The 71,815-nt window shown below is 46.3% G+C and overlaps 2 protein-coding genes across 3 annotated transcripts; one reads left to right on the top strand and one right to left on the bottom strand.

Annotated features, from left to right (window-relative positions):
• Window positions 1–20,710: 20,710 nt before the first annotated feature.
• LOC311187246 (RNA polymerase II subunit A C-terminal domain phosphatase SSU72-like) lies at window positions 20,711–21,295 on the bottom strand (the record flags this gene model as incomplete). Its single annotated transcript, XM_084258547.1, has 1 exon — window positions 20,711–21,295. One exon carries the CDS (start codon window positions 21,293–21,295, stop codon window positions 20,711–20,713), a length of 585 nt encoding a protein of 194 aa, XP_084114673.1.
• A 20,284-nt stretch (window positions 21,296–41,579) lies between these two features.
• Window positions 41,580–69,588, top strand: CLTRN (collectrin, amino acid transport regulator; the record flags this gene model as incomplete). Of its 2 annotated transcripts, XM_084259159.1 has the most annotated exons (6): window positions 41,580–41,637; window positions 41,942–42,000; window positions 45,952–46,037; window positions 57,668–57,781; window positions 62,063–62,257; window positions 69,432–69,588. In XM_084259159.1, 6 exons carry the CDS (start codon window positions 41,580–41,582, stop codon window positions 69,586–69,588), a joined length of 669 nt encoding a protein of 222 aa, XP_084115285.1. The 2 variants fall into 2 exon arrangements, with proteins under 2 accessions (XP_084115285.1, XP_084115286.1); XM_084259160.1 differs by lacking the exons at window positions 41,580–41,637; window positions 41,942–42,000; window positions 62,063–62,257 and having other exon boundaries at window positions 45,991–46,037.
• Between the last annotated feature and the right edge of the window lie 2,227 nt (window positions 69,589–71,815).

The following is a 71,815-nucleotide window of genomic DNA, read 5'->3' as shown; positions in this document are numbered from 1 at the left end:
GTAATCTGCAGACTTGGGCACAGGCTACTCCAAATAAAATCATAAACAAAAGAAAAGGAAGGTTTCTCAGAGGAAGTGGCCATGGAAGCAGACTTGGAACAACAACTAAGACGTTTAAAGGTGGAAACTGAAAGCTTATGGTGTTCAAATTAAATAGCTTGAGCCGAACCCACAGGTAGGCCAGAGGCAGGAAAGGGCCCACTTAGGGACTAGCTGGCCAGTGGCTCAGGGGAAGGCAGGGAGAAGGCCTCAGAGTAGATGCTTCTGAGAAGCCTCAGCTGGCTTCAGATCTTCCAGGCCTAAGAGCTGCACTTCCCTGACATTGGCCCTGGGGTGCTGACTGAGATGGCAATGTGGGGGTGACTTCCATGTAACTGACAAGGAACAGGAGCACAACGGGAGGTGGAAGGAAAGAACATTCCGTGACAGTGGGTTGCAGGCAGCCTGAACTTCCTGAACTTCCTGGCAGCCCACAGTGCCTGAACAGCCAGGGCAGTGCCAGTGAGGCTCCGGAGGTGAGAAAGAAGGGGGGCAAGAATTTGTAGAATGATTAAATAAGAGGGAGAAGCAGGAAAAGGGGAGTTTGGAAATAAGTCAGGCGACAGGGACTTTATGTCACCTGTTCTGAACCTCAATTATTGCTTCCACTTGTAAACTGTCACCCCGGGCTAAAGAATATATTAAATTTCGTTCTGGTTTACTGATTCTGCACGGTTCTGTGGAGTTCTAAGTTATGAACGTATGTAAGAAAAGAAGCCAGGGGGGTTGAGGATGGTGTTAGGTAACCTGAGAAGCGATTCCTAAAGTAACAGAACTGAGAGAAAAGGATAAAAACTCAAGAGAGAGGTGATCAGAAATGCACTGAGCAGGAGAACTGTCTTGGGATGGACAGGCTCGGGGAGGAAGCCGTGGGACTGGTTGATCAAGTTCACAGGGTCTTAGTCCAGAGGACTCTGGAACAAGGGTTGGCGTGGAACAGATGGGCGGAATCAAGGGCCAAGGAAGTGTTAAGCATTTCCGCAGCCTCCCTCTAGCCGGCCACCCTCCTGGTCTCTCAACCATAACGTGTCTAACTGACTCCACTGTCCCTCCTGCCCCTTTCTGCATTCCAGGAACAGACCAGGAATGTTTCCGTCAACTCAAGTTTTCCCAGGCTAGAAATCTCGGGTGCTTTGCTGCTTTCTTTTTGACTCTCCACAGACACGGCCTGGGAAACCCCACAGGTCCATTCTGCCTCTGAAAGGTTTCTTGAGTCTGTTCCTACTTCTCCACGCCAACCGTCACCGTCATGGCCAGGCACATCAGCCCATAGTCAGGGATTGCTTTGTCCTGATATAAAAAATTTATTACCTTAAAAAATGTTCCATTTCATAGTTCATTAATGTAACAGATCTAAGTTAAAAAATATGACAGACACATATAATATTTTTTATTATAAAAGGGAAATTGGGCCTCCCTGGTGGCGCAAGGGGTAAAGACGCAACCTGTGAAGCTGTCCGCAGCACTGCAGCACGAGTTCGATCCCCGGCCAGCGAGCAACACACATGGCACAGCAGACCTCTCCTGTCTCGCTGGCTACTCCCCTCAGCAGTGTATTTCAGTCAATCTGCCTGTTCTGTTCCCCACTCTGTCTCTGGTGAGTCTTCTCACCACCCCCACACCTCTGGCCTGTACCCCAGTTCTTGTATGAATAAATAAATCTAAATTTAAAAAAAGACACAGACTATGAAGCTGTCCGCAGCCTCTGCAGAACGAGTTCAATCCCCGGCCGGCCAGGGAGCTACCCACATGGCATGGCAGACCTTTCCTGTCTCGCCCGCTGCTCCCCTCAGCAGTGCAGCAGTGTGCTTCAGTTGATCTGACTGTCCTGCTCCCCACTCTGCCTCTGGTGAATCCTCTTACCTCCCACACCTCTGGCCTGTACCCCAGCTCTTGTAGGCATAAATAAATCTTTAAAAAAAAAAATAAAAAGGAAATTTACTCTGACAGCACAGTATTTATTTATGATTCCTTTAAAAGAATATTATTGGATGTTTCTTTGAACTTATAAATTAAATATCTTTGGAGATTAACAGGTAAGTTGTGCAGACTTCCTCTTAGAAATTCTAGGGTTAAAATTCATTAATGTACATGAGATAATTAAGAATGCTATTTAAAATATTACATATATTTAAATCTGAAAAGGGCTTAGAAATTGGGGTTTAGAAAAAATTAAGACTGTAATTATAACTATCTTGAAAATGAATAAAGAGATCACTGCAGGGCCTCCCCGGTGGCGCAGCGGTTGAGCGCTGGGTTGCGAAGCTGCCCGCAGCCTCTGCAGCGCCGGTTCGATCCCCGGCTGCTCCCCGGCCACTGGAGGAGGGTCCCACATGGCGCGCAGACCTCTCCTGCTGCCCACTGCTCCCCTCAGCAGTGTCCTTCGGTCCTTCTGCCTGCTCTGCTCCCCGCTCTGGCTCTGGTGAATTCTCTCACCCTCCCGCGCTTCTGACTGTACCCAGTGCATGTATAAACAAAACAAACAAACAAATAAATAAATAAAAACATGCCTCTATTAAAAAAAAAAAAAAAAGAGATCCCTGTACGTCTATAGTCTTATGTTATGTGGCCAGAGCAGCAGTCAGAGAAAAATTCACACATGCACATGTTTCCAATATTAACTAAGGCTAAAAATAAATTTGCTTATTAGTCATTTCAGGAGTTATAAAAAGAAAAGCAAAACATATATAATAACTAAATAAAGGGGGAACTGACAACTGACAAAGATGTGTGTACACAAATTCACGTAAAAAAATATGACAGAAATGAATACTTTGGCAAAAGAAAAGGGCCAAGGATCAAAATATTAACTTATGAAGAAGAAATACAAATCCCCATGGATGGAGCTAGAATGGATTATGCTCCATGAAATAAGCCAGAGGAAAAAGAAAAATATCAGATGATTGCACTTATCGGAGGAATATGGGGGAACCAAATAAGGGATCCAGAAAAAAAATGGCAATAATAATAAACAAAAGAAATTAGCAGGCAACCATAAATCCGAGAAATTCTGCAAGGGAGGGGGAAGAAGAGGGATCAAAACAGAGGATAGAAGAGCACAAGGGACTATGGTGATGGTTCATAGGTGAATTAGTGGTGGGAAGTTTAAGGGACTACACCTAAAATGAGAAAGCATACAAACAGACATTCTACAAAAATGAACAATGATGGAAAATATATATATAAATAAAAAAAGAAATACAAATCACCATTCAGCATATAAAATGTTCAGCTTTACAAGGAAACAAGGAATTGTAAGTGAAAGCAGCATTAGTATACTGCTTAGCTATTTGTTTTGCCAAGAATCTTGAGAACAATAATAGATGGTGCAGGACACTGGAAAATGAACACACATATATTGCAAAATATATGCACATAGCCAAACCACTTGGAAAGGAAATTAACATGTATCAAAGCCTTACATTTTGGCATGATTTGTTTTTTTTAAAGATTTATTTATTTATGCACACAAGAGCTGGGGTGCAGGCCAGAGGAGCAGGGTGTTGAGAGGATCCACCAGAGAGAGAGAGGGGAGCAGAACAGGCAGATCCACTGAGATATACTGCTGAGGGGAGCAGCAGGTGAGATAGGAGAGGTCTGCTGCACCATGTGGGTCACCTCCCTGGCCAGGGATCGAACTCCTGCTGCAATGGCTGCAGATAGCTTCATAGTGCTGAGATTTAACCCCTTGCGCCACCAGGGAAGCCCCTGGCATGACTTTTAACCCCAAGGGGTCTCCCTGGTGGAATAGGGGTTAAGTCTCAGGGCTATCACCACTATGCCTGCTGCTCCCCTTTGCAGTATATTTCAGTAAATCTGCCTGTTTTGCTCCCCACTCTGTCTCCTCTCTGGTGAATCCTCTCACCTTCCCATCTCTGGCCTACACCCCAGTTTTTCTATGCAAAAAAATAAAATAAATATTTTTTAAAATGACTTGACCCCAAAATTTAAATGTTTAGAATTTATACCAGAGGGCCTCCCTGGTGGTACAACGGGTTAAGACACAACCTATGAAGCTGACCGAAGCCACCGCAGCACGAATTACATCTCTGGCCAGGGAGCAACCCACATGGCGCAGCAGACCTCTCCTGACTCGCCCACTCTCCCCTCACCAGTGTATTTCAGTCAATCTGCTTGTTCTGTTCCCCTCTGTCTCTGGCAAATCCTCTCACCCCCTGCACCTCTGGCCTGTACCCCTGTTCTTGTATGCAAAAGTAAATAAATCTTTAAAAAAAAAATTATACCAGAAATATTATAACTCATTGAAAAAAATGTTAGCTTCCAGAATATTTATTACAGCATTGTTTATTATAAAGAAAAATAAAAGCAGAAATCAGATTTAAAAGCATATGGTAGACCCATAAAATGAATGCACTATTAGACAATTATTAAAAACTATATTATAGAGGAGCTTAATGATGTGGAAATATATTTAATACACTAGTAAATTGAAGAAAGAAGGTGACAGAGCTTCATAATAGCATAATGTGTTTTTTAAGTTAAGCTATAATTGACATATAATATTGTCTAAGTTTAAGGTATACAATGTATTGATTTAATACACATATATATTGTAATGTAAGTACCAACTTAGTGTCAGCTAAAACCCCTATCAGTGCTATAATTGCCACTTCTTTCTTGTGGTGACAATTAAGATCTAGTCTCCTAGCAACTTTGCAGTTCATAATACATATTGGGGACTTTGATCACTATGCTGTACATTATCTAGCCAGGACTCATTTATCTACTAGTTGTATGTTTGCACCTTTAAGTAACAGCTCCCCCAAATCCTTCATTCCCCCATCCCTAGAAACCATCTTTCTATTCCCAGTTTGTTTTTTTGTTTAGAAGTGAGGTACAGACCAGAGTCGCAGGGGGCAGGAGGGGGGGAGCGAGAGGATTCACCAGAGAGAGTGGGGAGCAGAACAGGCAGATGTACCAAAACACACACTGCTGAGGGGAGCAGCGGGTGCGGCAGGAGAGGTCTGCCTTGCCATGTGGGTTGCTCCCGGCCTGCTGGGGATCGAACTCGCACCTCAAAGGACACTAACAGCTTCACAGCTCTGCACTCAACACCCTGAGCCACCAGGGAAGGCCCCCAGTTTGGTTTTTAAGACGCAACCTAACTGTACTCTCACACGCACCAAAGGAAGTTCCAAATATGTTTCAAGTATTTAGAAAACATTGGCAGTGGCCATAGGTACTGGGGGATTGCTACCTTTCCTTTTTGCCCCTCTGTGTTATGTATAAAGCACGAACACTGCTCTTTTTCCAGCTCTAAAAAATGATACATCAAACATTGCTAAATCACAATTCAAAAGAAGAGGTTTTCTCCTCTTTTCAAATGAATGGCTTACACCCACTAGAACCGCTTTTTACTGTCTTCACCAGTGACAAAGTGAAAGCAAAGGAGAGAGAGTGGGTGCTCTGGCGAGGTGTGAGACTCCAGGAAAGCTCATCCGATTCCTGTCTCTGCCATGGCTTTGTTCTTCCAAGGAAGAAATCACTGGGCTTCCTTATCATCCCCACCTGGTGGCTTTTCCTTCCCTGCTGGCTTTATCTAGTCCAGCCTTTCCCGAGATAACTGCATCCAGCCTGACTGTTTTCAAGGGTTGGTTAGGGGAGGTCTTCCTTCTAGGAAATTTCCACTTCACCGCATCTTGCAATTGCTGCAGTGAGGGGGCTAAGATTGGGCTGCCTCCCCCTCTGGTGCAGCTTTTCCTGGGCCTGCCCTTGGGGGCGAAGGGAGGGCAGGAGAAAGCGCTTCCTCAGGTGGAGCTGCTGAAGGGAAACGGGCTACTGGGCTGCCAAGGGTACGGCGGGCCCTCGGAGTGTTGCTCGAGTGTTGTTGCCTTTTTCTTTTTGCTTCAAAAATCCAAATGTTCTGTTGAACGTCAGAATCCTCCAGTGTCATTTTTCCGTTCCTGGTTTTCAAGCAAGGAGGTGGGATTGGGGAACCGAATTCGCGAAGAGGCAGCGTGGTGGCAAGGAAAGCCCTGACGTGGCCCCGCTGGGAAGCTTCCAGAGGCCTCTGGAGCAAGCCCACTAGGGGGAAGAGTCTCTTCCACTCGTTCTGGGAATGCCCAGAGCACGGCTGAGGCTTCGGGGCAATTTCTGTTTGGACCAGTGATGACCTAGGCGCGGTGCAGTTCAGGGTGGAGACGGGGTTCAAGTGTCATTCACCAGCTGGGGGCCTGACACCCACTCCGCCGCCCTGTGGCCACTAGTGCCTTGCTGCTGAGACAGGGCAAGCTAGGGTTATTAGGCAGTTTTAGGGACAGTGCAGGAGGGGACCTCTGAAGAATTTAGGGAGGCTTCAGAGATAAGGACAAGCAAGGAAATGAAACCAATTCCACTGGGAAAAACACACATCCTAGCACCACAGATAATCTTGTTAAGGATGGTCCTGGTTTTCTTCAGATGATAAGATAAAGTGTAAAGATGCTCACCGGGAGGGCTAGACCATAAAGATTAAGGTGTAACAAATGGGGAAAGAGAAGGCTGTTAGATAAGGAATGTGAAGATCTCCCACTCAGTAGCAAATTAAGTGAGACAGCCGAAAACTGACCAATCACAAAGAGACGGGTGGAGTTTTAGAATAATGAGGGAAAAAAAGGTCTATATTCCCTGAGACACGACTCCACTTTGGCTTCCTTGCCCCTCCCAGGCCTGGTTCCCTGGCCTGGGAGTCCCACTTTATTTCTGTTTTTTTTCTCCTCAATAAACTTTTTCTTCTAAACAAACCTGCGCTTCTCGCTTGCTGGCCTGAGCGTCTGCGAAGTTCCTGCTGCGGCTTCCTGAGACACCAACCCGTGGGGGGTCTAGCAGCTGGGGCTCAGCGCTGCCCTGCAGCCTGGAATCCGTTCCTGGCTGGGAGACCAGGCCTGACAATTCCGGTTTCCTCCCGAGGGAGATGAATACCAGCAGCAGCGGCCGTGAGGTGTTGTTTGCAGGGTCGGAGACATTTCCCAGCAAAGCCTGTTCGTGGTAGGCAGCTCCTGACTCCCATCCTACCACCGGCCGGACCAAGGCCCTCGCTGGCCCCCGTATCTGCTTCCCTGAACTGAATTGACAGTTCGTTTCTCAGTGCCACTGGCCCCATTTCAGGGGTCCCCAGCACCTCTGCCTAGTGGCCACCATGTTGAACAGTGCAGAGGAGAACATGTCCATCAGCACAGAATGTTCCAGTGGACAGCTCGCTCTACACTGTGAACCTTGCTTTTGCACAAGCGCCAGACCTCAGGGCTGACCACGTCCATTCCCTTTGAGCTGCAAGCTCCCCTCAGTGTTTGTTTCCCTGCAGAGGTGTGAGTCAGGTGAGGCATTTTGGAGGGGCAGGGGCAGGGACACAGACAGACAGAGGAGTGATGTTTGTTTCCCCAATTAAGATAACTTATCTGTGAGCCAGGTATTTGAGCCCTGCAAAGAAGGAAGGTTCCAGACAAACCCAGCAGGGAGGACTCTTCCCAGACAGCACCAGGGTTGGGGGAGGATTCCTGCTTTGAGTCAGCAGAGGAAACATTCTTTGCAGGTAGAGTTTGGGAAGGACAACTAATCTGTTTTCCAAACAGATTTTCATAAATAACTGACAGGAGATGGGCTGCTTCCATCACAGTATTAACCCAAATGATGGGGGTTAATATTAAACCTTTTAGGTGGTGGCTAGCTTGTTTCTCTGATATTCTAATCCGGGTCACAGAATTGTTAAGGCAGCTTTAAATGGAAGGGGGTTGTTCTTTTCTGGTGGCGACTATTCATTTTCAATTCTGTGAATGGTGTATGTCACCTTGAAACTTAAAAATAGATTAAGTTTTCTGTTATCTGACTGACAAGTCTTTGCTTTAAAGAACTCATTATTTTTTCTAAATTTGCAGATGTGTCAAGGCTTAGAAGTTGAGCCTCTGACTGTTTTGTAAGTTTGGAAAGAAGCCATCTATATGATGATTGTGATTAACCTTCAGTAATATTTGGGGTCAAATATTTGTAACTGTTTTTTTGGTTTCCAGTTGTATTAAATGTTAGCATTGATTGGGCTCTACTATTTTTTTAACATATTTGGTCATCATCTACTGCTCTTTCAACTGCCCCCAAGCCACCTAGGTCTAGCATTTGCCCTGTTGGACAGCCCAGCTGAAGAGCATTCCCACCATGACAGAGAGTCCCAAGGAGGACACGCTCCTGTATCATTAACTATGAGCTTATCCAAATGCCAGACCTTCAGCCTGACCAAAAAACATTCCCTTTCCAAGAAAATGCTTTTAATGTAGACTTAGTACCAGATCGGTGTGGGAGATCAAATAGTTAGTGAGACATCTGCATGTTCATTAAGAAAAAATTATATTCTAATAACACTGAGGGCTCTTCTGTATAAATCTCTCTTTCTTTTTTTTTTACCAATGTGTGTGTGTGTGTGTGTGTGACAAACCAGTGCTGCAGAGGCTGCGGGAAGCCTCCCAGCCCAGCACTCAACCACTGCGCCACCAGGGGAGGCCCTTCTGTATAAATCTCTTAATAAGATAATTAATTAGTCCTAAAGACCATATTCTGATGTATTGTTAAAATTATACTGGATTAATATGGAAATGGTTAATACAATGGTTTTGCTTAAAGTGTATTATCTATAGTATAGTTTAGAAATCCAAGCTGATAGATAAATATAAACAACTACTAATTGTCACTTGGTCTGTGACTTCCCATGTGGGATATAAAAATGTGTTTAATTCAATTTCACATATTTATTGAGCACCAATTATGGGTCAATGTATGCATAACAGATAGTTAAATTCCTATAAACGTTCTTGTTCATGGATTTTGCACATACTTTCTTTTTCTTAGGTATCTACCTAGGAGGGAAATTGTAGGCTGTAGAGTAGGATAATATTCAGCTTTAACGACTCTTTCCTTACTCTCTCTTAAGTGTTACACTTCAGTTCCATTTCTGCAAGGAGCCCATCTCTTTGAAAGGTTTTGAATGCCCTAGTAGAAATATACTACATCCAATGCACAAGATTTCAATCCTGTAATACTTGCCAACAATACATGGTTGCTTCCTCAGTGTGCTGAAGGACTGAGTCTATTCTGTTCTGATATAAATAGCTGGGGGCTTTGTTCTGTAACCCAGACACCACTCCTGCCCATCACCAGCCAGCTCATACACCTGGATTTAAGAAAATGAATGAAACGTCAAATTATCCCCAGCATCTGAAAAACAACTTCAACTCATGCTTCAAGGAGAGCTGGTTAGCAGCTTCATTTTCACATGGTGTAAGCGTGTCATTTTTCACCCACACTTGAGCAGGCTTCCCCATCTCAGCGTTCTGTTACCGAGCCTCCTGTGTGTTGATCCCTGGTCAGCAATGGTCTTTCTTGTGTTTTAAGTCTGTAGATGTGATAATTGTTCTACATTTCAGCTCATGAAGCAGAGGAAGGGACCCAAGGGAGAAAAACCCTCAAACTTATTTTTCCTGATATTGATGGAAGTCTCTTGGGAGAAAGAGGATCTTCAAATTATTCACTAAAACGAAGATGTGGATTTCGGTTGTATGTTAGCTAATTCAACAAGTCACTGGCTGAAGTTACTATAGCAGGATAGGGGAGCCTGCCTAAAGCCAGTTCTTGATGCTCAGGGAAGAATTTCACTGCAACGTAAGTGAGTTCTAACAGTCCATCTGCTGAGCAAAATAGATCTTACTGACAGGAAACATTTACTCTGGTTTTCACTAACCAGAATGTTCAGACCCAGTGGGGGTTCTGATTTGGTCTACTGATAGGTGGGGAGGCTCTAAGGGATTTGTGCTGAAATTATATTTTGACAGTAAGTTTGCCTGTCCCTGGAATCTCACATCTACACAGAGTGGCTGTAAGAGGTGTGGGAGGGAATGATTGTAGGCTAAAGAGTCACCAAAAAGCAGCAATAAACTGAAGGTCACAAATGGCATAGATGACAGACAGGGGGTTCAAGGCCTATGGTGCCCAAAACATCCCAAGCCCCAATTGGGGAACCTGCTTGACTCTTGAGTGTTCTTGGGGAATGCTGCTCATTGTGCCTGTTGACCACCGGAGAGATTGGGGACAACCATGTATGAAGGGCAAGAACTGACTGCCCTCCACGAGGACGGGTGGGGTGGGGGCTTTATGTGGAGTGACTAGGGCAGGACTTCCCGCAGGATGCCATCGCAGCATGGACTGAGTTAAGAAGGAGCCAGGAACAGGGAAAATGTTCCAGGCAGGCGTCGCTCTTGGCAGGAAGTGCTGGAAGGATGGATGTGCTGCTCCTGCCCTCCGCCCGCCAGTGTGAGAACCTATGACTGCGGGCACCCGGCAGCCTGGGAGCAGCCTGCAGTTGACTGTCTTCCTGGGGCCCAGTGGAAGCGACTGAAAGTGGCAGAATCCACTCACCGCCGGTTGGGCAAAGAGGAGGCTTTAGAGCCAGACCGGAAGTGCATCCAGGAGACAGAGTGGAGGGTGAGTTGGAAGAAGTAGGCCAGAGGACATTCCCTGTCAGGGGGAGGTACAGTCAGGGGCCCCAGAGGGGCTCAAAGGCCCACAGTACACTCTGCATGGAGAACATGAGGGCGCCCCTCCCAGGGCAGAGGGTTGCTAGCAGGAAAAGGGCACCAGAGAGCCCTGACCAATGAAAGTATATTGCTGTTCCCCTTCCTGCCCTCTCTCCAACCCCTGTCCCAGCCCTAAATGAGCAAGAATGAAGTTTGGTGGTGAGGGGTGTTGCAGGGCAGGTGTGGAGGAAGTGGGGCAGGGACAAAGATGGAGGCCACTCTGGCTGGCACTGCTGGAGGGAGAAGCTCCACGCCCCAGGCAGGAAGAAGGTTCTGATGAGATTAGGGTTAGATGGGCTTGAACTCTCCGATAGGGAGAAGTGACCGCAAAGCTCCGCCGTCTGCTGCAGAGGCTGTCAGGGAGGGGAGGCGACCGGCAGAGCCCCCAGGGGCGAGGGTAGGACACCCTAGCTCTCTCCTCCCTGTGGTCTACGCAGGTTCACCCGATGAACTGCATTTGCTGGGCTTGGGTCCACAGAATGAAGTAACTGCTGTTGAAAACCTACTATGTGCCTGGGGCTGCAGTTAATGTGAGACATCAGGTGGAAGCATAGAGGGAAAAACCGAGTGCTGTGGTTCCTCTGTACGGCACTCCCCTGTGGTATTGTGTGCTTGGGCCTGTGCAAGTCAAGAGGGCTAGGGCATGTCAGGGCCGAGTGCCTGATGAAATGCAGTGCATTACACTAATCCTAAGGGTAGGCGCTTCTGAAGGGCTGGGGCCTGTGGCTGCACAGGTCTCACACCCAACATGCTGACTCTGGTAAAAATGATGGGCAGATTAGCAGTGATGGAAACAAGGCAACTTCTGTGAAGTAATTTGGTACATTTGTTGATAGGAAATGCTTGCTTCTTATTTACTCTGTGTGCATCCCCCCCCCCCCGTGTGTGTGTGCGTGTACGTGTGTGTGTGTGTATTAAGAATAGAAGATGGATGAAAAGATGTCGTGAGAGAAGGTTCTGGTTTCAATAGGTCAGGTTAACTTGAGGTTTTCATGGGGCTTTGGTTGAAGATATCAACCAGATGTTTTAAGTTCTACAATGAGATGGACACCAGATTTAGTGAAATAGCTGCACAGGGATTTTTTTTTTTAATGATAAAACATTTGGTGAATTAAATTGTTTATTTAAGGGTAATTTCTCATTTTTACCAAGAGGTGGAAGTCTAACTCAGGCATAGTATTCTCTTTCTGAGCTCGGCGGGCATGGAATGGATTTCTTCCTCTGCCTAATTCTTCCAGGATAAGTCTTGTGATCTGAAAGGAACAACTTGCCGTTGTGCCCACGGTAAGGGGATTAAGGGTCTTGTGCCAGTAAAACAGCAGCCCAGCTCCTATTTAGTCCTTTTGATTCCAGTAACAAGAGCCCGATTCTTACACCCCTTGGATGCAGTTGGCCGTGTTTGGCGCCATTGATGAGAAATAGCAGTGGAGCCAAGTCTTAGAGAATTACCTTCAGCCCAGGCTCCCCACACTTGATGCAAGGAGCAGGCATTTAACCTCATTGCACTGCTGTGCTTAAAGAAGCCACTTGGTTAAAACAATTGGTGCAGTGGTTGCTGGAGTGAACTCAAAGAATTCCAATCAAGCCCATCTAAATGTAAAATCTGGAAAATACAGCTTTGCTGTTCAGCAGTGCTAATGGCATCTCAGCTTATTTATTACATGAAAATACTTTTAAAGGACATGTTTAGTACAATAAGTGCTTCTTGGCTGATTGATTTCTCATTCTGTGCAAACCCGTGAGGACACTCACTGTCGTCCCACTTGGAAGAAGTCACACTGCTTGTGCATGATCTGTAATGGAAGGAGCTTGTAGCATTTGGTTGCTTGTGGCGGCTCCTGAGAGCAATGTAACAATTGCCACAATTTCGCATTAATATCGGGTGGCTGTGCTATCTTGGCATAATCAGCCCCTGCCCCTGTGCGCTGGACTGGACAGTCAATGACGGGTAAGATCAGAAAGTGAGTTCTGACAACCTAAGACAGGCGCAGTCCCCGAGGGGATTTCGGTTCCCACCTTTTCATCCATGAAAAATTACTGGAACAATTGGGCCTGGGCGTTGTTGAGGCACCACCAAAATATGTAGTTACTCATTACCAGTAAATAGGCTCGTAGTAAAGGAATGCAACTATGGAAACAGAAGCTATTACTTAGTAAATAATATAGCCAAACACAAGTATGAGAATAAATAATAGTATATGGAATAAATAAATATAAAGTGATAATATAAATGTAATCATAAATCAGAAGTTCTAGAATGAGCCTCCATTATGGAGACTAGAGTATGAAATGTTCTTGATTTATATTTGATTTCTTGATAAATAATAAGCAAGATATAATGATATGTGTCACAGTATGCACGTATGCCTTGATAAATGATTAACTATATTCTGTGCAAAACACAATGAAGCAATTACTGTAAAAATGTATAAAAAGAGAAGATTGCTTGCAATAAAGTGCACTCAGATTTTCACTCTCCCTTGAGTGTATCTGTGTGTCATTCTTTCTTGTCCCTCGCCCTAATTCCTTCGATCACCTTTTGCTCATTCTCATTCAACCCTGAGATTGTCTCGATCTCCCGCCACTGCTGGGCTGGTCCGCGGCAGTTGCTGATAAGCGAACTCCTGAAATCTGCACAATCAGTCTTCATGTTATGTTCTTCCTAGTGCCAACTCTTCGTATACTTACCTTTCCTGCTGGCTACCCCATCTACGCTATAACCAGGGGTCTTTGCATACTAGAGTCTTCTCTGTTCGGTTGTCTGAATGTTTGTGTGTCTATTTCGTATTCAGCTGGGCCTCCCTGGGGTCTCCAGAAGCAGGGTGTTCTTCTGAATTATCTGTATTGTAAAAGTGTGTTTTCAGGGAGACCAAGCTGGGCTGTGTCTGCCAGCAGAGGTCGCTGTCCGTCAGGGGTTCTCCACCAGTGTGGTTTGACCCTACCCCACCATACCCCCTTGTACCCCCACCCCTCCCTGGGGCTTCTGACAATCACTGGAGACACTTTTATTTTCTCAGGGTGGGCATGCCTGTGGCACCTAGAGGCCAGAGGCTTCTTCTGCTGAAACCCTAATGCAGAGGACAGCACGCAACACAGCAAAGAAAATGTGGGCCCAAATGTTCAGGGTGTCAGGGGGGGAGACCGCAACGTGTGAATCGTTCCAAGAAAGACGAGGACGCGCTCTGGGGTGATAAAGCCACCGTTGTTATTGCAAATGCGGATCAACCGGAGGCGTGAAGTGGTCGGGGAAGCACCTTCCGCAGGGGGTTTTGGAATGGCGGGGCGGTGGGCAGGAAGAAGCCGAGGCTTTGACAGCAACCAGGTGTGCTGGAGCGGGGCCTGCAGGGCAGAGGGGCAGGGCCTGGGTCGGGGGAGAGGGGGTCAGACTGCCAAGGGCGCGCGCAGGGGCCAGGCGTCCAGAGAAGTGCGGGGGGCAGTCCAGGGGCTGCAGCGCGTCAGGGCGCGGGGCGTTCGGGCGGCGTCCCGGGCCGGCGTTCCTGCAGAGGCCTGATGAGCACCCGCGGAGGGCTGGTGGCCCGGCGCGGCGCCAGCCTCCTCCTGCCGGCGGCGGGGTCGGCGGCGCCGGGCGGGCCTGGCCGCAGGGGCCCGGGTCTCGGCACGAAGGTGGCCAGCACGCCGTCGCGCCACAGCGGCCGGAAGGCGGAGGGCCGCGGCTCGGCGCTCGCGCTGGCCCTGGCGCTCCGGAACCACAGCGGCCCGTCGCCGCCCTGCCTGCACTTGTGGCAGCGCCGCGCGAGCGCCCACTGCAGCCGCGCCTCCCGGGCCCTGGGGTCGGGCCGCGGCGCGCCGAGGGACGCGCTGGGCCGGTGCTGCAGCCGCGCGATCTTCAGCGTCACCTGGTTGCGGCCGCGCCGCGGGCAGCGGGCCTTCCACTGCCACTGCTGGGCGAAAACCTGGGCCTGCAGCGCCACGTCGAGCCCCTCGGCGCCGCCGGCGGGCGCGCCCGGCGGGCGCAGGCAGGCGTCGGGGCCCGCGGCCCCGAAGAGGACGGCGTAGCCGCCGTCGGGCGGCAGCGTGGGCAGCGGCTGCGAGCGCAGCCAGGGCTCGGGCGGCAGGTAGACGACGGGGCAGGGCTCGGCCTCCAGGCGGCGGAAGGCGGGCCGGCGGCGCGGGCCGGGGCTCGGGCCGGCGCGGGGCAGCAGCGCGGTCCTGGCGCGGCTCAGCAGCCGGCTCAGGTAGCCGCCCATGATGGCGCCGCGGCCTGCGGCGTCGAGGCGGGCGGCTGGCGGGCGTTCTGGAAGCCGGGCCGGCCAGTGTGATGGGCGCGAGAACGCGGGCTGCGCTGACGTGGGCCCGGGCACGGGGTCGCGCACGTGACGGGCGGGCCGGGAGCGGGAGCGGGTGGCCGGCGCGTGGCTCCCTCGGGCCTCGCGGCTCCCTCGGGCCTCGCACGCGGCCCCGCCGGGGGGGGGGGGGGAAGCGGCCCCGCGGCCCACGGGCTGGGAAACCCGCGGGAAACGGCGGCGCGAGGGCGCGTCCTCTCCGCCTCGCCGGGGGCCCCCCCGACACGCGCGCGTCCTGCTCTGTGGCAGCTACAGCTCCACGGCCTCGCCGTCCTCTGCAAAGGCGGCGGGTCTTTTATTCTAGAATGGCTGCCAATGTCACTTTCAGCAATGTTGCTGTCATGGAAATGAAAGCCATTGAGATATTAGCTTTTAGCATCAGTAACATGAATTTAATTGAGGACAGTCTTCATACATTCCTAGATATAGCGTGTCCTCTGTGTACACCAACAGCATTTTTCTTTCAGTGAAGGTAAACTTGGAGGCCCAGTTCCCACTAATAGTTGCAGTCATGTGGCTTCACAGTGTCCAGTGTTGCTGGGTGATTGATTATAGTTAAGCTTGGAGGTCTGCAAACCTGGTGTGAATCAATCTCTTATTGAGTACATTTCCCTCAGAAGCACATACAGATGGCACCTACTGCAGTGGCTTCATTCTTGGGATGAGGAAGAGATAGAAAGTGAAGCCCACCAGACCTCCATCAAGAAGCAAACAGATCTCAGTCCTGATCTTATCTATCTATTTATCTATTTATCTATCTATCTACCTAGATATCTATACAAGCACTGGGTACAGTCAGAAGTGCGGGAGGGTGAGAGAATTCACCAGAGCCAAAGGGGAGAGCAGAGCAGGCAGACTGACAAAGTACACTGCTGAGGGGAGCAGCGGGTGGCAGGAGAGGTCTGCGCACCATGTGGGACCCTGGCAACCCAGCGTTCAACGGCTGCGCCACCGGGGAGGCCCTTGAAATATATTCTTAACAATCTTGTATGTTTAACATTGTTTATCTTACTCAACATTGACCCCCACTTTCTTAAATAATTCTGTAATAGCCTATCATTTCATTCTAAAATACAATGCATTGTTTAAATTTGGTAAGATTATTTTCTGCTTAAAAATATTCCTATTGCAGTCAAACCATCTTCCTTTAGCTGCTATATCCTCAAAGCTTTCTAACTTGACGGCATTCTTATGCACCACATGTAACTGAAATAATATTGAAAGAAGGATTACACAGGACCAAAAAGAAGGCTTTAAATAAACCAATTGCTTTATGTAACCTACAATATCTAGACATGTTTCCTCACCTAAGATAAAGCCACCGTAAATAATAATCTGATACAAAATGCGATAGACATAAAAAACAGGCATACATTTTCTCAGGCGCAGCAGTTACTATTACTTTGGCACAAACAATACAAAACTTAGGAATAAACTTAACCAAGGAGGTGAAAGACCTCTATTCTGTAAACCACAAGGCATTGGTGAAAGAAACCAAAGACATATCCTGAGTTCATGAATTAGAGGAATAGTGCTAAAATAGCAATACTACCAAAAACTACCCACAAATTCAGTGCAATCCCTACCAAGATTCCAACAGCACTTTTTACATAAGTTGAAAAAATTTATGTGCAGCCACAAAAGACCTAGAACAGCCAAGGAAATTTTGAAAAGAAACAATACAGGAGGCATCACACTTCTGAATTTTGAGTTATCGCATAAAGGCGTCATCATCATCAACAACAGTATGGACGGGGGGGGGGGGGGGGGCTCCCTGGTGGTGCAAGGGGTTAAGCACCGCACTATGAAGCAAAACGCAGTCTCTGCAGCATGAGTTCCATCCCAGCCGGCCAGGGAGAAACCCACATGGCGCAGCACACCTCTCCTACCATGCCCGCTGCTCCCCTCGGAACAGTGTATTTCGGTCAGTCTGCCTGTTCTGTTCCCCTCTCTGTCTCTGGTGAATCCTCTCACCCCCGACTCCCACCCCCGCATCTCTGGCCTGTACTCCAGTTCCTGTATGCATAAATAAATAAATCTTTAAAAAAAAACAACAGTATGGGGCCTCCCCCGTGACGCAGCGGTTGAGTGCTGGGTTGCGAAGCTGTCCGCAGCCTCTGCAGCACGGGTTCCATCCCTGGCTGCCGGGCGAGGGTCCCACATGGCACGCAGACCTCTCCTGCCGCCCGCTGCTCCCCTCAGCAGTGTCCTTCGGTCCTGTCTGCTCTGCTCCCTGCTCTGGCTCTGGTGAATTCTCTCACCCTCCCGCGCTTCTGACTGCACCCAGTGCTTGTATAAATCAATCAATCAATCCATAAATAAATCAATCTTAAAAAAAACAAACAAAACAGTATGGACTTCCATAGACCAATGGACCAGAGAACCTGGAAGTTAAATAGAATACTCAGTGGTGAAAAGACAGCCTGTTCAGCACAGTGGTGCTGGAATAATTGGTTATTCAAATGTGAAAGAATGAAACACCCCTATTTGACACCACTCCAAAAAAAAAAAAAAAAAAAAGACTCAGAAAAGCACTAAAGACTTAAATGTGAGACCATGAAACTCCTAGAAGGAAATAGAAAAAAAAGCTCCGTGACATGGATCTTGGCAGTGATTTTTTTTTTTTTTTTGGATATGACACTCAAAGCAGAAGCTACAAAATAAAAAACAAGTGGGACTACACTGAAATAAAAAGCTTCTGTACAGCAAAAGCTGAAGCCATCAACAAAGTAAAAACACAATCTATTGAATGGGAAAAATATGTGTAAATTATCTCTTAAGGGACTAATATTCTAAGTGTATAAGAAACTCATACAACTAAATAACAACAAAAAAAAAATCAATATATAATATGGGCAAAGGACCTGAACAGATTTTTTGCAACAGGTACATGAAGAGATATTCAGCTTTACTAGTCATTAGGGAAATGCAAATTAAAGTCACGATACATCACCTCACACCTGTTAGAATGGCTATCATCAAAAAGACAAATAATGTTGGCATCCATGTGGAGAAAAGCGAGCCCTGTGCACTGCTGGTGGGACAGTAACTGTTGCAGACACGATGGAAAACAGTTTGGAGGATCCTCAAAAATTAAAATGGAACTACCCAGCAATTCTACTTCTGGCAATGTATCCCAAGGAAATGAAAATTCTAACTCAAAAATTTATCTGTACCCCATGTTTTCCCATGTTCATTGCTTCTTTACTTCTGATAGTCAGAACATGAAAGCAAACTTTGATCAATGAATGGATAAAGACATTGTGGTATATGTCTTTATATATGATGCAATATGATTCTCAATGGAGGAAATGCTTCCATTTGCAACATGGCTAGACCTGGAAGACATTAGGCTAAGTGAAAATAAGTCTGACAAATACTATATCTCACTTATATGTGGAATATTAAAAAAAAAAACAACAGCTCATAGAAAAAAGGATCAGACTTGTACTTATCATAGGCAGAAGTTGGGGGGAGGTGGTGAAAAGGTACAAATTTCCAGTTACAAGATAAATAAGTACTAGGGATGTAATGTACACCATGACTACAGCAAACCACTGCTGTATGATATATAGGAAAGTTGTTTAGAGAGTAAATCTGTTTCCTTTTCTATTTTTTTAAAAGATTTATTTATACACAGAAGAACTAGGGTGTAGGCCAGAGGTGTGAGGAGTAAGAGGATTCATCAGAGACAGAGTGGGGAGCAGAACAGGCGGATTTATTGAAATACACTGCTGAGGGGAACAGCAGGCGAGACAGGAGAGGTCTGCCGCACCATGTGGCTTAGCTACCTGGCTGGGGATAGAACTCCTGGCAATTTCCTCTTTTTCTTTTTATGGTATCTCTGAGATGATGGATGTTAGCTGAACCAGTTATAATCACTTCACAATATAGGTAAATTAAATCCCCATGCTGCTCCCCTCCTACCTTAAATTTGTAGATATATGTAAATTCTTTTTTTTTTTAAGTTTTCTCCAAAGATTTTTTTTTTTGTGTGTGTGTGTGTGTGTATAAGTACTGGGGTGTAGGCCACAGGTGCTGGGGGTGAGAGGATTCACCAGAGACAGAGTGGGGAGCAAAACAGGCAGACTGACTGAAATACACTGCTAAGGTGAGGACTGGGGGAGACAGGAGAGGTCTGCTGCTCCATATGTGGGTGAGCTCCCTGGCAGGGGATTAAGTGAGGCCATAGCAGTGATAGTGCTGAGACTTAACCCCTAGGCCACCAAGAAGGCCCAATATATGTAAATTCTTTTTTAAAATGTCATTGTTCAGTCTTTATTTTTATTTTTTATTAAATTTGTTTATTTTCTTAACACTGTCGCTCATTTTGCGACAGTATTTAATTTCCTCTCCCACCGCCCATAGCACCCAGGATCCTCCACCATAATCCCTTGTGCTGTTCCCTCCCACCTCGACCCCTCTCCTCTCCCCACTCTGCCTCAGATCTTTGGTCAGGTCAATTATTTCTTAATAAAACCAGGAAAAAATTTAACTATTACCTTGGAATAAAGGGCTTTAGGGAGAAAAATGAAAGTTATATAGCAAAGTGACTAACATTTCACTGAGGATCAACCTCTGTCCATTCCCAACTTAATTTGCAAGAACTCCTAATATCTAAAACCAAGTTGCATGAAAATGAAAGATGCTCATCTTTAAAAAAATAGATACTCCCTATAGGAATTAAAAGAGGGGTTGAAGATACACTTCTTTGAAGGATAACCGCTTGTTAAGATGTGTTTTTTTATAAACCAGCACCATCTATTTCCCAAACTATTCCACATCTAAAAAAATTATTTATTGGGCCTCCCCGGTGGTGCAGCGGTTGAGCGCTGGGTTGCAAAGCTGCCCGCAGCTTCTGCAACGCCGGTTCGATCCCCGGCCACCGGGCGAGGGTCCCGCATGGCGCACAGACCTCTCCTGCCGCCCGCTGCTCCCCTCAGCAGTGTACTTCGGTCCCTCTACCTGCTCTGGTCCCTGCTCTGGCTCTGGTGAATTCTCTCGCCCAGCCCACCCCCGCCCCACCCCCGCCCCTGACTGCACCCAGTGCTTGTATAAATAAATAAATCTTTAAAATAAAATAAAATAAAATAAAATTATTTATATTGAGGTAACCCTGGTTTGTAACCGTCCACTGTGGGCCACTGGGCCTACAACCCCCTTAGCCGCAGCACCCATTGAATGGAAAAATTGCAAGTTCCTTCGAAATAAGGCACAGTCCCCGGTAAGGGGGGGCGGGGGAAGAACACACAGGGAAAGTCACGCAGGTATGGAAGCGATGTCCAATAAACCAGTTTTTGTCGTTTTTTTTTTTGTCATTAAATAAAAATTTAAGGAAGTTATTTTTGAAGATGTAAAAACTTTATTAAGATTGACCAACTGCGCAACATCCAATTCGGAAGTAGACATGCACCACAAACGCGGCATACATGGCATGTTGCAGATGACTTCATGAGCGCTCAGTCCGGACAGTCCTGCAGTTTGAAACCGCAACAGGTGACACGGTGGTAAAACTGCTGTTAGATTTGGTTTTAAGTCCCAGTGTCCTTTCTGAGAGACTCCATCTCGGAGCTGTCCTTTTTTTTTTTTTTTTTTAACAGTTCATCACACGGAAAATATAACCGAGCGGGATAGAAAATTTTCAGTCTGGGGTTTCGCAGTATCTTAATCAACATGCAAACAGCTCATCGGGTGAAAGCACTGTCCACCAGCACACTACCTACAGAACAAGCAGGTGGGGGGAGGGGCAAGAAACAGTCTCAAGCAAATGTGGTTCCAAAGATGGCGCGCGGGAGCGCCCGGCGGGGCCGCTCAGTAGAAGCAGACGGTGTGCAGGAAATCCCTGCCGCTCTTCTCCTCGAACTCCTGCAGCACCTCGTCGATGTCGTTCTCCATGTCTTCCATGAGCTGGATGCACTGGCAGAGCTCGGAGATGAGGAAGGCTCCCAGGGTCGCCTCTTCCAGGCTGTCCGGGATGTCCACGTTGATGACGTGCACCGGCTGGAAGGTCACCTGCTCTCTGGAGTTGAGGTCTTCCACCACAAGGTCGTACACTCTCTCCTCACAGGTGATGATCAGATCGAATGGATCCCTGCAATTCTGGAACCTCTCGGGTCGAGGCTTGATGCGCTTGTTGCGGTCCAGCATATGCAGAATGCCGTTCTGCGTGTAGAGAGCCCGATCTTTGCGCAGGAGATCCGTGTACATCTGGTCATACGTGGTTTTGAAGTCGTACACGTTCGGCTTGTCAGGCGCCGGGCCGGGAAGCTTCACATGGCTGCCGGTTCCGAAGGAGCGGACGTTGAAGCCCCGCTTGCTCAGGATGTTGTGCGCCTCCATACTGCGGTTCTGGTTGCTGGAGCACACCACGGCCAGCCGCAGCGGGCAGGTCGGCATGGCGGCGGCCAGGGCCCGGGGACTCGGGAATCTGGGTCCCCTGAAGTCAGCCATGTTGCTTCGACAAGGCTAAGATGGCGATAGTGGCGTCCGACAGTGGCGCCCGGAAGTCGCGGTGCCCCTCAGACGTTCTTCCGGCGACCGGTGCGTGCGAGGGGGCGCAGGTCCACGCACACGCAGGTCAGTGCCGGGGACGCCTGCGCTCTGCCTTGAGAGCCGGCGCGGGGACCATGTTCTTGTTTTCGCCTATTGAAAATTCTTTTTTAAAATAAGATGTTTATTTATGCACACAAGAACTGGGGTACAGGCCAGAGGTGTGGGGGTGGGGGGTGAGAGCATTCACCAGAGCCAGAGTGGGGAGCAGAACAGGCAGACTGATGAAACACACTGCTGAGGGGAGCAGCGGGCGAGACAGGAGAGGACTGCTGCGCCATGTGGGACCCTCGCTGGCGGCCGGGATCGAACCAGCACTGCAGAGGCTGCGGGCAGCTTCTGCAGCGCGGCGCTCGACCACCTGCGCCACCGGGGAAGCCCTGAAAATTCTATTAGAATTCCCTAAAAGAAAAAATTCTATTAGGTAATTCTAGTAGAATTCTTAAAAACACTAATTCTAAAAAAATTCTACTAGAATTCTAAAAAATTCTAACAGCATTCTGTTAGAATTCTAAAAAATTCTAATAGAATTATTCTATTAGAATTTTCAGGTCGTGAGGAGAACTTCTATTGCCTTCTGCGTTTCTGTATTTCCCGACGAATCACTCCTGCGCTGTCAGTCACAAACTTTCTGGTGTCACCATCGACCCCGCCCTTACCACACACACTCGACGGTTGACTTGGCCGCCGCCTCACGTGAAGAAACTTAATTTTTCTTGTCATTGTCAGTTTTCACGTAGCCTCCTCCCATCTCACTTGGATTCACCTGACCTTGTGGTCCTGCTGCCGTGCCTGCGTTCATCTAAACAAATTAACTGACTCATTAGATGAAGTCACGTTATGCCACTTCCTTGCTTACAGACAGCCAGTTTAATGTGCCTGCCTTCCATGCTGGACATTCTTCCTGCCTCTCACCGACCCGCGTTCTGCATTCCTGCCACTTTGTTTTTTGGCCATTTTTGGAACAACTGCTTTTGCACACGTTTTTCCATTTTCTGGTATGCCCTTCTCTATCTTCTTGGCAAATTCCTTTTCACCCTTCAATATCCAACGCAAATGTCCCCTCCTTAGTGAAATCATCAGACTCCTAAGAGTGGTGCATGCCACACCCTCCTCTTGGTCTTACAGTACTTTTAAAACCCCCTTCCAAATCATACTTGCTTTAAATCCTAATTTTGTGTGTGCTTCTCTCAGACTATGAACTCTGTGAGATCAGGAATCAGGTGAGCATCACCTACACTTAATGCAGTGCCTAGGAAGCGGTAGGCAAATGTCGAATACATAAATCAACAAATGACAAAATATGTGCATCTTATTAGGGGACCAAAAATGTAAAATGTCCTTTTTTTTTTTTTTAAGATTTATTTATGTATACAAGAACCAGGTACGGGCCAAAGATGTGGGGGTGGGGGGGGTGAGAGGATTCACCAGAGACAGAGTGGGGAGCTGAACAGGCAGATGTACTGAAATACACTGCTGAGGGGAGCAGCGGGGGAGACAGGAGACATCTACTGTACCTGTGGGTAGCTCCCTGGCTGAGGATCAAACTCTGGCTGCAGTGGCTGCGGACAGCTTCGTACATTGTGTCTTAACCCCTTGCACCACAAGGGAGGCCCTAAAATGTCTTTTTCTTAGTGGAATATCCCTTTGTTCTATATTCCATGTTTATCATTTACGTCTGACTATATAATACTACTATTGTACAGAAGTCATTTTTAAAGTCACCAAGCAGAAGACTAGCACAGATTGAACACAAACAAAAAATTTTCCAGGTAAAACTTTAATTACATGCCCTATTTTCTTTAGCAATTACAGAATCTATACATACAGTATAGATATTAATAGAAAATGCTAACATACTAGAAGGAAACATGCATTAAAAAGAGAAGGGACATTTTTCATACAATCAAAAAGAACACTGATGATCCAGCTTTTGGGTACACAGCCAAAGGGATTGAAAACAGCATGTTGAAAATACACATGTACATCCATGCTCATAGTAGCATTTTTCACAATAGCCGAAAGTGGTAGCAATTCAAGTGACTGCTAAATTTTATTCAAAAAAAGTGGTCTGTGCATACAATGATGTTAATTGGTCTTAGGAAGGAAAGACATTCATGGATGAACTTTGAGGGTATTATGCTAACTGAAACCACCCAGTCATAAAAGGACAGATACTGTATGATTCCACTTACATGAGGTACCCAGTAGTCAAATTCATAGACACAGAAAGTAAAATGATCATTGCCACAGCCTGGCAGGGGGGTGTGGGGAAGGAAGGGGCAGGGAGGGAAATTGGGAACTACTGTTTAAGGGCCAAATAGTTTTAGTTTGCAAGATGGAGAAGAGTTCTGGAGACAGATGAGCTGATGGGGTCAGTATCATGGTCTGTGCTGATTACAACCATCCCTTTCACCCGAGGTGAGACCACCAGGCTGGCTTTCACCTGATTTAGCTGAAGAATCTTCAAATTCCACGAGGAAAGAATACCCGTTATTCCAGATGTGGAGGCAGGTGGCTGGATCGTAGACATTGTCCCTCCACCGGATGTTGATGGGTGATTGGCGATCGCCCTCCGGAACCAGGTCCATGCTCTCCAAGAGTGGGTGCACTGGGAGAAAGCACAGTGGGGTTGTCATCATGAGGTCCCCTTTCTAGGCTCACACACCTGGCACTTGGGATTGTGGAGAGTCGGTTGCAGCTCAGGGAGCCTGAAAGTCTTAGGAGTCGGCCAGTTAGGGCTGTCACCACTGACCAACAAGGAGGACTGGGCAGGTCATGCACCCCGCAGAGCCGTGGCCTTTTGCCACCCCGCAAGACTGCTTGAGCAGTCATGCGGTCTGACCTGGATAGAATATTAGCATCCAAGCCCACAACCTCCATTTGTCCCATGAATAACTATGGACATTATGTATCCAGAGCACATTCCCAATTGTCCCACATGGACCCTGATGGCATCAAGGACGCCGACTCTAATTGAGTCAAGTACCAGGTCCTGTGCAAGTCCCTGACAAATCTCAGTGGACTTCCTGACAACAGATAGACCTATTAAGACTTACACCCATATATAGAATTTGGGGTGCTCCAGTTCTCGGCCCTGTAGAAGCACCATGGAAGGTAGAAGTGAAAGCAATAAGGAAACCAGGAGGACTGTACTTGAGATACATCATCATCCACGGCCCCTCATGCCTCTGCCAAGAATGAGTGTTAAGGACAGGAGAAAGCAACAAGGTAGCTGCTATCCAGAAACCCCTTCAGTGCATAGCAGGATCACTGACACTCTCTGTTCATATAAACTAGAAACTTGCCTCTGGTTTTCTCTCATAAAGGAGAATTCCTCTTGCTTGTCTGGAGAAACAAGGCAGAAAATTCAAAATCCTAGCCCCAGGTTGCCTTTTTTTTTTTTTTTTTTTTTTTTGGGTAAGGGGAGGTATAAAAGTGATGCAGTCAAAGTGCTTTCCTGACTCAGTGGGCCTCAGCAGATGGCGCTACTCATCCCCAGAGGACATGTGGCAGTGTGTAGGCCATTCTGGGTTGAGGAGGGTGCCACTGACACCTAGGGGGTAGAGGCCAGGCATGCAGGCGAGCATCTTACAATGCATAGCATTACCTGGTGTTCTTCGCCAATTCAGAGTCTTTTTTTCTTTTTTGTTTTAATTTCTTCTGATAACACAGTACTGGAGCAAGTGGGACCTAAACTTTGTTTTCATTTATTTCTCTTAGTATAAAATAGTATGTTCCTTAAAGAACAAGAATTTTCTGTTGTAGAAACCTAAAACAGAGCATGCATTTGGACTGGTATAATATATCAATATTACAATTGATTTCGAATTCAAACTCCCAGAAAATCCTAGAACAGTCCCAATTCCATCTTAAAGATGCCTGCTACAAAGAGACTTCACATCCTCCGCTGAGATACTCAGTGGCTGAGAATGGAGAAGTCACATTTTTCAAAACCCATTCATGAGGATCCTCTGGAAAGACTTGGGGGGAGTGGAATCACTCTTAACCGCCCCCCTCCACTTCATTCAGAAAATGCCCAGACTCTGTTCTTACACGCATGCAAATACCAGCCCAAGAAAACCGGCCCATTCCTTTATTTGCTCTTCTATGACCATAAAGCACCTTTTTTTCTGATCGAAGTGACACTGCATTCAGGTCCGCATCATTAAAACGCTCCATGTATCTACACTGCATTAAGGTCACCACTACAAGTCCAGTTCTTGGTGTTGTACATTCAGCGGCCAGCTTTTCTTCTCCCACCACCTCCTCCTCTAGGAATCCCAGGTCACTGTCCCCTTAGTAAAGCCAGCCTGACACCCAGGGCTTGTTTTGCTGAAGATAAATTCACTTTTTTGGCCCCTAATCCTCCCCACCCTTGCCTCCATTTGAACAAAAATACAGATTGAAATAATTTCGTAGTTGCTCCATACCTTCAGCCTTTTCTGTTCTGTCCTGAGATGTGCTATTTCCCTCATCTGGTTGAAGACCATCCCTTTGGGCCTAGGGCTAGTGCAACAGGGCACTCAGGGACCCTGTGTCTGAGTTTGCTGCAATTTTTTCTCAGCTGTAAGATGCTTTGATGCTAGCTTAGCCACGGCACATGCACACACTACACAGTCATCAGAGCTGTCACCCACATTTCCTGGTAGTCAGTTCCAGGGTTACTGGTTAGCCTAAGTGGCTGGAGATACTTTTAGAGGCCCTGATAAGGCTCTAAGAGGCCCTGTATGTCTTAAGGTTATTTGAATGTTAATGAAAGACTCAGCCTGGGGCATCCTGAGTTTAAGACTACCAGGGACTTAGCCCGGTTCCTGGTGAAGATGGTGAACCGCAAACACAAGCTTTTCAGTGCTATTGTGTCTTCCACATTAATTGGAGAAATAACAGAACAATTTGCACAGATCAGTTATGATACGGATCAGTCCAATCAAACACAATTTCTCTGATGGTGGAAATTTCCAATATAGCAAGAATTAGCCACACATGCCCACTGAATTTACATGTGTAGGCTTTATGAGGCACCTTTCTATTCCACTTTGTCCTCAAGAGAAATGTTTGTTTTCCTTCAAAAAGGGGATCATGAAGGTAATAATCGTTGGATTAATAACAAATCTGTAGCATTTCCATTCTAGTTGCTACACTAAGAGACTGATTTCATTTTGATCTTTGGTAGTAAAAGGGTTTTATTTTTATCTTATTGTATTACAAATCCCCAAAGGTAGGACTGTCAGCAGTTACCGACTGCTATTTGAGAGAACAGTAAACAGCAAAATATCGAGTTGACAGCCAATGGTTTCCAGGAAACTACTTTGTGGAGGGGAGTGAAGGTAGTAGAGCACAGGGCCCCAGTGAAGTGCTGCTTTCAGAATTTGCCCTCACCTCCTCCTACATTTACTCCTCATTCTGCTCTACCTGATCTTAAAAATGGTCACACTGAAACATGAGGGAGCTACTGCGTGGATGATAACGAGGAGAGCAGTACCAGAAGTAGCTCCAATGCTGAATCCTCAGTGCGTGGCAGTAGACTTTCAGCTAAGGACTTCCCTTGAGCCCATGCTATCTTCTGTAACTCTCAACAATCTGGGGCCATTCTTGGTGACATTCTGGTCGTTCTGGGGTATTGGGCTTCCAGAAATGACGAGTGTTGTCTTTATGACAAAAGAGATGAAGGACTGGGATTCTGAACAAGACATGCTCAGTGGCCCTGGGGCACCAAGACTATAATATTCTCCTAGGTGAAGCAGGTGTTACACTGTCAAACCAAAATCAAATGGTGACTCCCATCTGTTTCTCCTGGTGGCTTAACAGAAGAACATGGCATGATGTGGGAAACAACAAGGCAAGAAGACCCACTTCTGCAGACCACTGCTTTGTGGGCTTTTTTTTTTTTGGCTAAAGTAAAAGCAGTCAGCTATCTGAAAGATACAACCTAATGGACTTTAGAAGGTTAACTTTCATCCTTCTGTTCGTAAAAAGCAAATAAATAAAAATACTAGGAAAACTCCCACACTCACGTAAAACGTTAGTGACTAAATAAATGTGGCTATTTTTTCCCCCCATTTTAAGTCTTAGTAGGCAAAGTGCCAGTGTTGAGAATAAGCCAGTCCAGGTAGGACGTGGGCCTGCTGGGAAGCCACACCCAGCAACCAGATATTATGACTCAGGCGGGCTCATTTTAGTGAGAACACAGTTAACACCAGAGAAAACAAAATCAACTTATAATACAAATATATTTGTGGGGCAGTTTCAAAGCAGTGCTGTTACTAGAGCAGCATTACTAATAACCTCCTTTTTTATGTGCAGACAGGGCCAAAGAGAAAAAAACCTAAGGAGGAAAAGTTGAGAAACCCAAAATCTTGAAGCCAGTCAATATTTGAGAACTCTGTCTTACTTCGTTTGACTAGTGGGAAATACATAAAATTCACCACAGCCAGCAGAATAAACTCATCCTGCCACCAACTGTCTCCTCTCCTCTCAGTGGTTCTCTGCCAGGGTTATTTTGGCCCCCAAGGGACATGTAGGAGTTATCTTGAGTAATCTAGGGGTTCATTCGACATCTACAGAGCACAGTACAGCCCCCAACCTATCCCATGTGAGCAGAGCCCCGGTGAAGAATCCCTGCGTCACGGGGAAGGGGTGGTAACTTGTATTTCAGGAGGGGGACAAGATGCCAGAGCATTCAGGGAAGGTCAGCGCATGCTCAGGAGGCTAGTCAGCTAAAAGCAACTCTGCATGGAGCTACTCATCTGCTTACAAACACGCAAATTCCAGAATATTCCAGTTCATAGAAATAATTCACAGTATGTAGATCAACCTTAGTGAAAAGACGATTGCTAACAAAAGACAATAAAGAACACGTTCCAGAGTAATTCAAGCCGGACATCTCCTTGTCCATTTCTGTGTCACATCATTTCAACAAGTTAAAACTGGGCAAGACAAGAACCCACCAAACCTCACTGTGATCATTTCACACTGCACTCCTTATGACGGAGGACAAGAATAGAAAGACTGGAAAGGAGGTGCCCCAAGACCAGAACCTGACGCACAAGGAGGTGGGGGTAGAGGAAAATAACATGACCATTAACCCAGCTATAGAGGTTATGACCCTTAGGCACCAGTGCCTTATCATAAGGCATAGGACCCAAGCAGGATCAGACTGCTATAGGGAGTGGAACACAGACCTGAGGGTAAAGATATAGCGATTGGGCCCACCCTGGATCTTCACTCCCCACCCTGGAATCTCTGATCCCTTCCTGGTTTTGCATAGTTGTCCAAAATTAGCAAAAATCTAACAATCTCACCACTTGCAAAGATGAGCCCCTCCCCACCAAAAGAAGAGAATAAAACCTCACACTGCCCCCACTAAGGGGCAGCTCTTCCTGCCTGCTGGTGTCTATGCAAGTATCTTTTACTGTCCTAGCCCTTTACTAATAAACCTGCCCTTTAAATATAACTACCATCTCTGCCTTGTGGAGAAACTCGCCGCGTGCCGCTCAAACGGAGCTCTGGTGAAACTTTTCCCAGAGTGAACCCAAGGACCCCCCAACTCGAAAAACCACATCACTTAGACTTATGTCACAAATCAATTATATCTCATTAAAGCTGGAAAAGAGAACTACCCACATTTATTTTAGAAGACAAATAGACACAAGTACCTATACTCCCAGTTAAGGTCGACAATCCCACTCTGATATGCCACAGACACCAGAGTCACAAACACTTAACACAGCTGATTGCTATGAAACAACTCACTCTAAGTCCACAGTGTACTCACAGGCTAGGTCCCAGCCACCAGCATGGAGCTCTGGATCTGGAATCTCCTCCACAGTGACTTGGATGGATCCACTTGAAATGACTCTCAGGCTCTTTGTCACCTTCACCTGTAGCTTGAAATCTTGATCAGTTCCCAAATAACTTGAAGGAAACTAATCACCTAGAGGCAGGAAAAGGACAGAGGAAAAGACCAAACCACAGAGATTAAGATAGTGTGGTCCCATGAGCAGGACAGTAACACTGAGACCATTAACCATTAGTAGGTATTTGGGGGGGTGGGGGTGGGGTGAGTCCCTAGCTTAGCCACTACAGTGCTTCAGACTCACTGGTCACCCCCAGGATGAGACTCTTGCTTCACTCCCACCTACTTTGAGCCATCTTAAAGGGGACAGACAGGAAGTTCACGATTCCACAGGGGCTCCTCACCTCCAGGCCTACCTCTCTATCTGGGGTCTTCAAGCCAGTGTACTAGCTTATAATAACGGACGACAGCCTGGGAGGCTTAAAGAACAGAAATTCACTGTCTCAATTCTGAAGGCTATAGATGGCAGAGACTAGGAAGCAGCAGGATTTCCTTCTGAAATTTGGGGGTTGGGAGGTGGTTAATTTTATGTGTCAATCTGCCTAAGCAGATGCCCAGGGGACACAGCGGAGGATGGAGCTGGATGGAGCTGGATGGAGATTTGAGATTAATTCAGGGAATATGAATTTCCGTGAGGTTGGATAGCTTTCAGATGTTATTCCATGTGCAAAGGATGAAGCATGGAGAGTTTCTGATGGCTGTCACACAACATGGATGGGAGTGGAGCAGGCAAAGTCAATGACCAGAGGATCCTTTCAACCATCATTCAATCCATCACTCTTATTCATTCATCGACATAATCAAATACCTAGTAAGTATCAGACACTGTTATAGGCTCATCAGAAACAAAACAAAGGCCCTATCCTTACAGAGCTTACACTGCAGTAGGAGACAATGAAGAACAAGCATATAAATGGGCAAATTATGGCGAAAATGAAAATATTTTCAGGGAAAAATAGAGCAACTTTCAGTGCTTTATACACTTTCCTATTGAAAGGGCCATGCAGAAGGCCGGAATGCAAAAGTCTACCAGGAAGCCCACCTGGGGGGCAGGAATGCGGATACCTGCCTGGAGGACTCTGACAATGAGCCTCCCCCCTCCCGCTAAGTGTCTCTTCTCAGACTAAGAACCTCTACCTGCCCCACAAACCTTTTCGCGCCCTACAAACTTTTCCCGCCATAGGAGCCCAACTTCCCACCTGACCTCTCCTCACCCTATAAAACCCTGCCTCCCCCTAACAACGCGCGGCTTCACTGACCCCTACCTTGGGTGCTTGAGGTCCGCCCGGGGCGCAATAAACTTTCCCTTCCTTTGAGAAATTTAGCCTGGCTCTCCTTTTCTTCACTGCACCGAACCTTTCACCTATCAGTATTTGTCCTTGGATTTTACTTTAAGGCTCTTCATGTATTGTTTTGTAGATTTAAGAATATATAAAGAAAGGATTCTAAAAAGCTTAAAATCATTCATAAATCATGTGCTTATTAAATGCCTTGGCTCAAATTATGACTGAATGAACTATTTATATGTATGTGAAACAGTTCTTTTAAAATGCACCCTCTAAAAGTTACAATTACTTTGACCCCCCCCCAAGTTTCCTCACCTGTTGAAATGGAAAGGAATCCAGCCTTTGCAATTCTTTGAAATTTAAATGAGGAGGTGAAGTGTGTGTCTTGACTTAGAAAGCAACTAACAGCCTCTGCAGCCAATGAAAGGAAATGCTTTTCCTCTTTAAGATTTCCTGCTATTCATAGTCAATGAAAATTCCCCAATTCATATTGTGTTTCAACTGAGTGGGGGCAGCCTTTTGTCAGGCTCCAGGCACACTAGGGGAGATATGTGTAGTCACAGGAATAGCACCCTTACTGTTTTTGGTATTTGGGTGACTTTCATTCCAGGTGCTGTACTTTACAATCTGAGGAAAGGAAAAAGCCTTAGTAAATGGAACGGTTTTCATTCCCCAAACAGTCAAGAACAGCGTGGTTCTTTACCAGGACCGAAAGGGGTGGGTGTGAAGGGTGAACGTTCGATCTCTGTGGTCTCCAGTGGAGGCAGAAAACAGTATCAGTTTTAAGGAACTTGCAGCAGATAGTTCATGGGTGCCATCATCGCTGCCTCACTCACCAGAGATTTCTAACTTCTCTCCAAACGCCAGCAAGGCTTTTAAACAGCAGAAATGGAGATAGATTGTCAACCAAGGAAGAAGGGGAAGCAAAAAGCAAAGTGGTTTTCAGTGACTGAAAAGAGAATGAATTTTACCCCAATTAGGGTATACACATTTCTGTCATCTCTCCGTAATTTGTCACTTTCTCAGCAAAAATGAAGGAGGGGGAATTACACTAATAACGAGTTTTTAAGCAGCCTCCGAGGAACAGCTATTAACTCATGCTACAAAGAATCGCAATCACCAACAACTTCTGAATTTCGCAGTTACACTCGTCCAGCTCCAGGACAGGATACGAAAGAAAAGGGATAGGACTTGAGGAGTAGAGAAGGTTGGGATTTGTCCACATGGCACAGTTAGGCTGTAGCTTCCCTGCCCTGGGGCTGGCTATGAATGTGTCATTGCAGATGTGAATGAGTGAAAGCTTGCTGTACCTCGGTTTCTGGAATGGACTGAATCTTCAAGGTGTGTAAGTGTCTGACGACCCTCACAGTGGAGGAACAGTGTTAGAGCGGGGAAGGGGCGATTCCCTACCTCCTTTTTTCAGAGAAGCCCGCCGGACCGCGGCCATTCGCGGGGCCAAATGCTGTCTCAGCTCCGGGACCCACCGCAACGCACGTTCGCGCGCGGGGGGGATCCCTCTCCTTTCTGGCAGATTACGTTCCTCCTCTGTGCACGCTCCACAAACCGGCAGATCGTACCCATGTTTCCCTAAACGCAAACCGCTGTCCTGGCATGGGAACACGAGTCTCCTGTGCGCGGCCATCTTGTCCACGCCCCTTACGTATAGCCACGCCCCTCACGCCGGATACGTCACTCGCTGACACCCGCCACGCCCCAGTCTGTCCAGCCCGCGTCCCTGTAAGCTTTAAGTCCCGCCCTGGACACGCTCCCCGCGCCGGAGCCTGCACGAGCTCTCTGTCCAGCCAGGAGCCCGGGGCCGCAGCTATTCGCCCTGGCTACACCTCCGCTGCTTCCGGGCAGCCCGGCGCCCGCGCGCTAACCCGGCCCCGCCCCGCCCCAGCCTCCTCGGAACAGGACCGTCTTTGCCCCGCCCCCCGCCCTCCGCACAGCCACGCCCACGCGCGCGCTGCGTCCCCACGTGCACGGCCCGCCCCCGCGCTCCGCCTCCCTCACGGCGTCTTCCCGCACGCCCGAGCGTCCCCGGCGCTGCCGTGCGGCTCCGCCTCCCCTCGCAGGCCCCGCCCCGAAGCCCCGCCCATCTCGCGCTTCACGGGCGCCCTGGCTCCTCCCTGTGGCGCCCGAGTGGCCGCCCTCCTCGCGCGCCTCCCGGGTGCCCCTGGCCTTGCTGCCCTCGCGGCTGAGTCCACGCTCAGCCAGGGCTCGGCCCTCCCGCAAGCTCGGCCGACCTTAGGGGGCCCTCCCGTGCGGCGCCGCCGCGCCCCGCAGCTCGGAGCCAGCCCGCCCTTTCAGCCCACGCCCTTCCCTCGCGAGGCCACGCCGCCCTCTTCCCACGGGCCAGGCCCGCCCCGCCGGCCCGGCCTCCTGCCTCCACGCCCCTCGGCCCGGCCAATCCCTGCCGCCACGCGGCCCCGCCCCGGCGGCCGCGCCCGGGTTCCCAGGCCTCCCACTTTCGCTTCCCGGGGCGAGACGCCTCCCGCGCTCCCCCTGCTGGCGGAGCCTGGGCCTGCGCGCGCGGAGCCCGGCCGCGTCCCCAGCGTGGAGCCAGCCTCCAGGGGCCGCGTCGGAAAGCCACGTTCTTCCGGCCCCGGACGCCGCGGCGCGAGCAGACACGGGCCACGGGACAACCAGGAGCCGAGGGCAATAGTGTTCCCTTGACCCCGCAGCCGCCCCTGCGCGCTCGGCCCTGCACGCAGTGAGCGCACACCCCGCTGGCGTCCTCCTGTGACCCCCAGGCGCCCGGCGCCCCCCTGCTGTCCAGGGCCGGTGGAGACACCGCGCGCACCCCTCTGCTTGCAGCCCCCCCGCGCCGAGGTTACTCCATACATCCCCATTTACAGTTCCGGGGCCAAAGGAGCACGTGAAGGGGCTCACCAGCTCCCCGTGCCCGATCAGAAATCTCTGAACGGACGCCCCTGGCCGGCGCAGGCTGCACCCAAGCCTCTAGTTAGCCTTGCGCAGAGCACGTGTCCCAGCGACAAGATACAGCGCCAGGAGTTTGCAGCCAAGTTGGATGGGACAGGGAAAGTCAAGAAAGGGGTCAGGGGATGGACTGAGAGGTGGACAAGGAAGTGCTGGTCTCTCTATCCAGTTGGAAGGAATTTTTGGGGGCAGCCAACACAGGGAGCCATTTTCACAGCATCTTCTGCAGCCCCTTCCACAGTCGTTTTCTCAATAAATCAGCATGCAAAGTGAACTTTTTGCAGAGGGCGGCAGTTTCTCCCTCCATGGCCAAGGTCTGCCACAAATGGCCGCAGGACAGGTTTTGTTTTTTCTTTTTTTGGCTCAACCGCTGCGCCACCAGGGGAGGTCCCGCGGGGCAGGTTTTATGATCCTGCATTAGTTTCCTTCACCTTCCATTTCGGCCTTGAAGGCGGTGGGAACATTCACAATATCAAGCTAGAAGGGACATAGGGAAAGAACAATTTTCAGCAGAACATTCTTAATAAGTTCAGCCCGACCTTGAGAAGGCTGTCTCATGTCTGGAAAATGTTTCAAGTGCCAGTCATTTTGGGCCTGAAAAAAATGAACCCATAGGAAATGGGACCCAGTGTGGCAGTGTATGTTGCTGCATTGACATTTCTGTCATGAGTGCTACCTCACTGTTTGCCACAAGGGTTTGAGACAGCTTTACAAGAGTAGACAGCACTGCAGAAAAGAAGTAGTGAATGGAACCACCCGCATGAAATGAGGGCAAGTCAGTGAATGATAGAAATGAACACTCAATCGCTTGCCACCGGGCTCTGAACAGTTGTCCAAGGTGGGCCACAGATCTGAGGCTCAGCTTCTGAATGCGCAAAGAGAGACACAGAGAACTACCATCAGGATGTCCGGTGTTCATAACATAAAAACCAATCGGGATTTTTGTTTTTGAGAAGCATAGTTTTTCTTGATTTTTCTTCCCAGAGAAATCCTGGCTCCTCCTCATGATGATGCTGGAAACTACGCAGTGGGAAACAAGTAAGTGTCCTCGGCCAAGTGTCCTCGGGCGTTTCATGCAGACCCCCCTCAATAGCAGCTTACTCTGCTCATAAACACAGCTCATTGCAACAGTTTTATGAGCTGCAGCTTGTGCTGATCGGCCGGGATCCCATGTTCTCAGCGATCTGGCTTTGTTCAGGGCAGCTTTTGATCATCGTTCCACATGATAGCAGGTTTCAACTGGCATGTCAACTGGTTGATTAACTGTGTTGGCACGTTTTGTGGCTGAGTCCAGGCTCAAAAGGGAAAAAGTTTTGTGGTCAATTGACCAGGCAGGATGGGTGAGTGGCTGTGAGCAAGAACCTGTCCCGCGTCTCTGATTCGGAGGAACAGGGGTCTTGTATGCAGGTCTTTTAGGCAGTGCCACAGAACCACCCTTCTTACTGTGAGGCTTTTGATGATGTTCAGATAGTAGAAGGGTCAAGGCCATTGTTGCTGGTCAAAACTGAAGGGCAGAAACTCTGGTATGTCGCTTCATTCATGTGTTTTGTATATGCAGCAGAACGAGGGCAAGGTTCTGCCATGAAAAGTAGAGCACCTAATCTAAAAGGCAGATGGCGGGGTGGGGCCTCCACCCCTTTGCAGAGGCAGGCAAAAGCAGTACCTAGAGGCAGGGTTATACGTCAGTAGTAACGCTAACTGGCAGCCAAATAGAAGATGGAGAGAAAATAGTATCCTGTTGAGCGCAGGTGCAATAATTTTAGCCTAGAAAAACATGACTTGCCACAACCATGTGAAATTTCTTAATCTAGTACCTAGGCAACAGTGGAAAGAGTTAACCATCTAGAAGAAATGTAGCATGGCCTTGCCTTTATTACATGTGGCTGCTCATGAGTGAGTGTGCAGGGTGAGACACAGAGACAGGCACAAACACATTCTGTTAAATTCCCTTCTTAGGAATATAAAGTTGGCAGAATTACACACTCAGTTTGTCTGAATTAATCTTTATTTCTGAACAGTAGTAATTAACTTTTTCTGAACTAGAAAAATGTTAGCCTGTGGAAAATAAGACAAAGTTCATAATGGTGATGGCTGTTGATTAACCTGCAAAATTTGATGAGCCTTTGAATGTCCTAGCTTCAGATTTTTTTCTCACCTTAAAAAGGGCATAAGTTATGGGAGTGGAGAAAAAAATATTCCAAAGCGCAGGGTTCCTTGTTTATTCAAGATACTGGAAGCTGTTTTTCTTTGGCTAGGAATGTACAAAAATGTTTGCAATGTACCTCATTTCCACAGTCTTGAGCTGCTTAAAATACCAGGTTATGATTCAAATACCAATTTATTAGAAATCCAAATATTTCTGGGCCTTGAGAAATGCAAAATTGAACCCAAAAGTCCCTGCCCTTCAGGAACTTGACATTTGTAGGACACAAAAGTAAACCATGGGGGCAGTAGTTCACACCTCTAAACGTAAACAAAACACCACAGGGAGCCTTGTGGACTGGACAAGGCTACTCCAAATAAAATCATAAACAAAAAAAAGGGAAGGTTTCTCAGAGGAAGTGGCCATGGAGGCAGACTTGGAACAACAACTAAGACGTTTATAGGTGCTCAAATTAAATAGCTTGAGCCGAACCCACAGGTAGGCCAGAGGCAGGAAAGGGCCCCCTTAGGGACTAGCTGGCCAGTGGCTCAGGGGAAGGCGGGAAGGAGGCGTCAGAGTAGATGCTTCTGAGAAGCCTCAGCTGGCTTCAGATCTTCCAGGCCTAAGAGCTGCACTTCCCTGACATTGGCCCTGGGGTGCTGACTGAGCTTAGAATGTGAGGGTGACTTCCATGTAACTGACAAGGAGCAGAAGGACAGTGGGAGGTGGAAACAACATTCTGTGGCTGTGGATGGGCTGTGGGTGTGCCTGAACTTCGTGTTCGCAGGCTGCTGGCGCTGCACTTGCAGCCCGTATGTGACCCGGGTTCCAGCAACCAGGCAACTATTCTTTCTTATTAGCCATCTTAATAAAAGGAGAAATTAGTTTATTTTTAATAATAATTTCAGAATCTAATGGTATTAAAATCTTACAGCATGCTTGATTTTACACACACACACACACACACACACACACACAGTTCCATCTTATCTCTCATCCTTTTGTGAACTATTTCTATCAACCCAAAGACAAGGAGAAAAAAGTTATCAGATAAAGGTCTAAATGATATTTCTAAAGTTTGTGGATTGTTGAGCAGCATCTCCGGCCTCTACCCACTAGATGCCAATAGCACCCTCCCCAATGGGACAACCACAAAGTCTCCAAATAGTCCCCAAATAGCCTCTGATTGAGAACTGCTGGAACCATTTAGTTAAAATATAATATTTTTCACAACAGACAAAAATACTTTATCTTTCCATGCACCTTAATGCTGATGGTTTAAAGAGAGTAATTTTTTTCTCGTCTCTTAATTACACCGAGGATAGACTAATTATTGCAAACATCTTAATATTCATTCCAGTTTAAACTATGAAGGATCATGTTTATTCAGAATTCTACAGCTTCTATTCTAAAAATTGTTGATTGGGAATATTTAATTAAGATGTCAGCTTAGGGACCTCCCTGGTGGCGCAAGTGGTTAAGACACAACCTATGAAGCTGTCCGCAGCTTCTGCAGCACGAGTTCGATCCCTGGCCAGCCAGGGAGCAACCCACATGGCACAGCAGACCTCTCCTGACTCGCCCGCTGCTCCCCTCAGCAGTGTGTTTCAGTCAGTCTGCCTGTTCTGTTCCCCACTCTGTCTCTGGGGAATCCTCTCCCCCCGCCCCCCACATCTCTGGCCTGTACCCCAGCTCTTGTATGTGTACATAAATAAATCATAAAAAAGATGTCAGCTTAAAAAGTGCAAGATTTTGATCTTATAAAAAGTTTCCATGTTCAGCAACTAAGATTTGATTTCTTTTAATGTGTTACAACCAGTACATTTCCAACACCCAATAATAAAAATATGCGGAGTGAAGTTTCATTTGAAATGGTTTCCATTTCCTTTAGTAGATTTAGTTTCTATAGTTTTAGTGAATTTCTGTTTGTGACAATGAAACAGAAAAATCAGGGTCAAAATTCAAAAGTGACATTGGTCCTCCCTGCCTTTTGTTTTATTGCAGGTAAATGGAGCATTCATATCCCCACATGCTTTTACAACTCTGATGAACTTTAAAAAGCATCATGCATGAATCGAAAGAACGACTCACTTGTTTTCTTTTTGTGTGATCTCATATTTAATTTACTCTCCAGAGCAGTGGATCAATAGTTATGTGCCGAGAAACTGCTTTTCAATAATGTTGTGGAGTATGAAAAACATGGAGAAATCAATTTCTTTTTCCTGTCTGAGGAGACTGGGTGCCTGTTGTATTGCCCATGGCAACAGTAATCTCAACTTTTTATCTAAGTTCTCTAAACTCTAAACATTGGAAGTAAATAGCAACATATACACAGAATGAAGCTGCTTTATTTGTCAGCACTCCCACCGTTACTAATGAATTATTATGTTCTTATATGTGAAAAGAGCACTGGATGAGGTAAGTTTGATATGAATTCTCTGGAAGTTTAATACTTAAAATTGTGCATGAAAAAGACTGGGCAAGATTTTGAAAAGTGGAAGAAATAAGAATATGTTGAGGCAAGAGCAATAATATCTTACTGTCTATCAAACTCTTTAATTAATTGTTAAATATTTTTCACCTTCTAGGTAATTCATACCTTGTCTGGGCTTTTATATTTTAGGTTATTGACAGTGTCTTATCATTGTACTTTTTGTCTTTATGTTCACTTGGCAAGACCTATAAGAGTGAATATTTTAATCATTCCATTTTTGGCTGCTGTCGCTTGAGTTATTGTCAGAAACTTTCCTAAGCCAAGATGGGGATGTAAAAAAAAAAGACTATTTAGAAAATAAGAATGAGATCACTGTACATCTATACTAAGTGTGTCAGGTGGTCAAAATAGTATTCCAAGGAAAATTCATAGCCAGAGATATTTTCTTTATAACTGAGAAAGATTAAAAGTAAATACACCTATTAGCCAAGAGTTATAAAAAAGAACAAGTATAAATGACAACAGGAGTAAGAATTTAATGTATGTTATTTAAGAGTAATGTATCAGAAAAGAGAAAGAAAAGAATTGAAAATGAAATCCAAGATCTTGTTCTTTAATTAAACAACAAGAATAGATAAACCTTCGCAAGAATGATGGAAAATAAGTAAAAATTAATATATACACTAAAACATAAAGGGAATATAGCAATGAGTGCAAATGTTTTCTGGGAAAAGTATCTGAAGTCCATGAGAAGAGTGGAAAATCTTGGTGAAATCAATCACTTTCTTGGAAGTTGTAAGCAGTCAAAGTGGACTCAGAAGTATGGAACCCGTGCTAAGTGCCATGTAAGAAATGAAGATTTTGAAAGAACTCTTGTTTCCCAAAATACGTGATTCAGATTAAACTCTATTCTGATTTCATTCTACATTTCTAAAAATCTCTAAACACTGATGATGTTAGACATCTTTCTTAAAAAAAAAAAAAGATATCTTTCTATACTGTTTTCAAGAGGGTGATATAAGGGCAGGAAAAAATCAACGCCATGAATTGGCACTTGCGAAAGAACCTATTCGATAGCTGCTATGAAAATAGATTTCAAAGCCTAAGTGGATGGGGGACAGTGATTAAGTCCCGAAGCATGTTACAAATCAACAGTCTGAATTTATCAAGAGAGTGGATCAATACAAAGATATATATTAATATAATGCACCAAGTTGTAAAAATCCTGGGATCAGTAGAGACTGAAAAGGCAATTGAGCAAATTCAACATCAGTCATTGATAAGATTTTTGGTAAACGAGAGATTAAAGGATCCTTTTATGTGATGACATGTTGAATTGAAAATGGTACACTAGACCCTGTGGAGCTGCTTTCCCATCAGAGTAAGGAAGAAGACAAGGGTCCTGGTCATTCCCACCACGAGGTCACCTTGTTCCGATGGCAAGGCCGCAGCCAGACAAAACAACAGCATGGCACGAGAACGTGCAAGAAGACCCGAGACTGGGGAAGCAGGTGCTGACCGTTAAGATGCACTCACAGCGCTCATCCAGGCCGGTGGTATTTGGGATGTTTTGTACTTTTCTCTTTTTGCCTCTCTGTATTTTCTATAAAGAACATTTATTGCTCTTTTTCAATTTTTTGAAAATGAGAAATCATAATTAAAAAGAGAAGAGGTTTTCTTCTCTTTTCAAATGAATGGCTTACACCCACTAGAACCGCTTTTTACTGTCTTCACCAGTGACAAAGTGAAAGCAAAGGAGAGAGAGTGGGTGCTCTGGCGAGGTGTGAGACTCCAGGAAAGCTCATCCGATTCCTTTCTCTGCCATGGCTTTGTTCTTCCAAGGAAGAAATCACTGGGCTTCCTTATCATCCCCACCTGGTGGCTTTTCCTTCCCTGCTGGCTTTATCTAGTCCAGCCTTTCCCGAGATAACTGCATCCAGCCTGACTGTTTTCAAGGGTTGGTTAGGGGAGGTCTTCCTTCTAGGAAATTTCCACTTCACCGCATCTTGCAATTGCTGCAGTGAGGGGGCTAAGATTGGGCTGCCTCCCCCTCTGGTGCAGCTTTTCCTGGGCCTGCCCTTGGGGGCGAAGGGAGGGCAGGAGAAAGCGCTTCCTCAGGTGGAGCTGCTGAAGGGAAACGGGCTACTGGGCTACCAAGGGTACGCGGGCCCTCAGAGTGTTGCTCGAGTGTTGTTGCCTTTTTCTTTTTGCTTCAAAAATCCAAATGTTCTGTTGAACGTCAGAATCCTCCAGTGTCATTTTTCCGTTCCTGGTTTTCAAGAAAGGAGGTGGGATTGGGGAACCGAATTCGCGAAGAGGCAGCGTGGTGGCAAGGAAAGCCCTGACGTGGCCCCGCTGGGAAGCTTCCAGAGGCCTCTGGAGCAAGCCCACTAGGGGGAAGAGTCTCTTCCACTGTTCTAGGAATGCCCAGAGCACGGCTGAGGCTTCGGGGCAATTTCTATTTGGACCAGTGATGACCTAGGCGCGGTGCGTTCAGGGTGGAGACGGGGTTCAAGTGTCAGTCACCAGCTGGGGGCCTGACACCCACTCCGCCGCCCTGTGGCCACCAGTGCCTTGCTGCCAGCTCTCGGTTTCCTCCCGAGGGAGATGAATACCAGCAGCGGCCGTGAGGTGTTGTTTGCAGGGTCGGAGACATTTCCCAGCAAAGCCTGTTCGTGGTAGGCAGCTCCTGACTCCCATCCTACCACCGGCCGGACCAAGGCCCTCGCTGGCCCCCGTATCTGCTTCCCTGAACTGAATTGACAGTTCGTTTCTCAGTGCCACTGGCCCCATTTCAGGGGTCCCCAGCACCTCTGCCTAGTGGCCACCATGTTGAACAGTGCAGAGGAGAACATGTCCATCAGCACAGAATGTTCAGTGGACAGCTCGCTCTACACTGTGAACCTTGCTTTTGCACAAGCGCCAGACCTCAGGGCTGACCACGTCCATTCCCTTTGAGCTGCAAGCTCCCCTCAGTGTTTGTTTCCCTGCAGAGGTGTGAGTCAGGTGAGGCATTTTGGAGGGGCAGGGGCAGGGGCAGGGACACAGACAGACAGAGGAGTGATGTTTGTTTCCCCAATTAAGATAACTTATCTGTGAGCCAGGTATTTGAGCCCTGCAAAGAAGGAAGGTTCCTGACAAACCCAGCAGGGAGGACTCTTCCCAGACAGCACCAGGGTCGTGGGAGGATTCCAGCTTTGAGTCAGCAGAGGAAACATTCTTTGCAGGTAGAGTTTGGGAAGGACAACTAATCTGTTTTCCAAACAGATTTCTGTAAATAACTGACAGGAGATGGGCTGCTTCCATCAAAGTATTAACCCAAATGATGGGGGTTAATCATTAAACCTTTTAGGTGGTGGCTAGCTTGTTTCTCTGATATTCTAATCCGGGTCACAGAATGGCTAAGGCAGCTTTAAATGGAGAGTGGATTTTTTCCCCTCCTTTTGCCTTGTGTTTTCCACTCTGAAAGAATGTTGTGGTTGCTCTTTTTTGTGGTGACTGCTATTCACGCTGAACTCTGTCAACCAGGTAAGCAGCCTTGTAACTTCAAAATAGATGAACAGTTTTCTAAGTGATTGACACATCTTTGACTGAAAAACCTTTTTGTTTTTCTAAATCTGGGGACGTGTTGTGGCTTAAAAGGTGAGCCTGCAACTTTTATGGATTTGAAAGAAAACTTGAAACCATCTAAGATGATTGTAGTTCAAGTATTAGGGGACAGTGGAATGGTAGTTCTGTGTTCTGTTGATTTGAGTTGCATGAAATATTAATATTTGTCAGGCTGTGGGCAGATTTTATAATCTTGTACTGCTCTCTCTTTTCTTTTTGGCAGATGCAGAAAATGCTTTTAAAGTGAGGCTTAGTATCAGAACAGCTCTGGGAGAGAATGCGGTAAGTGGAGAACTTACATATTCATTGGAAATTCTGTTTGCTACTAACTGTGCTTTCTCTATTCATCAGTCCCTGCAGAGTTATCCTAAATTTGCATGGATTACTTCTGTAGACCTCAAATCTGACTTTTTGTTCAAGTGAAAAAAACTTACAGGAAAATAGAAATTGATACTAAAGTGATTTTCCCTAAAGCCATTAACCTGCAGTATATGCTAAACAATAAGTGAAATTTTGCATCAGACATAACAGTTCAGCAGACTTGAATGTTCAAGCCAGGGTGTCTGAGTCAGGCGCACAGGTCTGGATTGGATTCTAGCTCTGCACTGTTGTGTCATTCGAATTTGTCAGCCCCAGTTTTCCCGTCACTGAAAAGAGGGATTGGATCTACCCACATACGTTCTTTCATGGCACAAAACACTTCCCATTCTAATGTGAAGTTTCTTCTGTTCTTCACAGCAATAATGTGAAATACAGCCTAAATTAAAGCTAAAAAATACTCACAGCACTCCTATAGCTATAGGAGGAGTAGCTTTTGTATAATGCTAGCTTCCCTTTCCCAGTGTGGCCTGTGAAACTTGTTCTCCAGCAGAAGGCAATATTAAAATGCCTCTGGCTAGAAAACATAAAGGCGCTCTGGGGCTTAGAGGCGTTGTGTTTGCAGGCCATCCTCCCAACACGTTGCTTTATTCACCCAATGGGTAATGGTCGTTACAACAGCCAGGATTTATTGAGAACTTAGTTTGATTTTCTAACTGGGACCCTTCTAAGTAAGCACTTTGTTCACATCAGCTCATTGAACCCTCTCAACAACCTTTTGAGGACGGTAGTGCAGGTATTCCCATTCCCAGTGGATGGATGAGAAATCTGAGGTACAAAGAGATTAAGGGACCTGCTTAAGATCTCAGTTCAGCCAGTGGCAGAGGTAAGATTTGAAGCCAGGAGGAAGTCTGGCTTCAGAATCCACTCTGTTCTGGCAGGTAGGGTCGCTTATCCCAGGATCCTCTGAGGGCAGGCACCATGGTGGCTGGGGAGCTGCACTGGCAGCTACAGTCAGTCTTGTCCCTGCTCTCCTAGAACTTGTAGTAAAGGGAGAATTGGTTGTCCATTAAATATTCAGCAAGCCCAATGGAAATGTACAGTCTTGACAACTACTACAGGAAAGAGAAGTCCTTGGGGCTCTGGCCTCCTCAGGGTGCAGGCTGCAGTACCTGGCATTTGCTGTGAGCGCCAAAGCGTGAATAGAAGTGAACCTGAGGATAAAAGAAAACAGGGCAGAGGGAACAGTATGTGCAAATGCTTATTGCAGTAAGGAGTGCCGTGAGAAAGAGGGTGGGAGGAAGGCTGAGGTGTCTGGAATGAGCGCTGAGGAAGTGCATGGTGCGATGAGCTTAGCGAGAAAGGTGAGGTCAGGACAAAGACTATGTGGACTGGGTTATAGGGAGTTTTGATATTGTCTTTAAAGCAAGTGGAAGTTTTATGTCATCATAGAATTAGTGTTTGGGAGACAGTTGGCCACATCGTGGAAGACAGATTGGAGTGAACCGGAGTAGAAAGGAGGAACCCCTGAGGAGGCAATTGGCGTAGTGGAGGCAAGAGATGGCATTCAGTTGCCTGCAGTGTGTCGGCGGAACGAGCATAGTGAAGGGATTGGAGGGCCACAGGGATGGTTTGATGAAGTAGGAAGGTGGAGGGGTCAAGGGGGAGATTTTTTCCTAACTGCAACTGGGTGCTAATGCTCCATTGTGAATCAGTAACCAGGTAAAGGCAAGAAAATCTTGACTTTAATTTTGGATTTACTGAGTTTGAGTTCTTATTGACGAATGGCAGGGGCAGAGCTGGCTTGCAATATACGTTCCTGAGTCACTTGCACTAAAATGGTAATGGAAGCCTGGAGTGGATGACAGTATTGAGGGGAAAGTGCAGCGTGGCAGGGGGACGGTGTAGTGTAGGCCTTGGAGCTTCTCTAGAACTTGAAGCCCTTGTAGAAGACAGTGAGCCTGCTGAGGGGGCCAGAGGGGTAGGAGGAAGGCCAGGAGAATGTTGTAAGAGAAAAGGGAAGAGGATGCTTGAAGATGGAGGGAGTGTTCTTAAGAGGCCAAGCAAGATGAGACTGAAAAGTGCCCCTTGTGTCCAACACCATGGAGGCCACTGGGGACTTGAGAGCCATTTAGTGGAGTGGCAGAGGAGGAAGACAGATAGTGGAGGGGGTGAAGAATAAGTGGGTCCTGAGCCAGTAAAGGTAGCAGTGTGGACAACTCCTTTGAGAATTTTGGCTGTGCGGGGCAGGCGAGAGAGAGCACTAGGCGGAAGGGCTGGAAGGGGGAAGGCTGAATAAATTTGGTTTGCTGTTGCTTTCGTGGGAAAGAATTGAGCATGGTCCAAAGTCAGGGGACAGACTCCAGTCAACATGAAATACACAGAGAAGAGGGCAAATGGATGTCCAGATCCTAAGGAGGGCAGAAGGGAATCATTCCTAATGAGGTGGACCACGTGGCCATTTACAGGGAGCGAACACCACCCCAGGGTCTGCTGGGAGGATGTGTGTCTCTGGAGGATGCTTTGTATTTGGTGGCAGGGCTATGGGGGAGTTTATTTATTTATTATTGTGTTAAAGATTTTTTATTCATGCATACAAGACCCGGGGTACAGGCCAGATGTGCGGGAGGGTGAGAGGACTCACCAGAGACAGAGTGGGGAACAGAACAGGCAGACCGACTGAAACACACTGCTGAGGGGAGCAGCGGGTAGACAGGAGAGGTCTGCTCCGCCATGTGGGTATCTTGCCAGCCGGCCGGGATAGAACCCGTGCTGCAGAGGCTGCGGACAGCTTCACAGTGCTGTGCCCAACCGCCTGCACCACGGGGGAGGCCCTATGGGGGAGTTTAAATGGATGACTTGAGGTGTATCTATAAAGCATGAAGCAAGAGCATCAGTGAAAGTGAGGTGTAAGGGAAAGCATTGAGATTTGGGGTCCCTGAAGAAGGTGTAAAGTAGTTGTTCTGAGCCTTGAGAGAGAGCTGACAGAGAAGTGTCAGGGTTAGGGCTTCCTAGGCCATTTGAGGGTCATGAATTTTCTTAAACTGGCAAACCCTGTTTTGTGACTTTCTCCAGTTACACTTGATCACTCGTCTAAGGCAGCTGAAACAGGTATCACAGATTGTGTGCTTTGAACAGCAGCAATTTATCGCCTCTCTGTTCTAGAGGCTAGAAATCCCAGATCAGAGTGTCGGCAGGGTTTGTTCCTTCTGAGGTCTGTGGGGGAAGGATTTGTTCCAAGCCTCTCTCCTGACTTATAGATGCTGTCTTCGCCCGCTGTCCTTGTCTGTGCCTCAACTTCTTCTTATAAGGACACCAGTCATATTGGTTTAGGGCCCACCTGAATGATTGCAATTTACCTAATCACCTCTTAAAGACTATGTCCAAGTTCGGTCACATTCTGAGGTTCTGGGATTTAGGGCTTCAACTTATAAATTGGGGGTGGGGTGGGGAATGGTGGTGGTGGTGGTGGTGGTGGTGGAGGTGGGGGAAATTCAGCCCGTAACATGCACACATACTCAAGTTTCCAGCTAAGAAAATAAAATTGTACCAGTGTTAATAAAAGGAAACCGAGAGGGAGAGTGAGTTTACAAGGGAAGCAAGAAAGAGGGACGGGAGCTGTATATATGTCCAGGATGACATGCCCAGGTCCCCACAGACACGGACTGTGACTCATAAGCCAGGCTCTGAAGAAGATAGCGCAGTGGAAGATGTAGCACACTTGGAATGACAGGATGTCCAGGAAACCCTCTCCTGAACATTATTGTGAGAGAGAGAGAGAGAGAGTGCGTGCCTGTGCGGGCATGTGTGTGAGAGAGAGAGAACCTACTCCATGGCCGCAGTTAGATTCCAGTAGGCCATTTTGTACCCCATATGCCTCTTCAGGTTGCATTTTCTGCTTTACTTCTCTTTCAGTATGCCTGGGATACAAATGAGGAATATCTCTTCAAAGCAATGGTGGCTTTCTCCATGAGGAAAGTTCCCAACAGAGAAAACACAGAGTAAGTAGTTACAAATCTTAACTGATTATTTGCAGTATTTGAGACAATTCATTAATTCAAAACTCAGTGTTGAAAAAATAACATATTAACCTATTTTTAAGGGATTCGTATTTTAATTTAACATTGAAAAAAGCTTTTGTAACTCAGCTTATAGTTTATGTCACGTTCCTATACTGGCTTTTGTTTAATAGGCACTGTGAAGGTAAATATTAAAAAAAAATTGCAGTCATATGTCACAAGCCTTCTACATTTTTTTTTTTATTTTTGCTACATTAAAAGTGCATTTTAGGATATTGCTTTTTCTATTTTTTTTTATTAAATAATAAATTTTATTTTTATATTCCCCCATACAACTGCACATGCCCCATTCTGACCCCAATCCCTCCCCTCCCGGCCCCCACCCCCCAAAAAGTGTCTCTGGTTCATAGTTTTTGTTGATTTTGATTTTCACTTTCTTATAGTTATTCTTTTTCCTGATCCCTTATTTAAGTTTTCTAGATTCCTGCTATGAGTGAGACCATCCGGTATTTTTCTTTTTCTTTCCGGCTTATTTCGCTGAGCATGATCCCTTCCAGCGCCATCCATGTTGCTGCAAATTGCATGTGTTTATCTTTTTTGAATGCTGAGTAATATTCCATGGTGTATATGGACCACATCTTCTTGATCCAGTCATCTATTTTTGGGCATTTGGGTTGTTTCCAAAGCTTAGCTATTGTAAACAGTGCTGCTATAAACATAGGGGTGCAGGTGCCCTTTGGAATGGATGTTTCTGTGTCCTTTGGGTAAATACCTAGGAGTGGAATTGCTGGATCCTATGGAAGCTCTATGTTTAGTAGGTCCAGAAATCTCCACACAGCTCTCCATAGTGGTTGGACCAGTTTGCATTCCCACCAACAGTGCAGGAGAGTTCCTTTTTCTCCACACCCTCGCCAACATTTCTACATTTTTGTTGTTATATATTTCCCTTGCTGATAGCTAGAGAGAGAGAGAGAGAGAGAGAGAGAGAGAGAGAGAGAGAGAGCACTCTACACTCATCGCTTCAGTCTGTTCAGGCTACCATAACAAAATTCCACTGACTGGATGGCTTAAACAACAGAAATTTATTTCTCATGGTTGCAGAGACTGGGAAATCCATAACCAAGGTGCTGGCAAGTAGGGTTCCTTCTGAGGCCTTTCTGTGTGCCTCACAGGCAGTGTGCCTGGCCGTGTGCTCGTGACCTCTTCTTGATAGGGGGCAAGGGGAGACGCACAGAGAGGCCTCTTTTGTGACTTCGTTTAACCTTAATGTCCTCCTTATAATGCTGTCTCTGAATGCAGTCATGCTTGTGGTTAGGTCTTCAAGATATGATTTGGGGGGAGCTTGGAGCGACAATTCAACCCATTTTGAAAATAACCCTACCTATGTATAGGTTCATCCCCCCCTTGGTATCTGCCAGAGTCCCTTGTTTTCTTAAAAAGCTTTATTACAATTTTTATTTAATAGTGTTCCATTTTTATCATTTCTTCCAGAGGAATCTTCTTTATTTATGATGTTTCCTTTCAGCCCTATTTGTGATCAGGGCGATGCTCCTGGTTTCTCTCCGCACCTCCCACCCTCTTCACCTTGAAAGACTAAATGACAGATGGGATTGATGAGCTAGAAGGAGAAACGGGGGTGGGGTTTCCCTTCTCTTTAGGAGCCCCTCAGGCAGCAGCATTTTCCCATGCAATCCCCTACGCTAGAGAGCCAGGCTCCGCCGGGCAGGAACGGTGCCTGTGATGCCACGTGTGCTGGTATGGCTGAGCACTGTTGGGCTTGGCAGGTGCCGGATCACAGGAGGTGGCAAACATCTTGCATGTACTTCAGCATGTGCTGACACCTGGCTTAGCTCAGCTCTAGTGGACACTGTGGAAGAACTTTATCACTTTAGGATTTTGTTTTAATTAGGAAGGAAGTTTGCCTCCTGATTAAAGTCATACCCTCCAACCCAGACTTTTATTGTGATTTCTGTCAGCTTCATTATTTTGTCTTCATGCTGTGATGGGCCAGAGCTTGGCAGAGAGGGTTGCTATTTACTGGTCTTCCTGAAACCCCCAGTGTCTGATGCATGGGCTGTGACTATAAAGAATGACACAGGAGTGGAGTTGGGTGGGACAAAATAAATAGATGATGTAGGTGTTTGTGTGTACACACATGTATACACGTGTCTTTTAAATAGGTAGTATATTCAATGATTCAAAAAATGAAAAGTAGGTATATAGTAAAACAAAGTTATGTCCTAAAATAACTATATTCTTATGTTGTAGAATTTTAGAAAAAAATATGTTAGTATCATATATCGTTAAACCACAACATTCCTTCCACAACTACTTATAGTATCTTTTGAAAGAACCCATAAAATATAGGTGATTGTAGTATAAAAAATTGAGAAGAAAACATATAAGGAAAAAAGCTGCTCATCATCTATCAATAGTAACTCCTGAAATAGTCTCTTTGTTCTTCTCGCTCTTCTTTTTCTACAGATTTTATACATTGCTGTGCTCATTCAACTACTTACTTTTTCTCTAAGTGCCTAAATTTCTCCTTGTGAATGGCTGTGTTAAATCACATGTTAGGAAAAAAATAAATCTGTAACATTTCAGGTTGACACAGGGAAGTTACTTTTCATATGTATTATGTTTTTCAGAACCCGGGTCACCGTGGGAGCCTTAATATCCCATCTAGTTTAGTGGCAAAGGCATTTGACTAGGAATCAGTGCAGTGTGTGGGAGAACTTTTGTTGCCAATATCAGTTGAGAAAAATGAAGTGCAAAACTAGATCAATGGCCGACAAACTTTCCGAATAAAGGGCCAGGCATTGCGAGCCCCAGCAAGACTGCCCAGGTTGGGGGCGGTGGGGAACGGCTGTCCAATGGGCAGACTGTGTTTCACATGCTGGTGGAGCCCGGCTCTGCGTCCTGCCCTCTCTCCAACCCCTGTCCCAGCCCTAAATGAGCAAGAATGAAGTTTGGTGGTGAGGGGTGTTGCAGGGCAGGTGTGGAGGAAGTGGGGCAGGGACAAAGATGGAGGCCACTCTGTCTGGCACTGCTGGAGGGAGAAGCTCCACGCTCCAGGCAGGAAGAAGGATCTGATGAGTTTAGGGTTAGATGGGCTTGAACTCTCCGATAGGGAGAAGTGACCGCAAAGCTCCACCGTCTGCTACAGAGGCTGTCAGGGAGGGGAGGCGACCGGCAGAGCCCCCAGGGGCGAGGGTAGGACACCCTAGCTCTCTCCTCCCTGTGGTCTACGCAGGTTCACCTGATGAACTGCATTTGCTGGGCTTGGGTCCATAGAATGAAGTAACTGCTGTTGAAAACCTACTATGTGCCTGGGGCTGCAGTTAATGTGAGACATCAGGTGGAAGCATAGAGGGAAAAACCGAGTGCTGTGGTTCCTCTGTACGGCACTCCCCTGTGGTATTGTGTGCTTGGGCCTGTGCAAGTCAAGAGGGCTAGGGCATGTCAGGGCCGAGTGCCTGATGAAATGCAGTGCATTACACTAACCCTAAGGGTAGGCGCTTCTGAAGGGCTTGAAGGGCGTTTCTGCAGACCTGTGGCTGCACAGGTCTCACACCCAACACGCTGACTCTGGTAAAAATGATGGGCAGATTAGCAGTGATGGAAAAAGGCAACTTCTGTGAAGTAATTTGGTACATTTGTTGATAGGAAATGCTTGCTTCTTATTTACTCTGTGTGCATCCCCCCCCCCCGTGTGTGCGCGTGTACGTGTGTGTGTGTGTGTGTGTGTATTAAGAATAGAAGATGGATGAAAAGATGTAGTGAGAGAAGGTTCTGGTTTCAATAGGTCAGGTTAACTTGAGGTTTTCATGGGGCTTTGGTTGAAGATATCAACCAGAGGTTGTAAGTTACACAGTGAGATGGATGCCAGATTTAGTGAAACAGCTGCATGTTTCCATGTTTTTCATGGAAAAACATTTGATGAATAAAATTGTGTAGTTTAAGGTGCACAGTATGTAGATTTGATGCATTTATAATTGCAATATGATTCATTGTAGCATTAGCTAACACCTCTCCCTACAACTCACATAATTATCATTTTTGTTTTGTAGTGCCAACAATAAAGATTGAGTTTCTCAGCAAGTTAACATTTAAAATAGAGCATTGTTGTCTGTAATTACTATACTATGTATTAGATCTCCAGGACTTATTTATCTAAGTTGCAAGTCACAAGGATTTTAAAATATTGACAGCAGTTTCTAAGGTAACTAGAATCTAAAGTTTATTCTACTTCAAGTTTATTCAAAAATTGTTTTTTAAAGGGTAATTTCTCATTTTTACCAAGAGGTGGAAGTCTAACTCAGGCATAGTATTCTCTTTCTGAGCTCGGCGGGCATGGAATGGATTTCTTCCTCTGCCTAATTCTTCCAGGATAAGTCTTGTGATCTGAAAGGAACAACTTGCCGTTGTGCCCACGGTAAGGGGATTAAGGGTCTTGTGCCAGTAAAACAGCAGCCCAGCTCCTATTTAGTCCTTTTGATTCCAGTAACAAGAGCCCGATTCTTACACCCCTTGGATGCAGTTGGCCGTGTTTGGCGCCATTGATGAGAAATAGCAGTGGAGCCAAGTCTTAGAGAATTACCTTCAGCCCAGGCTCCCCACACTTGATGCAAGGAGTAGGCATTTAACCTCGTTGCACTGCTGTGCTTAAAGAAGCCACTTGGTTAAAACAATTGGTGCAGTCAAGCCCATCTAAATGTAAAATCTGGAAAATACAGCTTTGCTGTTCAGCAGTGCTAATGGCATCTCAGCTTATTTATTACATGAAAATACTTTTAAAGGACATGTTTAGTACAATAAGTGCTTCTTGGCTGATTGATTTCTCATTCTGTGCAAACCCGTGAGGACACTCACTGTCGTCCCACTTGGAAGAAGTCACTGCTTGTGCATGATCTGTAATGGAAGGAGCTTGTAGCCTTTGGTTGCTGATAAGCGAACTCCTGAAATCTGCACAATCAGTCTTCATGTTACGTTCTTCCTAGTGCCAACTCTTCGTATACTTACCTTTCCTGCTGGCTACCCCATCTACGCTATAACCAGGAGTCTTCGCATACTAGAGCCTTCTCTCTGTTCATTTGTCTCAATGATTGTGTTGAGTAAACAAAGTTTTGTTGTTCTCTGCCATTTTCTATTATTGAGTCCTGTCCTGGTTTACTTTGTCAGCTTTCCTCCTTGCAATAATGCAGAGACAGTGAGTAGAAATAATGAAGTTCTTCCTCCCTTCTATTAATGCATTCATTCATCCATTTTTTCCCAATCACTTACTGAGTGCCACCGGCCCCCTTCAGAACACAAGGATTGAATGCGCTGGAGAGACTTGGGCCTAGCCAGAGCTCAGAGGAGTGTGCTGTGTTGCAGATAGACAAAGCATTTGATTGTCTTCTGTTGACTCTGCAGCTGATACAATGCAGTTCAAGTCACTGCAGAGACTGACAAAGACTGGACAAACCACAAGATATCTAGAAGCACTTTGCTCTCCCCACTGTCCTGGGTCTGTTCATAGATACGGCATGGTGTCTGGTATGCAAATTCCAGTGTCTCGAGAGTTAATGGTTTCCACTTTGGTTTTCCATTGGTGGACTGAGGACATTGTGGTTTGGGTCTTCAAGGATCTTAGTAGCACTAAACTCCTACTCCTGGCACTTGTGTGAAGGGACATGGAATCTAAATGCTCTTACGATAGGTCTTTTCCTAAGCATCTTGGCTAATCAGTGTTAGCTCTTAGTAAACATGTGTGACTGAATGAAGCATCACAATACCCTGGCTTTTAAACCAGGTGCCTATCTGGGAGTATAGTGGACCCCAGAAAACCATGCCCTGCCCACCCGTTTCTCCCTCTTCATCCTCCTGAGCCCATGGAGCACTAACCCCAAAGTAGGTCTCCTGTGAATGGCCATAGTCGAAGTTCCCCACACCTGGACTTTATCTCCTATTGGGCCTCAGTTTGTACTCTTGGGGGAACCAAGACATCAGTTAGTTTCTCAAAGAGCATTCAAGCAAGAAGGAAGCCCCAGTCTCCAATGTGTGTCTATTTCCTACTCAGCTGGGCCCGCAGCTGACTCCAGAAGCAGGGTGTTCTTCCCCAGGGCCTTGCCCCACAGTATTGCTACTTCAGGGTGTGGGCCGCTCATACTAGTTCCCCTGCCTTCATCTGAACCAAATATAACACACCTCCACCATTCTGTTTCTGTGGTTAGTATTTATTGAACGCAGGTTCCTTTTGTGTTTGCTTAAACCTTCAACTTGATTTTATGGGCAGAAGCATCCCGGAGGAAGGATACTTTAAGTCCTTGAGGAAGACCCGAAGCAGTTTAAATGGTTCCCCTTTTGAGGCTGACGTCCATCTTGGAGAAATGATGGGAATGGTCCTTGTTAAGACACTAGAACAGTGGGGGGTATGATGCCTTTTGTATGTAATTATTAAGATTGCTCTTAGGCTGATGGATGCCATATCCTATTTAAATGCAGCTTTCTTATTTTCAGGGTACATTTGTATCTTATTTAGTTATCAGTGACAATCAGAATTATTATTAGTTTACCATTGCCTTCTTTTATGTTGTCTGTGAAGTTCATTTTAAAGTGCCCAGGCAGGGCCTCCCCGGTGGCACAGCGGTTGAGCGCTGGGTTGTAAAGCTGCCCGCGGCCTCTGCGGCGCCGGTTCGATCCCCGGCTGCTCCCCAGCCACCGGAGGAGGGTCCCACATGGCGCGCAGACCTCTCCTGCCGCCCGCTGCTCCCCTCAGCATTGTCCTTCGGTCCTTCTGCCTGCTCTGCTCCCCGCTCTGGCTCTGGGGAATTCTCTCACCCTCCCGTGCTTCTGACTGTACCCAGTGCATGTATAAACAAAACAAACAAACAAACAAATAAATAAAAACATGCCTCTATAAATAAATAAATAAATAAATAAACTGTTTAAAAAAAAAAAAATAAAGTGCCCAGGCAATATGTCCAATTACCCCTGAGCTCTTGCTAAAATATAGCTCTATAAATAAATATTTATAGATATATCCATAGAAATGTTTCCAGCTTTCCTGTCTTACTTTTGTAAACCTTAATTTTCTTACTTTATTGAAATAACATTGCATGATAACGTTAAGTAAGTTTCGGGTATTCATCTTACGGGTTTTTTTTTTTACCCCGGCCACTGGGGCCCCATCTTATGTTTTAATACGAAAGCATTAGGGGTTTTGAAAATGAGTTGCACAGGTACAGAGTCCTAACTAAGAATGATTCTTAGTTTGGGGAAGTTCTGTGCCCCATCCTCACCCCAGGACACTGGGTAACATCTGGATGGGGCTACAAGTGTGATGTCAGGGGTAGAGGCCAGGACCACTGCTAAACTTCCCAGAGCACATCCACCCTCTGGCAGTGACCAGGCCCCAAATGTCAACAGTGCTGAGGTTGACACACCATTCTGTTGGACCTGCCCTAGACTCTGCATCCAGCCACCCCTGACATTATTTCGTCTGAGCAATGCACTCACCAAACTAAGAAATGAATGCTGGACCAAAACCGTGAACTCCAGACTTTATTCAGATTTCCCATTAATATCCTTTTTCTGTTCCAGAGTCTATTTCTCCCTAGTCACCTTTGCCCTGTTCCTTTCTGTCGTTCCTATTTTTCGCGCTCTGAATGGTTTTGGAGAAGGCTGGTTAGGGATTTTGTAGGAAACCTTCATTCCACCTAGTGACATGGGTTTCTCGGTATTCAGTAGGGGCCAAGGGGCTGCTGGAGCAGGGAACCACAGAGGTGCAGCCCACTTCCCCACGTCGGGTGTCAGGGCTGCGCCATGTCCACCTCAGCATTGGTGATGACGTCAAAGCTTTGCATGAGGCGGCAGCTGGCCAGTTTCTTTTTCCAATCTGTACTTTTTAGACATGAGTCTTTAAGCCCGTGGAGTGGCCACCGCGTGGACACACTGAATTCCTTTCAGGGGCCTTTGGAGCCGGGGAAGTGTAGTTCATGGGGGTGGGGCTGAGAAGCGTGTTTGGGCACCGCTGTGGATGGAGTTGCCTACATCCTCCTCCTGCTTTCTTTCCCTTTATAGCTCTTCCCCCACCTGGCAGTGTGTACATTTCCTGGTTTATCTTGTCTCCACCCCGGAGAAAGCAAGCTCTGCGGGCAAAGGGACTTTGCTTTGTTGACAGCACATTTTCTGACTCTCTAAAGGGGATACCATGAAATTCATGATTAGGTTCATTGAAAGAGGCTTTAGGTGGCAAGCACAGAACAGGCCAAGTATCCAGATGACTCTTGCCTGGCTTCTGGCCTGCTCTCCTGTGCCACAAACAATACTTGGCATTGGCTAAATTTCTACAAACCACATGGGCTACGCGGACATTCCACTTCCCACCTTTTTAACTCAACAGTGTATTGTTGAGATTTGCCCCTTGATAAAAAATGCGTAATGGGCCCAGGTGTGCCAGCAGGGGCATGTGTGCTGCAGGGGGTATCTGGCAATGCCCGGAGATATATTTTGTTGTCACTACGGGAGATGGTCCTAACGCTGTCTAGCGATGGAGGCCAGGTTTGCTGTGAAACATCCTAGAATGCTCATCTCCCGACATAGAATGATGTGCCGCTAGCCAGCCCTTGAGAACCCTGGGCCGCTTCTTCCTTTAATCTCGGCACGGCACTTGTCCCCTTGAGAACACACACCGGATGCGCCTTGTCCAGTGGCCTGTGGGTGGACATTTAGGTTGTTCCAATTCTGTATTCTGATAGAGTGCTGCAAAGAGCAGCCTCACCAACGTGCGTGTGCACGCGCGCACGAGTGCTCAAGGAAACACTGGAACTGCCGCCACACGCAGCTGGGCCCACACACACCCACAGCACTGCCTGGGATTCCAGTTCTCCGCACCTCTACCAGCATTTGGTTTTATTTAACCTTTTAATTTTTGCCAAGCTGAAGAGTTTAGATGTGTGGCTCATTTGAAAGGATTTGCATTTTCTGAATGCCAATGAGGCCAAATCCTGAATAATTCACTCCCCACAGCATTCTACAAACTCAGGGTCATATACTGCCAAGGGGGCTGCACTTGGTTTTGTTCATCTCTGAATTTATCTGTATTGTAAAAGTGTGTTTTCAGGGAGACCAAGCTGGGCTGTGTCTGCCAGCAGAGGTCGCTGTCCCTCAGGGGTTCTCCACCAGTGTGGTTTTGACTCTACCCCAACACACACCCCACCATCAAGCACCCAACCACACCACCCACCCACACCCACATCCACACACACACCCGACCCTGCCACCTCCCACCCCACCCCCCTACCCCCACTGGGGCTTCTGACAATCACTGGAGACACTTATTTTCTCAGGGTGGGCATGCCTGTGGCACCTAGAGGCCAGAGGCTTCTTCTGCTGAAACCCTAATGCAGAGGACAGCACGCAACACAGCAAAGAAAATGTGGGCCCAAATGTTCAGGGTGTCAGGGGGGGAGACCGCAACGTGTGAATCGTTCCAAGAAAGACGAGGACGCGCTCTGGGGTGATAAAGCCACCGTTGTTATTGCAAATGCGGATCAACCGGAGGCGTGAAGTGGTCGGGGAAGCACCTTCCGCAGGGGGTTTTGGAATGGCGGGGCGGTGGGCAGGAAGAAGCCGAGGCTTTGACAGCAACCAGGTGTGCTGGAGCGGGGCCTGCAGGGCAGAGGGGCAGGGCCTGGGTCGGGGGAGAGGGGGTCAGACTGCCAAGGGCGCGCGCAGGGGCCAGGCGTCCAGAGAAGTGCGGGGGGCAGTCCAGGGGCTGCAGCGCGTCAGGGCGCGGGGCGTTCGGGCGGCGTCCCGGGCCGGCGTTCCTGCAGAGGCCTGATGAGCACCCGCGGAGGGCTGGTGGCCCGGCGCGGCGCCAGCCTCCTCCTGCCGGCGGCGGGGTCGGCGGCGCCGGGCGGGCCTGGCCGCAGGGGCCCGGGTCTCGGCACGAAGGTGGCCAGCACGCCGTCGCGCCACAGCGGCCGGAAGGCGGAGGGCCGCGGCTCGGCGCTCGCGCTGGCCCTGGCGCTCCGGAACCACAGCGGCCCGTCGCCGCCCTGCCTGCACTTGTGGCAGCGCCGCGCGAGCGCCCACTGCAGCCGCGCCTCCCGGGCCCTGGGGTCGGGCCGCGGCGCGCCGAGGGACGCGCTGGGCCGGTGCTGCAGCCGCGCGATCTTCAGCGTCACCTGGTTGCGGCCGCGCCGCGGGCAGCGGGCCTTCCACTGCCACTGCTGGGCGAAAACCTGGGCCTGCAGCGCCACGTCGAGCCCCTCGGCGCCGCCGGCGGGCGCGCCCGGCGGGCGCAGGCAGGCGTCGGGGCCCGCGGCCCCGAAGAGGACGGCGTAGCCGCCGTCGGGCGGCAGCGTGGGCAGCGGCTGCGAGCGCAGCCAGGGCTCGGGCGGCAGGTAGACGACGGGGCAGGGCTCGGCCTCCAGGCGGCGGAAGGCGGGCCGGCGGCGCGGGCCGGGGCTCGGGCCGGCGCGGGGCAGCAGCGCGGTCCTGGCGCGGCTCAGCAGCCGGCTCAGGTAGCCGCCCATGATGGCGCCGCGGCCTGCGGCGTCGAGGCGGGCGGCTGGCGGGCGTTCTGGAAGCCGGGCCGGCCAGTGTGATGGGCGCGAGAACGCGGGCTGCGCTGACGTGGGCCCGGGCACGGGGTCGCGCACGTGACGGGCGGGCCGGGAGCGGGAGCGGGTGGCCGGCGCGTGGCTCCCTCGGGCCTCGCGGCTCCCTCGGGCCTCGCACGCGGCCCCGCCGGGGGGGGGGGAAGCGGCCCCGCGGCCCACGGGCTGGGAAACCCGCGGGAAACGGCGGCGCGAGGGCGCGTCCTCTCCGCCTCGCCGGGGGCCCCCCCGACACGCGCGCGTCCTGCTCTGTGGCAGCTACAGCTCCACGGCCTCGCCGTCCTCTGCAAAGGCGGCGGGTCTTTTATTCTAGAATGCTGGTTTTTGATTCCACTTTTAGATAACTGGCCTCTGTGGAAATAGTGAAAGCTGCTCACTATTTATCATTTTGGAGCACCAACTCTCTCTTAGAATTTTCAGTCTTTCTGCCTCAGATTAGAGCATCTCTCACCTCTAAAGCCATTTCTTCCTGTCATTTCACCTGTAATCCATGAATGCCGATGAGAGTGCAATTTGTGGTTGGAGTGCAGGTAACTTCAAAAAACTGTTCATCCTCTTGGCAAATATTGTGGCCCTTTGTTTGGAGGTCTGTTGTTGGGCTGGGCGACTACTAGGTTGGCGGGAGGGATAGAAATGGTGACCAACGGAGCAAGTATTGGATCAAGAATGTGTAACACATTTGTCCGGATGAGGCAGGACACAGAATGAAGACCCTCAAGAGGGCTTGATGAGGGAACACAGATCTGTGGTTCAGAGAGACGCTGCATGTTGGGGCAGCAGGGTGCTGGCAGATCGCAGGTGATGGGGAATGAGATTTCTAATGTTCTCCATGGACTAATTCTTTTCTCCTTTTTTGATAGACTCATTTAAGGAGTGATCCCCAAGATATTTTCATGCGTGTCTAAGATGCCTCTTAAAGTGGCAGTAACACCAGAGTGAGTGCATGGTCTAATGCCATTGGGTATTATTTTCTAATAGCCTATTTTTTCTTCTCTTCATCTGCAGTATTTCCCAAGTCCTACTTTGCAATGCAACCCAGCGGGTGTCATTCTGGTTTGTAGTTACAGACCATACAAAAAGTCACACCCTTCCTGCTGCTGAGGTACAGTCAGCCATAAGGTAATCACTGCTTAATACGCCTTCTACTGGTAAATCGACTTGTTGATTTATTCAACTCTTCATTGATATTAAAGAATTCTCTCTGCTTCACAGTCATCTGTTAAGGTGTCGAAGATGTCATTTTGTTAGTTTTTATTAGAGATTAGTGTAGATCATTGTTTCTCATCTGGGGTGATTTTGCCTTCAATGAGACATTCACAGTGTCTGGAGATATTGGGTGGTGGGTGAGGGGCATCACGATTGGGAAAGTGGTGCCACCATCATCAAATAGGCAGAAAAGTAAGGGATTCTGGTAAGCATCCGTCTATACACAGGACAGCACCTCATACCAAAGAATTATGCAACCCTAAATGTCATTCGTGCTGTGCTTGAGATAGTCTGGCTTCACTATTAGCCAAGAATGTTTATTATTGCTTCTCAGGCCAGAATGCCTCCTGTAGCACATGTTCATTGCACAGATTCAAGAGCTGGCATGCTTAGGTTTTTGATCCTGGTTTTGCCTCTTGCCAACTATTTGAACACAGACAAGTTACTTCCCCTCTTTTTGCCTTCCTCTTAGCATCTATAAAATGGGAATAATTATGGTATCACTCTCTCAGAGTTGTCCAGAAGACTAAAGGAGTTAATAAATGTAAGGCATTTTGAGGGACAAGTCACATCTTTGACTTTTATTTAAAAATCAAGAAAACTATTCCTATTTCTTGGGCTTTGTAGGGGCATAAGGGGCACAGCAGGTTTTCTGTGATTTGGCAGATGGGTAAAGGAGAGTCCTGGAGCCCTCAGTGGCTTTCTCAGGCTTTTATTGAGCTTTTACATTTAGTGCAGCAACAAAGTACACAGCAGGCAGGGGTGCTGGGGGGCCAGGAGGCTGAGGCCCCCAGCAAGTCTTCACTCTGGGCTTCTCTGGCCTTCTTTCTCCCCTTCTCTCCAGTTCTCTCTCCTGCTTCTTTTCTCCTGCCTCTGCTTCTCTTGGCCAGTATCTCAATACTGCTGCCATGGCCCACAGAAGTAAACAATATAATTTATAACTATGTAACATGCAGATGCCCACCATTAGGCATGCAATCCTAATGGTGGGAGGGCAGAAAAGCCTGAAAATCATTTACCCTACAGGCCTCTTAGGATTTATCTTTAGTCAATGTGTGGTCTTTACCTTTAAAAGATACTGTTTTTGAAAAAGATACATACAAATTAAAAATAAATGCTATCAAAGACTATTATCTTATTAATTAATGAGGGAACTAGTGAGATGTTAAACCGGGTGGACAGGAGACTTTGAGAAAACACAAGTACACAGGAGTCGATCAATGGAAAAGTTCACTTACCCAGCTTACACCAGTTCATCCACCAGTAATCAACACTGCTTCTCCACTGTGGACAACAATCATTTATGTTGTGTCCGTTTTCTGCAATGCATAGATTTGCAAAGTAATCCAAAGACAATGAAAGTTGGAAATTATCCAGAAAGGCGCGCTCACTGGATCATCAGTAATATTTTTTGCCCATTTCAAGTTTTGCAGTTTTCCTGTCTGTTTCCTTCCTCCTCTCCTTGTGATCATAACAAACTTTCAAAAGAAGCAGGATCCAATTTGTTTTTTTCAGTGAATGCACACTTTATGTGTGTCAGAACTTCAAAATGTCACACACGATTGATGTTGCACAAAGCTGTGTTTGGAAGAACAACTTCAGGAAATAAACCATTTCCCCCCCAAAGAAGGAATGAAGCAAAGTAATTTTCACAAAGGATTTGCAGGTTACTGAAATGCTTATTATTGAGAAATAGTTGAAGAACTCATGCTCTCTGTGAAATATTAACATTTAAGATAATACGTAGGTGATCAAATGCCAAAGGTTTTCGTGTGAGCAATCTTCTGTTTCCCTTACTGAAGCAAAGGCATTGCAGGTCTGTACCAATGGGAAATAATTTAATTTGTTCTAGCAAGAAAATTTGAATCAAATTGTTTCTGCACTTTTGCCATTAAGAATATTGTTAAGACTCACCACTTAGGGTTTAAGAATGAGGGAATATCATGTTTCATGTAAAAAGGATTTCGTGAGTGCCCCATGATCTGGGCAGGCTAGAAGGAAAATGAAGGCGCTGTGCGTATCTTTAGGGCCTAGACCAGCGCTGCCCCATGCAGGAGTCACCAACCACATGTGGCTCTGGAGCTCTTGAAGTGTTGCTTGTTCAGAGTTAGATATGCACTATTTGTAAAGGACACACCAGATTTCAAAGACTTAGCCCAAAACGAAGTGTAAACCAACTCAGTATTGGTTGCACATTGAAATTCTGTTTTTTTGGCTATATTGGGCAAAAACATATTATTAAAATATCACCTATTTATGTTTTTAAAAATACAACTCCTAGAAAAGTTTAAGTCATACATGAACCTCACATTATGTTTCCTGTTTTCCAGTGCTACTCTAAGGGTAGGTGCAATCAGCTTGTCTATTGTGAATTCAATAAAGGCCATAGAATATTTCCAAGAAATAGCCTCTTCTAGTTTGCAAATTACAGTTAGAAATTCACATATTTGGTTTCAGTCAAATGAATCTTTACTATCAACCCCTCTCTAACTGCCGCCACCACCCAAACTGCCGATTTCCCCCAGGAAAAGTCACGTATTTACCTTTATATGTATTTTTTTGGCTTCTGGATTTCAAAAGCACCATTTACTTTATTATTATTTTTTTTAAATAATAAATTTTATTTTTATATTCCCCATACAATTGCAGCCCCCCCATTCTGACCCCAATCCCTCCCCTCCCGCCCCTCACCCCCCAAAAAGTGTCTCTGGTTCATAGTTTTTTGTTGATTTTGATTTTTACTTTCTTATAGTTATTCATTTTCCTGGTCCCTTATTTAAGTTTTCTAGATTCCTGCTATGAGTGAGACCATCCGGTATTTTTCTTTTTCTTTTTGGCTTATTTCGCTGAGCATGATCTCTTCCAGTGCCATCCATGTTGCTGCAAATTGCATGTGTTTATCTTTTTTGAATGCTGAGTAATATTCCATGGTGTATATGTACCACATCTTCTTGATCCAGTCATCTATTTTTGGGCATTTGGGGAAAAGCACCATTTACTTTAATTCTATGGAGCTACTTGCAGTTTCCTGAAGAAATCCTGCCATGTCCTGTCTCCATTTTTGTTGTCACTGCCTACTTCGGACTAAAGAACTCCTAGTCATCCCTCAAAAGTTGCTTTCTCAGGAAAAAGAGCCCTGACTTTTCACTGCGATATACTTGCCCCTCTGCTTCTCCCACTTGTGCCACATTTCTCCCATATTTGCCTCTTTCACAGGACATTTGCCTGCACTGTGATTACTGAGGTCCTGATCTGCCATCCTTTGAGACTCTAAGATCCTTAGTATTTATATCTCATTTTCTATCTCCAGCTCCTAGCACAGTAAATGGTACTTAGTAAATTTTCAACCAATGCTTATTGAATTAATGAAAAAATAAAAGAGCAAATGGATGGCTTTGAAGCTGCTCCTCGCTTAGTGTTTTCTGCTCTAGTTTTCTTCTCATGTTTATCATTCACTTTTTACATATAATTTTATCTTTTCAGGCTATTGGTATTTATGTCAGCTACCTTAAATAGAATTCTGTCATTTTAATCTAGATGCCACCTCTCAGGATATAAACATGAAAGACTCACTTAAAACTTATACAATGTTATAAACCAATGTCACCTCAATTTAAAAAACACCGCTTTGGGAATGGCTCAAAACTCAAGACATCTGGGCCTCCCCGGTGGTGCAGCGGTTGAGCACTGGGTTGCGAAGCTGCCCGCAGCCTATGCAGTGCCGGTTCAATCCCCGGCTGCTCCCCGGCCACCGGAGGAGGGTCCCGCATGGCGCGCAGACCTCTCCTGCCGCCTGCTGCTCCCCTCAGCAGTGTACTTCGGTCCTTCTGCCTGCTCTGCTCCCCGCTCTGGCTCTGGTGAATTCTCTTACCCTCCCGCACTTCTGACTGTACCCAGTGCTTGTAAATAAATAAATAAATAAATAAATCTTTAAAAAAACAAAACAAAAAACTCAAGACATCTGCCTACTTCTGGGACATTTGTAACAGTGAGGGGTGATAGTGCGTAGGCCACCATTGCAACTTACTAAAAGGAAACTACAGCACGATTGCCCTCATCAGACTTTCTAGTTAACCTGAGGTGTCCTGCGAGCGGGATGTTCTGTTTATAGAGATAATTATAATCATGGATAGCACTCTACCTGTTTCTAATGCTTTTTGTCTTGTTTTGTTTTTGATCATTATTGTCTTTTAGAATGAATAGGAACCGGATCAACAATGCCTTCCTTTTGAATGACCAGACTCTGGAATTTTTAAAAATTCCTTCTACTCTTGCACCACCCACGGACCCATCTGTACCTGTCTGGATTATTGCATTTGGTGTGATATTTTGCATTGTTATTATTGCAATCATGCTATTGATTCTATCAGGAATCCGACAACGGAGAAGGTAAGATATTTAAAGGGACTGGTTTAAAGAGCGTTTTCCTGTTTCTTTGGTTACTGGGGAAAAAAAACAAGGAGAGAATTTTCCCCAGTTGAAGGGAATACCTTCAATCTGAAATTTGGGGGAAAATGGCGATTTTCAAATTATCACCTATGTTCTTATTTTTAGACACTTTTAAGAGTCCAGTGCACATGACTTAACTATGACTCCTTCCATAGATATCTTTCCATTCTACAGTATAGGCATGTTTCATATCCAGAGTCAAATTTAATACCTTTTTTATGATTTTGTAAGCTGGATATTCAGAGATAAGCAGACCTTTTGGGTGGGCATTTGTTGGTAGTCATCCACTTCCAAGTGCTAGCAGTTCCACAGTTCTTTCCATGCCTCCCCACCATGGCCTGCCTCTTCTTGGCTCAGGGCCTGCAGGTGGCCATCTTGTTCCACATACTTTTGTGCCTTTTTGTACTTGCCTTCCTTTGATGGACACTCATTCCTTTAGTGCCTATAATATTATATGGAACTGTGTTCCTCAGAGTGACCCTTGAATCAGCTACCTTACATCAGATTCACTTGTTCAAAATGTAGGTTCCTTGGCTCTACCACAGATCTGCTAAATTAGAATCTAAAGGGGTTGCATTTTTTTTTTTTTAATTTTCTAGAGGCATGTCTTATTTATTTATTTATTTGTTATTTGTTTGTTTGTTTGGTTGGTTTATACATGCACTGGGTACAGTCAGAAGCGCGGGAGGGTGAGAGAATTCACCAGAGCCAGAGCGGGGAGCAGAGCAGGCAGAAGAACCGAAGTACACTGCTGAGGGGAGCAGCGGGCGGCAGGAGAGGTCTGCTCACCATGTGGGACCCTCCTCCGGTGGCCGGGGAGCAGCCGGGGATCGAACCGGCTGCAGAGGCTGCAGGCAGTTTCGCAACCCAGCGCTCAACCGCTGCGCCACCGGGGAGGCCCTAAAGGGGTTGCATTTTAATCAATTGCCAGGTTATTTTGATTCACTTAGTTCAAAAACTTCCAATTTCACTACATATTGTATTGCCACTCCTTGAGTAAATTGACCTGGATTCTGGGGGCATTTGCGAATGTTAATGCATAAATTATTGCTATCACTTCAAGAGAAAACTTCAGAGGAGGATGAAAGTTACTAAGGTAGTAGGGCAGGAGAAGAGGAGACAGGATTTTTCTGCATGATGAAAGGTAAAAATAATTTTGTTTACAAGTACCTATGATTCAAAGGGAAGTGGAGAGAGTCTGCAGCTCTTCACTGGATGCTTTGATAGTTCTGAACCTTCCCTTCTGACACTAAGGAAGAGGAGTTCTGGTGAGTGGGGGTTGCAGGGATGTACAGTGGTTTTCGAAAGCGTTGGTGCCCACACGGAACATTTGGGATGTATTTGGTCAAGTGTGTGTTCAACTAAATGCCCCTCCTGAGGTTTACTACTTTTCAAATATTTCATCCTAGTTACTAGCAGAAAGTCATCATTTCAAATCTTGGACTTCGCAAATTCTTTTTCACAAATGATAGGTATGAAATAAATGTCATTTATAGCTAGTCCCCAAAATGAAACTCAAAGGTTAAGATCAACTTTGTACTTGCTTGATTTTCTTGATCTTGGCATGACATGTAATGCAAAGAGACTTGGGACCAGTTGTCTGTCTGTCTTGTTTGTTAGAGCATTAGGAAATATTCTCTTGCAGTATTTGAAAACTCTCATGATTGTAACCTTTGAGAATCCACTCCATCTGCTTGGTTTCCAATGTTCTCATTAGCATGATAAGGTGTAGGTGTTGGAATAATGGACTCTGGAGCTATACTGCTTAGAGTCAAAGTATTTATCTCCTAGAGTCTGCTCTTGTATATAATGCATTAACTGTATGGCTCCCAGGAAGCACAGGCAATGAGTCGGGGAAACCAAGATCAGGAGAATATGATTTATGGTGCTTGAGTCAAGTTGGTTAAATTTTTCTTTGCTGTCCATGCATAGATAACTTTGCTAGAACAACATTGAGGTTTGCTGAAAATAATTAACTTGATGGGATAAAAAGAGTTAATACAGTAGTGAGCTTAGATTGGTGCCTGGCGCACAGTGAGCGCTCAATAAGTGTTAGCTGTCACTATTATTTAATTATCCTGCCATTTGCTGGTCTTTCAGCTAGTTTGTGCTGGGATCAGCTATCTCTTTCCTTCTGAGCAGATTCTGCAGTAATATAGTAATTGGGTGTGTGGCATCATAATCTGTTGCCTGGGAGAAGTGAGGCTGTTGTCACAATCTTGCCTTCACAAATTCATCTCTTGTTCAAACTAGGAAAACAGATGGGCAAATCTCTTGTGTAAACTTGGAGAGCATCAATAATTAGCAAATATAGTCAGGACAATTAGCACAACTTTCTGAAGATAAATTGATTTGCTGTGTTTTAAGTTTGATACAATCTGTGATAGGTTTCTCTTGGGCAAAGTGTTGCTTCAAAGGTGAGGAGAATGTATAGTCTAACACACATTTGATAATTGTGATCAAAGCCCTTTTTAATCACGGAAAAGATAGGCTTGGTCCCTGAAGCCTGTAGTCTTGAAGAAGGTAGTCCAAGAAATGTTCAGCAATCCAATCCATATGGTAGATCATAATGGACGTTTGTGTGGCTCTGATTCCTAAACGTAGAATACAAAGAGCAACCCCGGGCCACTGAGTCACCATGGAGAAGAGCGACAGTCAGCGAAGACATGCAGACTTAAACTCGCTATTGAGGAAATTTCTCAAGTAAAGTTTTATTAGCAGTTGTGACAGCTGTGTCAGTGGCAGCATTCCATTGATTATTCAGAGCCACTGGGTAGAAAGTGTGCATTCAGTGAAGCCCAATCGAGGTGGATGTAAATACCAACTATTACCTGAATGACCTTGGTGGAGTCATTTAATTTCCGTGGAGATGTTTCTGTCTGTAGTAGGGCAATAATGTATCATAGAGCTTTCATCAGGATTGGATGAGAGACTGTGTTTAAAGTACCTGGGATGTGGTATCCACTAAATAAAAAATTATTATTATTATTCAAGATCAACTGAACCTATTTCTGTGATCAAGCAGTGTTGACAATGATCTCTTTTCTATCCAGGTATTGCCACTGTACTGTATTAAATTGTCCAGTTCAATGACATACTGGGATTTTATTAACAGACACCTATTTTAAAAGACTATAATCATTACTTGACTAAGCAGCTCTCTCTAAAAAGAAATACTAATTAATAGCATTTGTTGATTTCATATCAAGTATGAATTTCCTGAATATTTAAGTCATTGATTAAAGCTTGAACCAGCCACCTTCAACACACCATAACAACTGCCAGCTCCTTGTGAAATAATTGGAGGAGATTGCTTCTCTTTTGCCAGCTAGTTGAGTACAGCAGTTTGTGGAAATGACAGATTTGTTGAAGGGAAAAAGTTGTAGAAATAATCTTTTTTTGGTAGCTTTTGGCAACAATTTGAGGTGGGACGGCAACGAAGACGAACTGCATATATTTCACAATGATGTGCTAGGTCTGTGTCCAGCCCAGCCCAGACTAGGCATTTTAGTTCTCTGGCCAGCTGAGGATGGTGCTGATGATGGTGATAATGATGACGGTGATGGTTGTGATGCTGATGCTGAGATGATATTGATAATGGCGATGAAGTTGATGATGTGATGTATATCAAGAGCACTGGATCAGTGTTCTTGGTTTGGGATTCTGGTCTCTGGTTCTGACGTTTATTGGCTAAGTAGACCTTGAGTAAGTCACATATGGAAAATGGGGATAGTAATATTTTCTTAAATATATGTAGTAATTATGAGAGGACAAAACAAGAGCATACACGCCAGTGCTTTATACCCTCGAAAGTGCTATGTCAATGTGAGTCACTAGCATCAGCAGCTGAAAGAATTACAAAGTGCTGATTCTATATAGCTTTCAAAATGCTATAAAAGGAGAGTCACAGATACAACACAACTTCAGACTTGCGTGTACATAGCAGAATTGATTTATGAATCTAGTATTCAATCGGTTACCATGTGAGGGCCTTAGGGAGGGGACCTTAATGATGATCTAGAGCCATCTCTCCAGAAGCCAAGGCCCAGAGAGGTAAAAATAACGTATTCCATAGTTGGCCACCCATTCTGTGATGGGAGCGATAGAGTGAATCACGGAGAGACACGTGTAGATAATGTGAATGGTCTTCACCTGCAAGGAGATTGGTGACAAAACCAGGCCAAGGACTCGGGCTGTAGAAGCCTAACGAATGCTCATGGTTGAGCAGAGATGTTAGTAAACTTACTTGGTTTATTTCTGGCTGTATTTCTGCTCCCATAAGGTCAGTAGTCAGCAGAAGCATGTTTGGATTTCTACGAATCTTGCTTTCATACAAGGGAATAGGACAGAGCCAACATTTTCCTACACTGATATTTTACATTCTCATAAAAGTCTTAATTACATGAAAAGTGTATCTAAAATCAGACATGTTAGAGCTAATAATTGTTTTCTTTCTCTGCTGTTCTTAAATGTCCGTACTCAGTAGGATTCACATACGTGTTTTGAGGGATGCCTGGGGAGACTAAATGGAGTTCTAGCTTACATCCTCTCACCTCTCTTCTTCCTTTCTGAAAGACAAATTGCTCTCCATTGAACTCTCAATCTCTTCATCTCAAAAACAGGGATAATAATAAAATAAAGTCTGAATAATATCGCGGTGGGAATGAAATGAGATGATCTCTGGTTTCTGCCCTGTAGCAGATACTTGTTATTATTTCTACTCCTCTGTTGCTGCTGCTTCTTCCTGTTACAGGACAGATAGAAGGTGACCTGCCTGCCTCCGCGTGCTGCGGAAATGTCGCTGCGCGGCAGTGCCCCTGAGATGTGTTGGCCACCCTGGAGTTGCCCTCAGAAATCAACCATGCCGATTATGAGGGCAGTGCCAACCCCCACTAGTTGATTCTGTCTTGTTTTAAAATCATATTTGCTCTTTGTCGTCTCTCTGGCTATTCTCAGGCCTTGGCTTTTCATCTCCATCTTGTTTGCAAGGAGACAGAGTTGCTCTTCCTGCTTTTAGCTGCTGCCGCGCCTTTATCTTCAGCAAACCCTGTTCCTCAACACCCCGCAGCTGCTAGGGCCACTGGGCGCTTCTTTTAGCCCTTCTTTTGCCCCTCTTCTCTCTAGATGTATGACAGAAACCCACTCTCAAGGCTCCTGGAGGTTAGTTTCAGGCATTTTAGTCACTTTTGGAAATTTAAAGTTTTTTTTTCAAATTTTATTTGTGTGCAGTTGTTAATGTAACTGTAGTTTGGGGGGTACAAGTTCACACCTCCATGTGTGCACGGGCCTCACTCACCTTCTACCAGAGCTCCAGTGCCAAGGCCCTACCCTTTCCCCCCGCTCTCCCCTCTGCCCCCTACCCGTCTGGTAACCACCAGAGTTCTCACAGAGCCCGAGAGTGGTCTCTGTTGTGTTTGCCAGTTTGTTCTCCTTGGTCATTTATAGTCTACGACTGAGTGAAACCATCCGTTAATTGTCTTCCACTTTCTAGTCATGGCTCTTTTATCCTCTTCACGAGCCATCTGACGCCGCAGGAAGCGCGGAAATCATTAACACTCAACCTTATTTTTCAGGAAAAAGAATTCATGTTTTAAGCAGAACATCAGATCAGACTTATCCAGAAAGATAGCTGAGTTTTATTATCCTTAGTAAGAGCAATGCAGAGGCAGTGAATCAGTTTATTACATGCACACTATGCAGTGTGACAAAGGGCTGTGTTACTGTTAGATAACCTTTGAGCCGCTTATCATGTCCACTAGCCTGCAAGTTACTGACACTGCAGTTTGGGAAGCCCGGCAATGCCAAGACTGAAAGACTGGAGCTAAGTTCACCAAAGAACAATATGTACCTAATTTACCACTGACATAGCTCAGTTTGATAAATTTCCATAGCGATTTCCCTTAGCATCTTTTTGGTTGAGAAATCCTTCTGAGAGAAACTTGCCCTCATCCATTTGTATCTTTTTTAGTTCTTCCCCCTGCCCTTGTGATGCCTGGTGGGTTATTTTTCCTTTGAGAGTGGAGAGGGAGGGTGAGATTCTTTGCAGTGATCTGCATGTCTCCAGATCGCTGCAATTTTTCTCCTGACTCCATAAAAACACTTTTCTAACAGAAATAACTGGCAAATAAGCACTGACAACCATCGTTTCTAAGACCACGATTGTATTGCCATCTACTTCAGAATGTTCCATCCACTAAAATTTTATAATCTAGGATCCATAATTACATACACCAGTTGTCTGGGTAATATTTGAATGTTTAAATCTGTTTATTGTTATGGAGAATTATTATTCACTCCCAACCCAATGAGGAGTAATTTGGGGGCAATTTACACAAGCTAGACATTTTTCATGGTAATTTACAAGTATACATTTGCTACTAGGGCTTCATCACCTTCCACCTTCCAATAGTACTCCCACCTTTTGAGATCCATAAAAATCGGGAGGAGCAAGGATGCATGAAATTTGGAATTTTTCCCTTTGAGTTCTTGACGCTTTAGGACAATGGATGAATGTTCGATACTATGAATGAACAGCCTGTTCACAACAGGAGGGGACAAAAGGTCCTCATCCTCAGGTGGGTGATTTCACCTGTCTGGAGAACCTACTCAATGCATGAAACTCCAGGTTCACCCAACCTGCACCGATTGCTGATGCTCGGAGCAGTCGGTGCATTTGTTCACCCTGTGAATGGAAAAACTCAGCAGCCGATCCTTTCCCAGGCCTCAGGGACCACAACCCCTGGCTTCCAACCCAGCATTGGGCCTATAATGGCACATTCAGACATTTGACAGTGGCAGACACAATGGCCAATAGTAGGATCTACAGCGTGGGAATGGCACTTCACATTCTTTATGAGCTCCAGCTATTTAAAACGATCTAATAAACCATCAGTGAATTGTGTGGCAAGATCTATGCTAATTTTTAATTCTAATGGTAGGAAAATGAATATTTCTTTCATCAGTTTGAAAAAATAAATATAATGCATTTGAAAACATACAATATCATCATTTGTTTCATCATTTTAAGGTTCCTTTTCCTTTCCTCTCTCCATGTTTGTACAGAAGAACATGCATTCTCCTCCTAGGTTGCAATCATTCTCTTATGTGCTTTTAGGCAAAGCAAGGGACCATCTGAAACGGATGACACTGAAGATAAGTGTGAAAACACAGTCACAATTGAAAATGGCATCCCTTGTGATCCCCTGGACTTGAAGGGAGGGCACCTAAATGATGCCTTCATCACAGAGGATGAGCGACTCACTCCTCTCTGAAGAGCTACAGTTTTGCTATCCCAAGAAACTCAACACTTGTTTCTGTGCAATCGCTGAGCATCACAAATCACTAAGGGCAGATTATATATACTTTGCCATCCTTCTTCTGTAAGAAATTTTGAATGTGCATGAAAGTGAAAGGAAATCAGTTATACCCGTGAGGACCAGTGGAATCATAGCTGTTAACTACGCAGAACATTCTGAAATATTTCTCTGATAACACAGTGTTTGAATGTAGTCATGTGGTGTTTATAGCTATTGATTTAAAAATGCCTTTGTATTTAAGCATTTCTAGAAATAAGGTAGGGCCACTATATATATATTTCACACTTTGAAGACCTAAGGAAAAAAATTTTTTTTTCAGAAAAGAATACATCTAATATGGTATAGAAATCATTGAAAGTGGATCCTTTTTGAATATTGTTTATATCACTCTGTATATGATTAAGTAAGCAAGAATAAGAAGTAATTATTGTAAAGGTAATGGATAGACATGGGAGTGTTGATAGACAAGGTGGAATTTGATCCTGTTATCATACCAGTAGTTGCTTACTTATTTTCTGACTATCGGTCTCTAATAGGGCAGCTCTGTTCATTGACTATTTCTGTGACTTGTACAAGTACAATCTGTGTTAATTTAATAAAGTGCTAATCATCTGATTGTGTGACTGATTGTGGCCTGAGATTCATTTTCATACTGTGGAACAGGGAAGCCTATTGGTTATGTTTAACATGCTCTACAGTGTTAGAAATGAGTTGTTTTTGTTGTGTGTATCCTTGCTTGGAGACACTTTGTAGTTTTTGGACTTGATTCTACTAGATAGGTCATAGATCATTCTAAACTATAATAATTATTTTACATTTATTAATAGAAAGTGCTCGGTCTCCACTGCTATCACCCATAGTTCAGGTTACAACAACACAACAGTCTCTCCCTCACTTTCCTGCCTCCAGTGTTGCTCCCTTAATACAGACTCGAAGAGAGGCAGTTGGATGCAGATTTCCTGGGGAGTGCTCTCAGGAGACACGCAGGTAGGAAGTGAGGGAGGCAGTGTGGCAGACAGACTCTAAGGTGACCCCCATCATGCCCAGATGTCCTAATGTTCACCCCTTCGTGTAATTCCCTCCCTTTGTGAGGACAGAGCCTCTCACTTGATTCCAGTGAATAGAATCTAGCAAAGGTGATGAGACGTCACTCCTGCGATCACTTTATATTATGCCCGCATCTGTCTTGGTAGCAGACTCGTCCTAAGGCCTCTCCTTGCTGGCTTGATTAAGCGAAGCCATGCTGGGGAAGTCCACATGAAAGAAACTGAGCGGACTCTAGGAATTGCTGGCAGCCTCCCAATACCAAAGGCAGCCTCCAACCAAGAAAGAAGCAGGAGTCCTCAGTCCTGCAATCCCAAGGAAATGAATTCTGTCAACAACTGGAGTGAGCTTGGGAAGCTTATTTCTCCCCAGTCAAGCCTTTGGATGAGAATGCAGTTGGGCCAACACTATGCTGGTGACCTGAGTGGAGAACCCAATTAAACTGGGCCCTAACCTCTGGCCTATGGACATTGTGACATCACAAATGTATATTTTTTAAAGTCACTAAGTTTGTGGTAATGTAAATGAATAGAGTAGATTAGGCAATGGGAGAAGTAACCAGCAAACATGTTTATATCAGAAGCCTCAGTCCAATCTTCAGGGGGTTAGGAGCTGGGTTCATCCTAATTGAGATAAAGCAGCTAGGCTTTAGTATCTCCATGTTTGCCAGCCATGGCCATGGGTGCTCTTTGAGAGAGGGTTTGCCCTTGTGAAAGGCTCTTCTCTGTGGCTTGGGCCAATTCCCATTGAAGGACTCAACTGGGAGCCATCAAACGCCATTATTTCCAGAAGCTAGGGATGGGTCTATGGCCCCTGAAGAGGAGGCTGATGGATCCCCAGAGTATCCACCAAACCCTCCCCAGTCCCTCGTGATAATGTAGCTTGAAAGAATATCCAAAATGCAAACCTGACCCTGTTGATTCCTAACAGAAGTTTTTAAATGACTTCTTACTGGATTTAGGATAAAGTCAGACCCTTAACATTGGGCCTGTTGTGGTTTGGCCCACGCCTTCCTCTCTAACGTCACATCTCACCCTTTCTCCTCTCTCTCATCCAATCAGAGTGGATCTCTCACTACCAGGCCTTTGAGCGAGCTTTCCCCTCTGCCTGGAACACACTTCTCTCTCGGCCACTCTTC

The sequence above is a fragment of the Talpa europaea genome (genome assembly GCF_964194135.1).
Source record: "Talpa europaea genome assembly, chromosome: X".
In the NCBI taxonomy this organism is placed as follows: Eukaryota; Metazoa; Chordata; class Mammalia; order Eulipotyphla; family Talpidae; genus Talpa; species Talpa europaea.
The sequence above is the reverse complement of the archived record's forward strand: the minus strand, read 5'-3'. Positions and strand labels throughout refer to the sequence as shown.